At 36.3% G+C, this 72,089-nt stretch overlaps 3 protein-coding genes and 1 long non-coding RNA gene across 4 annotated transcripts; all 4 read left to right on the forward strand.

Annotated features, from left to right (window-relative positions):
* The first annotated feature begins 10,256 nt into the window (after nucleotides 1–10,256).
* LOC149672365 (uncharacterized) lies at nucleotides 10,257–12,030 on the forward strand. The gene is made up of 5 exons (XR_016367130.1): nucleotides 10,257–10,338; nucleotides 10,842–10,969; nucleotides 11,072–11,127; nucleotides 11,221–11,319; nucleotides 11,479–12,030. It is a non-coding gene; the product is annotated as an uncharacterized LOC149672365 (long non-coding RNA).
* A 5,606-nt stretch (nucleotides 12,031–17,636) lies between these two features.
* LOC149672366 (uncharacterized) lies at nucleotides 17,637–18,507 on the forward strand. The gene is made up of 3 exons (XM_089840275.1): nucleotides 17,637–17,829; nucleotides 17,945–17,961; nucleotides 18,033–18,507. The coding sequence occupies exons 1-3, from the start codon at nucleotides 17,817–17,819 to the stop codon at nucleotides 18,345–18,347; spliced, it is 345 nt and encodes a 114-aa protein (XP_089696401.1). The 5' UTR covers nucleotides 17,637–17,816; the 3' UTR covers nucleotides 18,348–18,507.
* Nucleotides 18,508–34,964: 16,457 nt separating this feature from the next.
* Nucleotides 34,965–36,456, forward strand: LOC149672367 (uncharacterized). Its single transcript, XM_089840165.1, has 5 exons — nucleotides 34,965–35,400; nucleotides 35,463–35,642; nucleotides 35,698–35,769; nucleotides 35,985–36,128; nucleotides 36,192–36,456. Exons 1-5 carry the CDS (start codon nucleotides 35,348–35,350, stop codon nucleotides 36,454–36,456), a joined length of 714 nt encoding a protein of 237 aa, XP_089696291.1. The 5' UTR covers nucleotides 34,965–35,347.
* Nucleotides 36,457–36,742: 286 nt separating this feature from the next.
* LOC149672368 (uncharacterized) lies at nucleotides 36,743–37,285 on the forward strand. Its single transcript, XM_089840276.1, has 3 exons — nucleotides 36,743–36,762; nucleotides 36,824–36,880; nucleotides 36,940–37,285. The coding sequence occupies exons 1-3, from the start codon at nucleotides 36,752–36,754 to the stop codon at nucleotides 37,184–37,186; spliced, it is 315 nt and encodes a 104-aa protein (XP_089696402.1). The 5' UTR covers nucleotides 36,743–36,751; the 3' UTR covers nucleotides 37,187–37,285.
* The last annotated feature ends 34,804 nt before the right edge of the window (nucleotides 37,286–72,089 follow it).

Below are 72,089 nucleotides of genomic sequence, written 5' to 3' on the forward strand. Positions count from 1 at the left end.
GTTGGGGAGTCTTGAAACCGTCTGTAGATTCTGACATTGACTTTTTTAAAGCAATTCAAACTAGATCCATGATTGGTTACCGAGAGACAGGATATGACGACGTACTTTGGGAATCGACCCAGAAAGTTCAGTAAAAATGCCTTCTGCTATAAATACACCCAAATTTCTATTATTAACTATTTCAAACTGTCTAGGTATATTTTTGAGTAATTGTAACTCAAACGATTCTTGAAAGTGTTAGATTTTAGGTTCTACTATCTCTTTTACACCACAAGTTTTAATCTTGAAATTTTAGGGAAATTTTAGTGACGGTTTACTGTAGAGACATTTTTGCGGATACGTGGACATAAATGTATGCGTAAAGAACAGGACAAATTATTGTGTTTAAAAAGGTCACCATGTATAATTATTGTCAAGCAAGGTTTTCCCCAAACGTTTATTAGATAGACAACCGAAGTCGGGCCTTAGAGCCATGTAGTTTCAAATATGATCGATTTCAAGTTTATGTAACCTAATTTTTGGCAACAGCCCCGAACCGTTTATGTTTCATATTCCAATTCAATCCAGAGTGAACTTAAATTACAATAGAAACAGCCACGTGGAAACATGGGTGGCATGAGAGGTACTTAATGTTAAACTAATTACCAATAATTAAGATTAATTTTGTCATTGAGAAGAGAGAAAGATACAAACTACTGCTAAAGGATCCAACCATCAGTTGTAATGATAAGTCAACGTCTGTCTTCAATTTTGGGTTCAGTGAGACTGACCATCCTAACGTGTCTATGGATCCTATGCGTGTAGCTCACTGCCCAAGGGCTCAAAGGGGTTCCATTGGGATGACCATAGTCCAAGGGTCAAGTGACGTTTTGACTTTAGATCATAAGCTTTATTAATAAAAACTGTCTTTGTAGACAAAGACGGAAAAAAGTAAGAGATAAGTGTAGAAAATTAAATGCCTGAAGTAACAGATATTAAATTTTCATTTTTGAACACATGATTATAAAACATCAATTATTTGAAAAAATTCTTATCTTAGTTTTTTTCACCAAAATTACTTTAGTAAAAATATTTTAATATGACACTTATATATCATACGCGTTTTCCATTTTTTCTTTCAAATATTCCAATCAGGTTGAGCCCTATAAGGAGAAAAAAATGGACAGAAAAACGTTAATAGCTGATAAAGTATAAACCGTATCAAAACAAGAAGTGTTTGTTAATTCGAAGTTTCAAAAATTGACCTTATGTATAGCCCTCTAAAGATCACGGTCAATCTATAAATCTTTTCGACACTAATGTATAGCTCTCAAAAGATCGCGATCAATCTACAGATCTTTTCGACACTAATATCAACATCAAAATCAAACTGCCTATGTTACTTTCCGCTTCACAATATTTCTCATTTAAAAATATAAAAATTAAACTCATAAATCTCAATTTTTTCAGATATGCAAGTATTTGAACCTTCTTAAAGACCATGTCAGTCGAAAGTAAAACCAGGGAGGTGAGACTTCAGTCTCAAGTCTCTCCTCCCTGGTAAAACGTAGTGTCAAGCTAGTATCCCTTAAAAAATTCTCGAAGAAGCCTTTTTCTAGAGCTAATATTGGGAGTAAAATACAAGGGGAATAATGTTGAAAAATATTTTTCGCATATGAAATTTTGGTGAAAAAAACTAAGATAAGATTTTTTTAAAATAATTGATGTTTTATAATCATGTGTTCAAAAGTGAAAATTCAATATCTGTCACTTCAGGCATTTAATTTTCTACACTAATCTCTTACTTTTTTCCGTCTTTGTCTACAAAGACAGTTTTTATTAATATCTGTTACTTCAGTCTTAAAATTAATTAAATTAGTTTAGAAACCTTAGGAGAGAAAATGTTTTAGGGCGTTGCACTTTTATTAGTTAAAGCTTTTGATCTGACCAAGCATCTATTACATAACTTCAATCCTCACTGCTTGACTTGAAAATCAAAATCCAGTCAAACTCAAATTGCTTTCCCGTCATTTTCACAAGCAAATTACAGAGCAAGCGGTTGTTATACCACAAAAAGATTAAGTAGACCTGAGCATAAAAAGATTCCATAGATCTGAGCACCAACAGATGTCATAGAATTGTGCACCAACACAAGGCATAGAAATGTGGACCAAGTCGTATGCTTATCGGCAATCTAGCTTAGTTACTTGCCATCGGTAATGTAGCTTAATTACCTGCCACCTGTAATCTAACTTAATTACCTGCCACCGGTAATCTAGTTTAAATACCTGCCACCGGTAATGTAGCTTAATTACCTGCCAGCGGTAATCTAACTTAATTACCTGCCACCGGTAATGTAGCTTAAATACCTGCCACCGGTAATGTAGCTTAAATACCTGCCACCGGTAATCTAGCTTAATTACCCGCCATCGGTAATCTAGCTTAATTACCCGCCATCGGTAATCTAGCTTAATTACCCGCCATCGGTAATCTAGCTTAATTACCCGCCATCGGTAATCTAGCTTAATTACCCGCCATCGGTAATCTAGCTTAATTACCCGCCATCGGTAATCTAGCTTAATTACCCGCCATCGGTAATATAGCTTCATTACCCGCCATCGGTAATCAAGCTTAATTACCCGCCATCGTAAATATAGCTTAATTACCCGCCATCGTAAATATAGCTTAATTACCCGCCATCGGTAATCAAGCTTAATTACCCGCCATCGTAAATATAGCTTAATTACCCGCCATCGTAAATATAGCTTAATTACCCGCCATCGTTAATATAGCTTAATTACCCGCCATCGTTAATATACCTTAATTACCCGCCATCGTTAATATAGGTTAATTACCCGCCATCGTTAATATAGCTAAATTACCCGCCATCGTAAATATAGCGTAATTAGCTGTAATCGTTAATATAGCTTAATTAGCTGTAATCACTAATCTAGCTTAATTAGCTGTAACCAATAATCTAGCTTAATTAGCTGTAATCGCTAATCTAGCTTAATTAGCGGTAATCGCTAATCTAGCTTAATTAGCTGTAATCGCTAATCTAGCTTATCTAGCTGTAATCGCTAATCTAGCTTATCTAGCTGTAATCGCTAATCTAGCTTAACTAGCTGTAATCGCTAATCTAGCTTAACTAGCTGTAATCGCTAATCTAGCTTAATTAGCTATAATCGCTAATCTAGCTTAATTAGCTATAATCGCTAATCTAGCTTAATAAGCTGTAATCGTTAATCTAGCTTAATAAGCTGTAATCGTTAATCTAGCTTAATTAGCTGTAATCGCTAATCTAGCTTAATTAGCTGTTATCGCTGATCTAGCTTAATTAGCTGTAATCGTTAATCTAGCTTAATTACCTGTAATCGTTAATCTGGCTAAATTACCTAAAATCGTTCAGTTTTTGCAACGAAAGAGAGTAAAATCAAATAAAAGTCCGCGGTAAAACAGCGTATGTGCAAGAGTGGCTTTCTCCTAGGCTCTATTCACGGTAAAACGCCGTAAGTCTACTGTATGACATACCTATGGTGCAACAACGTAAGTCAAAGGGTGATTAAAAAACATGAAATTTAGCACTTAAACTTAATTTTTCTCAAAAACCTTAAAAATAGTCCTAGATAAAGGTTTATATTTTGATATAAAACCGTTCCCAAACGTAACAAACGAATATTTCATTTCAAAAGGGTGGCCACAAAATGGCTAAATTTGAGAAAAACTCCATGTTATTTCTATGGGAAAATTTAACTTTTTCACCAAAAGGTGTGATTAATTTTATGGAAATGAAAAACACCCTTAGCAACTTTATTTTTTATAAAATTAACTAATGGTGGATCTTTTTGAAATTTTAACCACATATTGAGGGCCCGAATTGTAGTTCTGTGGAATATTTTCAAAACAGTTGGAACAATACAAAAAAAGTTACATCCAAACAAAAAACCCTCCTTATACATTAAGAGCAGTATGAAGCCTTATCTAAGAGAGCTATCGCTCTCCTAGAATGTAACGAATATTTAAGTTGACAATACTCGAAAACGAGTTTTACATCTCTAGTACATCTGTAACTTTTCCTTTTATATGACTATAGAGAAAATCACCTCAAATATATGATAAAATAAATTTGAAAATAACCTCTAATACACGAAAAAAAAACATTTAAAAATCACCTTTAATATATTATAAAATAAATTAAGTTTTAATCACCTCTATCACTGATATCTGTTTAATTGCAAAACCATGTTTTTCAAGAATAACACTGCGAATTTATGTATTTTGAGAAAAATGTTTTTAAAAGTGAAGATACGAGTCTTACAAATAGATTACATGATTGATAAAGAGGTGAAATGTTTTAATAACGCCTTCGATAGCGGAGAAGGTTACGCGTCAGTCTCATAATCTGAAGGTCGTGAGATCGATCCTCACTCGTGTTATGATTTTGGCGCTGATTTTTGTTAATAGAATACTTGATTGATGAAGACAGCCTCGATAGCGAACTGCACGACCACCCGGCGGCGGGTCATTTTGGTGTCCAACGGACACTCTGGCGTTTAAAATGTACGGCTTATTGGGATACGATGGGTACCGACTGTGCGCGTTATGTTAGTTCATGCGATGTCTGTCAGAAACTAAAAAGCGGCAATCAAAAACCAGCGGGCCTACTCAATACCATTGAGCCTACTTAACCATGGGAAGTAATCTCAGCCGACTTAATGAGACCCTTTCCCTTAAGCCCTCGAAAAAATACCTACTTCCTCCTTCTGGTAGATAACTTTTCAAAATATGTCGAACTCTTTCCCCTCGGAGCCGCAACTTCCGCCGCAATAGCCAAACGCCTCACGGAAGAAGTTTTCCCACAGTTACGGCGTGCCTCGCGCACTCTTTGTAGAAAATGGCTCTTATCTCAATTCGGGCTACTTTCTCGAAGTTTGTTACGATTGGGGGGTAAAAGTCCGAAAAACACCACCACCTACCACACTCAAGCAAACCCCACGGAACGAGAAAACCGATCAATTTAATTGTAAATGTTGGGAGGGTTACCGAAAAGTTATTATGCATATTGTAACTGCTTTTATAGACTTCTTATTTAAATTATAGTCCTTTAACTTTCAAGGTCCATAACGCATAAAAGGATTTGCACTTTGTTAAAAGCGGAGTGGAAATGGTCATATAAGCCATTGCCCTTAAGTGTCGCGTTTCCTAGTAATTGGCCCTCAAATGTTGTTCCCAAATGTAAAACAATTTAGGTTATTCTGTTGCTTCGGGGACTAAAGCTTCTGAGTCAATAACTAAGAATGTAGGCACTTTTGGGCAATGGATTATGGGACGATTTTTATTCAGTTTCTTAACTTGTTCCTTAATATGTGGTGAACTTTTCAGTCTCAATCTGCTTATAACGAGTTTTCTAAGTATAGCTTTACATTTCACCTTCGTTCATTAAAATTGAAACTACGGCAGCTTCAATGTCATTGGATGGATCCAACTGTGATACTGACGATGAGGAGATTTCTAATACAAAATTGTATTCCTAAGTGAGTTTTTCATAAATTTTGCATCTAAACTTTCTTTCTAGTAATCCAAAACTTCGATTGATTCGATCTACAAAGCGTCTGTCTTCGTGTTTATCTTTCGGATTTTAAGTTTCAGAGCTCGAGGAACCATCCTCTTCAAAATCCGATTTATCAGAGGAGCTTCCAGATTCAATGGAAACTTCTTAATCGTTGCATTCTTGGTAATTTTAATATATTTTGAATTATTAATATATCAAATATTTAAAATAAAATACCGGAACTTTCATTTCATAACATCAACACCAACCCCCTTATATTATATTAACTTACCAGGTTGAGCGGAGCGAAGAGAACTTGGCGGCGATATCCAGAATAGTCTGAATACGTTGTTCATTATAATCTCAGTAGTTACATGTATTTTCCCAGAAATTGAGGTTAATTTACAAAACGTAAGCCATATGATGTTACCCCCATTCTATGGAATTAGTCATCTTTACCTTGTGGGAGAATTTATTTTTCTTACGGACATGAAGGCTCGATATTCGAATTCGAGCACTGTTGGCACACCGGTATACTGTCCGGTTTTATCCACCTGGATTAAACCGGTTTAAACTACGTTAAAAAATCCGGTGGATTTTTCAGAAAATATAATTATAGAGCAAATCGCACAGCGAAGGCGCCAACAAGCGTGATGGAAGGCAAAGTTTTACCCACGTGTCTTTCCCTCTCAGTTGCATCGAAATGGTCTATTACCCTCCTGCTGACTCACTCGAAACTTGTGAGATTGAGTTGTATTTTTGGCAGCGCTAAATTGTGGGTTCGAACCGCGCGTAGGAAAAATTCTGACCCTAAACCTGCCTTATTGAAGATAATAAAAAACCGGCCCGGGCTGTCCTCGACCCGTTTTTTAAGTTTACTATATGAAAACCCTACCTGACCCAACCCAAAAAAGGTTTTAATTAATTTTTCCAACCAGACCCGACCTGGGATTTTTCGACGCTTTTCGGGTAGGGTTGTGTCGAAAAATCCCGATTAAATCGGGGGTCCTATATTCGTCTACAGGTGAAATGCCTTAAGAGTTTTATCAACTATCATGAACGTTCAAAGTTATTCTCAATCAGTCAGATGGCCTAGCACTAAATGTAAAAAATATGAGCCAAAATTAAGCGCTAGAGAGAAGTTTTGTTCCTTTTGAAAAAAAGCAGGATAAAACCAATAAAATCCGGTTTAAACCAGCAAAAAACCATACCAGACATGTAGACGAAGCTCAACTTCGGGGATATGTTTTGAAATTTCTTCCCTTGGGTATATTGCATGGTCTGATTTCCTTAAATTTTTGAACAGGTCCACGAAATAAAAGAGGCTTTATCCACTAAAAGATATAATTTAGTGGTTATCCCCTTGACTATGTATCCTATGTTCATTTATCATTCTAAATTTTTGGAAAAGTGTACTATCCCACTAACACTTTATCCTATTTAAAGATGATGGATACCACAGACTACGGTCAAGAGCTTTCGGACTCTGAGCCCGAAACTGGATCGCCTTCCAGTTCACGGTATCCAAGAGCAGAAGCGGCCTCCTTGTCCAGCTCTCCTAATACTCTTGACGATTCTGAGTATGACGTTAAGAAGTCCCGGAGGGAAGATTTTTCAGGAAGGAAAACAATGGAGGTTTACATCAGTCTTGGAGGCCGTGGACATATTGTATATACTTTTAGGCCGATGTACACTGCGCGACAAAATATATTATCTATTTGTTAAAGCAAGATGAATTAATGATTTTATCGCTTAGGGAGGTGATTATGGAGGCCACAAACGAAACAAATTGCCGGAGAGGATCTGGAAATTTTCACCGAATTTTTGGATCTCTACAAGCCTTTCAAAGATGCGCCACAGATTTTTGACTGTGAAGAACTTGTGCCTGCCAAGAGTGGTTACAATTCTGTCACCAATTCTTCTTCTAAGAAAGATGAACCTCAAACATTTGCAAGACTAAAAAAGGCTTGAATATGGATTTCGGGGACAAATTCAGTGGGGTACTAAAAGTCGAGTAATATGTCTTGCGTCCTTTTTAAACCTCAGGCAAAAAAAGATACATGCTCATGGGTAAAAATCCAACTCTTATTTTAAAACAATTTATTATATTGATGTACTTTCTAATATTACGTGTATTTATCATTTTAAAGCTAGTAGCCTGCATCGTCAATGGCACGATGGGTATCCAGAATTAGCCTCAACGACGTCGTAGAAATAATCGAAGACCAAGTCAAAGATCTGCCAGGACCGGAAGAAATGAATCCTGAGTATGATAAAGCCGGGGATTCCATATTCCCTTCTTTAGCTCTAGTTGGTGGAACTCCCTGTTCTAGTTCAACAAGCAGAAGGCCTTGCGAAGGAACTAAATTCTGCCCCCACAAGTGGATAAGAAAAGCAACATAACTCCGCTGGATGTTTGGAGGTCTAAAGAAATAGGAATGCCAAACCTAGCCAAAATCGCCAAGAGGTAATTGTTTCTTCCCATTTCATCGGGTCTGACAAGTCTGACGAACCGTGTTGTTAAAATGGCCAAAGTATAAATCGTTACGGGCGATCAGGCCATTCGGCAGATGGTATGGCAGCCTTGCTCATAATAAAAGCGCTAAATGGCGAAAGAAAATAGATGAGCCAGAGGTGAGTTTCCGCATCCCCATGGTACATGCAACGAATTTTTTACCTACCTATTTATTTTTGTACGCACGTTTACTAGGGTTGATTGCAAAACACACTTAAATGTATGTTCCTAAAAATAGATCTCGTTGTACCTCTCACCCGATTTGGTTTGTTTGCCCTCCATTGCTACCTTTTCTATTTCGAAAAGGGTGGTCAAGATGTTAACCCTCCCCTTCCTTTTAATTACATTCAAATATATAAACGGGTTTTCTCCATATCGAACCATTAGTTCGAAATTGAAACGAAAAAGACCACGTCGTAAATTTAAATCCCTAAATAGAAAGCCTAGCACCCCCGATTTCAATGAGCGAAGAAAGAAAAGACGGCGCTATCCCCGATTGGTAAGCGAAGATGTTTTTTTCTTTACCAATTTTTAATAAATAGTAAAAATTAAAAATTTAAATAATAATATTCCTGTTGACGAGATATATTGATTTTTCGGTTTATTGAGAATTTTTGCATTGCGATTGCGTTTGATGCCTACCCCCAAAAAATTTACATTTATTTAATAGACGCATTCTATATGCTATCTTCTAATCCGTTTTTATTTCGTCAACGGGATCTAGTCGTAGTTACGTGTGTAGGGTATTTTTATTTTCACTCTTGTAATTTGAAGCGGGGGATGGTGGGGGTTTGGTTTCTTTTTTTAGTCATTTGCAAGGTGTAGATACACCCTTTTCTCCTAAGATGGATTCACCACCAGCGCACCCGCCTTCTTCCGTGCCTTCGCCTCCTCCGTACATATTCAGACCCTGGCACGTATTTCCGTCCTCGGATTCATCGAATCCCCCTTCACCGCCAGCGCCATCGCCTCCTCCTTCGCCTTTGCCTCCTCGATTTATATTTAGACCCTGGCACGTATTTCCGGCACAAAATCTCGAAACTTTAAATTGTAACCCTGCCGTGTAGGTGTTATTTTCTTAGCACTTAACCTTATATAACTAACTTAACCTAAATATCCGACGTGTTTTTTAGGATTAAAGCGGGATACTACATATTACTTGGACAGGAGAGGGTTTATTTCAATGACGATTTCTACTTTAACGAACTACTGATTCAATTAAATATAATAGTTGATCAGCACTCAGTCATTGTTTTCGAGCCAAAGTGAGAAATTATTTTTTATCAGCTATTAAGAATAGAATATTTAGATTATTTATTGAACACAATTTTTTAATATTTACGTAGCCTCTTACCATTGAACTGTAAAGGATTTCTGTAGGTTTTTCCCTTTTTTAATTTAATAATAATAAGGGAAAAACATTAACTAGTTTCTAATGGCGGGTGGGTTTTAATAGAATCCTGATTGAACTAATGCAGCTTCGCCAATACCGCGCATGGTAGCAATTGAACACCATGCCGGACGACGAATGCGTCCGTGACGGGCGGAGGGACGAGCATTTATTGATAAAAAAGTTTTGGCCCTAATTGGGCGCTTAAAAATATTAAAAAATCCATTTTTTCTCTTTTTTCAAAAAAATGCAAAAATGAAAAATATTTTTAAATTCGTAATAAATTTTGATATTAAGAATATTTGATTTTATTTACACTTCCTTAACCAATTTTAAAAATTATTTTATTTGGTAGCCATACGGGACAGTTTGGAAACTATTAGGCAAAAGTCTTACTTTATCCATTATAATTCTATAACTTTTATATTCTCCGCGAGATACAACGATATGATTAGGCGTTCTTTTAATTCGTCTCGGGTCATAAATCTCCAAATCAGTAAGTTTTTCTTCATCTTTTTCTTCAATTTCGTTATCCGTATTTACGCCTGACAGAATTTTCAGATTTTTACTATTAATTATTTGTTCCTTACTAATATCTAGCCGAAATCCTTTTACTTTGGTAATACTAAATGTTTTTTCCGTTTCTGGGTCATAGATGACCAACTATAGATTTTAGGACCTCCACTAAGCCATAATTTACAAAAAGATTCTTTCCCATAGCCATCTAATTAGTTTTTAAGTTGTCCTAAGTAATCGCCCGTTTCTGAAAGATAATTACCGGTAGGTGATAAATAGAGCTAACTATCTGTATCGTGACAGTAGCAGTCTTGACCTACTTGTTCGAAGGCTTCTAACAAATGTAATCTCGCCATCACGGTGGTATAGGTGGCTACAACTACGTTGGTATGTTTATGTTCGATTTCGTGAACTTCTGAAGGGATAAATTTGACTAAAACCGTTCATTTATAATTAATATACTTCTTACTTCAATATCCGGATTTAACAGTAGCGCGAATAACTCTTGAGCAGTTTTTAACAACTCTGTTTTTGTTAAAATATTACGTTGGGCGAATTTACCCCATAAAGAATTCAACATAAGTTTAGATAAAGTCCTTAAGCCTTCATTTTTCTTAGTATCATCTAGACTCAAATCAATCCCTTCTACCGATTTAAAATTTATAGCATAATTTTGTTTCTCTTCTTCCGTCTTACAGTTAATTGGAAAACCACGAGCTTCTGTTTTGTATTTCAGAAACGTATCTATATATTCCTAAAAACAGTCCTCCCGTCCCCTTGGTTTTATCGTATACAGTCACGTCGTATACCCAAGCCACAATCTTTTCTAGAATTTCGTAACCTCTTTTAACAGCGTATCTAATCTTATCGACTACCCATGTGCCTTTCAGTTTTCTTTCGGACGGTTCGTGGGTACATTCTCCTTGGTTTTTAGTTTTACAACACGTATAACATAGCGTGAAAACTAATTTAGAATTGGCTTTTATGGGAAGAACGGCGAGAAAAAGGTCCCTAGGAGGTAATATTTCAGTAGTCCTTCAAACTCAAAACTATCCGGAATGTTATTTAATAATATTTTTTGGGTGTCCCGTAACGTTTTTTTTTTCATTTATTTACGTAGGGATATAAACTACAGAAACCTAAATAATGTATCCTTTCCGGTCCTTTCGTTTCGTGGTAAGTTTTCAGAGTATTGACCCTACCACCGTAAATACTATCTTTTGGATTTAACGGGTTTTTAATTTTGGTATACAGTTTTTCGTTGATCAGAAACTTTTCAATTTCTGGAATATTTTTTTTCCTCGTTCGCATTCCCAAATCATAGTTAATTTTATATTAAGGGTTTTTAATCACTTAATTAATTTCATGGTACGTAACCATCTATAACTTAAAGTCTGTCCGGGTCCCCGAATAAAGGCTTATCTCGATTTAAAGGGAATGTGACCTTTCACCCGTGGAAATAGCAGCCCCAAATTTGGAAAATTTCGTTCTCGTACATACCGTCTACTTTAATATTTTTAATTCTAGGTTCTTTCCCCGTATAAGCCGATTGAATAGTAATTTTGCGTTTGTGACTAAGGCACGCCAGCCATTCCAAAGCGACGGTTGATTGATTATCTATAAGGCGATATAAATTCGAGGGTATTATACCTATAGTATAGTAAACCGGCCATAGCACTGTCACCAATTGACACTGATACCTCGTCACCACCTGAAAAAATATCTCCTGGCTCCGACACTGAATCTCAATTGGTACATGTTCTATAAAATAATTATTTTAGAAGTGTAAATTGCATTTTTCAACCGGATTTTCTCTTTGAACTCCTCTCTCAATTTTTTCAAATGCCCATTTCCAATTGTGTTAATGAAATATTTTAAAGTGTGTTTAAACAGCAAGTTCTCTGTACCAACAGACATGCCTTCGCAAAATGTGTTCCAAATTTCTACGACTTCAAAATCTTGTTCTACACTTTCTATAAATTTTTCGACCCTTTTCTCAACATAATCATTTTTATAATATTCGGCAACATGCTTAAATAGTCCAAAAAAGATAAGGCCTCGTTAGTAGGGTAAAAAAGGCCACCTCTATCTTGGGAATCAATCCAAGATCGTACGTCATTTGCAACATTATATTTGGTAGTGGTTAATCTTGATGATAATGTCCTTCCTTCCTCAGATTTCCTACATAATGAGCGTAAATTTGCACCGATCACAACCATCAGCACAGCTGGAGAATCCTTAATTGGAGAGCTTATACCAATTTTCGTTATTGGTAACTTTCATGAACCAAGTTCAATTATCCTCCATACAAGAGAATTTATAGCTGAAAGTCTTTCTATAGACTTTTAATCAGCAAAACCCAATAAAATGACAATTTTTTTGTCATACTACTTATTTTATGCCATCAACATACCGAGGTATGTTTTTACGAATTAGTAATTGTAAGGGTTTTTCCCTTTGATGAATTAAGATGTTTGTCTCGTGTGAAACTTTGTCCTCCGATGTGCTGGTTAAAATTGGACGTATAGCACTTTTAACCTCATTTAAATCCCTACAATGTTGGCTTGCAACCCAAGATTACGCCTCATAAGCATCTTTTCTCATGCGTAGCTTCTCAAGGTTTTCTATTATCTCTATCTGAACATAAATAATATTTTTACTCCTGGCGATAGTTCGGGTTGACGTGACCATAGGTCTCAATTTTGACCCTACCGCCTTCACTCGAGACATTTCAACTTATTTTTAAATACGACGTTATTACGCTTAATTAATTTACTAATTAATGGGTTAGGAACTATCGACTAAAGTTGCTAAGGGAAGTAAAAGTAAATCTTAATTATATCACAACCTTTGCGAAGGTTAAGAATGTCGCGCATTTTTGGTTTCAACAAAATTAGAGGGTTAAATTTGGAAATGTCTTTGAAAGAAGTTAAATGCTTACGATATCTTTATCGGATTGGTAGCTGGGATTTGAAGTCGATAAAGCTTCCCAACGATTGTTATTGGTGTATTTTTTCTGAAAATTTCTTTTTGAAAAAATAGCTGGCAATGACTAATATGGCAAACGCCACGATGACACCAGTGACGGAAAACAACATGGTTGTTAATGACACTGTTAAAGGAAAAAACACAACACATGCGACGACAGCAACAAGGGGTGAAAGTGGGGTAAAGAGCTCGATAGGACAAGTTGATCGTCGAAACTTTTGAGCTCCAAAACGGGGAAATTGACTCAGATTTTTGAGCCTGGAGGACTAGTAACTAACCAATTGCAATGGACATTGTCCATGGTTATTGGAATAGAGTTTGAGAGATTATTTGGCGTTAAAAAGGTGAAGCTTCGCGACGGATAACTTTGGTTTAGATCAATTCTTCCGCTGCAAGCTACAATTAACTTCAATTAAATTATTGGCAATTAATAAATAATTACACGAACTTACAATCCGGTACAAGTTCGCAATAAATCTTAAAAAATTCAAATTTGGTACCGGCGTTTATTTGAATGTCAAATTCTACTTTTTCTTTCGAGTAAATCTTTGTTGGAAAATAATTGACAACTGCGAAATTTAAGTTTAATTACGGATTAGCACTACCCGAACTTATTAACTATCTATCTAACTAACCGTGACTAGTGTATATTTGGTCGTGTTGCGTCGAAGAAATAGTCAAGGCGCTATTGTTCAACGTCATGTTCGATAGAGTTATGACTAACGTAAACATTTTTGTCGTTCCAAAACCGTAGATCGAATATTGACAATTTAGAGGCGTGTTTCGGTTGTAATTGTAATCGGGCGATATCAAGGAACCCGATTGGGCGTCTCACTATAATCTTCAGCTAAATCCATGAATTACAAAACATAAATCTAGCTCTAAATTGACATAATAGACAACTGATAAATCTCGTGTAATAAGCAAGAACATTAATTATTACATTTCACATATTTCTCCCTGCAATCTAAAGGTTGTTCACACCAACTATTCGTGCGATGACGAGATTAATATTCACTAGAGATTGTTGACAATAACAACTAGTCAATTGTTTCGTAATTTCTTTCAATTTCTTTTTGACACGCTTTTTCGATTTTGACTTCACAACACAATAGAAAACATGTACCAAACTATCGTCTTCCATAATCGTTCACTCTGTTTACTTAGCAACCCCTTGAAGTGATTTAGGAATTCCATCATCAAACCCAATGTTCTTTAAATCCTTTAACGCTACTAATATTTATTCACCATCCAGGGTGTAATTTTCATCATTCTCAGTAGAATGAGCTCTTGATTTGGCGTTTGTAATAATTCTCTCAATCTTAATTTAAGAGGCTGTTTGTCCAAATTAAATACATTCTGGAAGCATCGCTATAAACGTTGTTCTCGTCATTGCTACTACTTTCGCCTGCATTATTTAAATACAAGTCATAATTTTATAAGAATCAGTCATAATGCAATATTATTCTATAAACAGTATTACTCAAAGATGCTAGAACTGGCGTGGAAACATTTAAACCCAGAGTTTTTAGAGTATGGATTCAAAACGAGCATCTAGGAGTATGAGGATTCATTGTATCCAAATACACCTAAATCACATTATATTTGTCTATCATTTCGTTAACTAACCAAAAACAGTAAAACATTTCAATTACCTAAGTGTGATTAACGCAACAAGGAACGCGAATGAAGGAACCAGGGTCGAATTTGTAGAATGTCGGAATTCTTCTTAAGATATAATTTAAAGACTCATTTATTGTTTATAGAGGATGTTCTTGCTCGTTGATATCATCGATTAATGAATGTGCCTTGCCTTTTCGTATATTTTATAAATCAGTGATAGCGTGCTGATTTATTTTTTCTTACGCGGCAACGGCTGTTGTCTATCGGACCTGTTGACATATAAAGCAAGCAATTAAAGCAACATTAACACCAGGTAATTGTAACATTTTTGTGAATTATTGAAGTTTATATTTCAAAAACGAAAACAAACTATACTTCTTTGACAATAGACGTTTAAAATAAATTTAGTCACGTGTTTCTGAGAAATTTGTTTCCAGGTCTATGAAGTCTTCATGCAAAGGTTTCGCCGGGGAGATTGAAGGATCTTTAAGTTCTTTATCTTCTTGTGGCATAATTTCTTCAACAAAACTATTGTCTCGTTCCTCTATACCAATAAAAATTATACTTAGAAATTATAATCATCCTCACATTCCATCTAGAAACACACTTACCTAAGGACCCAGTGGGTTCCTGATACACTTGGCCCAATGAACTGCCATTCATGGCAAGATTGTTCTTCTCAATTTCCAACAAATGGGATAGTTCTTTCAATGTAAGAACTCTATCTTTCAATTAAATATTGCGAAAAAACTTGGAAAAAATTACTTCCACTTATATTATTTATAATCAAATAGAAATATCTCTGCTGTGACAAGTTGTCATAGTGGCCAACAAAATTTAAGCTAACCAAAGATATGTTTGCATCGCTATAGCCATGGAGTATACCCTTAAAGCTTTACAGAAAATATCGTGTATTAAGTAAAAACCCCTACCGATATGCTGAAGAATAGGCCTGTGCGAGTAGTGGCAAGTTGAGTCCAAATACTCCGACTCGCAACCAGTTATCCTGGAAATCTGCAGGTACTCGTGAGTCCTTCGCAAAGCTAGTAACCAATACTAAAGACTTATTATTGACTGCTAAATAATGTAAGAAACTATAAATTACCGTCAGTTCGAGTCATGAATTGTCCTTCACTTACCGATAATATGGAAACGAGGCCAAGATTATCAAGATGAACTTTCAACATACGGGATATTGCTATTAAATTAAAAACTATAACTATTACGTTTATAAAACGAAAATATACGTTAACTTCAACTCAATTCATAAATTTTTCTTCACCTTCTGACAGTATATGAAGCATTGTTCCTACAACATGGAAGTCCTGTTTTTAAAAATGCTTTACGGTCAATTTGGAAATAGATTTCTCACCTTTATCGCAAAAGCAGTTGGTAAAGAATTTTTCATGTATATTCATGAGATGCTGAACAAAATAAAAGTTAATTTTGGGGATGGTGGAAATATTAATACTGTTTACAATAAGCTTTCTTGAAATATTTTCTATCCTGGTATTAGAATTGTAAACTGATACAGCCTGAAGAATAGTGCAATATTTAAGTGTACTTTAAAAACACGATCCGTTAGTAGGTCACATTACTGACTTAATGATCACAGAAAAAGGTAGTTTTCGAAAACAACGAATATAACTGTTTTGTTAAGAAATACTCGAAACTGAAGACAAACACTGCTATTTCCCAAAATAGCAGCCGCTATTTCTAAAACAGCAGTTTTGAACAACGCCGCTGTTTTCTTGGAATCGCGGCTGCTATTTCGAGAACTGCTCTACCGGGAACTGCTCATACGAGGTACACCCTATTATTTTGCGCAAATTTTTAAAATATTTTTGGGCAGGAATCAGTTGCTTTATTATTCTCAACTCCTCCTTGTTCAAAGGCCTAAAAGGGTTCCCTCTTATGCCAATATTTACCCTAAACCACTCTTCTAAACAATTTTAACAATCCTCCTCAGCCTCCAAAAGGTACACTTTAGATTTCTCACGTTTCAGAATTAAAATTTCAAAATTTGTCTCGTTTATGCAGACCAACATTTTGAAAATAACTCACAACGGAACAAAGTAGTTTTAATAATTCTTAGCATCGTTGCCGAAGTTGCAGTTAGATTCGGGGTGGAGTTATATCACCGCGTTACAAAACTAATAGGAGCGGAAATAAGGAAAAACTAGGAAATCGCCCAGAGAGAAATTTTAGGAAGATAGTCTATGAAGAGGGGGCCAGAAATTCGCGGGGGCACCGCCAACGGTACGAACAGCCCCTTTAAAATCCTTAGGTTATTTAGCGAGTATAAAAGAGGTTGGAGAAGAGTCATTTTTAGCAGAATACGGCCACAGAGGGCTTTGGTTTCAATTTGATTTTCATACTTGCTTCAGTTTTCAGAAAACCCTGCACTCGCTTTTATGACTCTTTGTGAATAATTCATCTTTCACGCTTTGGTCTAGTACCATTGCCCCATTGCCATCAACAACAGCTTGTTGTTCCTGCAATACGGTTCGTACCGAACCTGGATAAGTCAGGGATTTAAAGCTTTTTTCCTGAAAAGTCAGGAATTTCTTTCGGTATATCAAAACATGATTCGAGCAATGATAAAAATGGGCCGGGTGTGATGAAGTGGGCTCTGGTAAAAAGCTTAAACAGGTCAGGGAAATTGGGAAAATTTGGTCAGGGAAAAGCTGTAAAAGTCAGGTATTTTCAGTATAAAAATTTTGTCCGAGACCTGTTTAATCTGAAATTCTAGATTTTAAACTAAAAAAAAACATTTTAAATGTTTTGAAGCTCGCGTTGACTTTAAATTGTGAACTATGGCATTTTACAATACAACCAGGGAGGAGTAGAGACGGAGGGGCAGAGACGCGCTTTGTAGACTGCTAACCGATAAGGCTCGTGCCCACAACGGGGGTAAAGGGGAATGGGGGAAAGAACTGGTTAGAACTTATCACGTGTGGTGACGTAGCGATCGGCATCGTCATATCCTGTAAACGTGCACGACGAACTGCCCTCTCGTGAGCGTTGCCTGAATAGCTATATTCTGCTGGAATCGCGCCATAAGTACAAGGCTTAATAGCAAAGCAAGGGAAGGTTTGGAGATAGGTTTAGTTTGATTTAAATGAAATTAGTCCATTTAAAATGGTGAAATATTGTATATATAGATCGTGTAACAATCGTTCAAAATCTAAAGACTCGCGCGGACAGGATATTGTATTTTTCCCTGTTCCAAAACCAACAAGAAACTATGAAAAATGTCTTATATGGGTAAATGCAATTAACAGATATGATATCAGGACAATTAACATTAAAGCGCATCATTATGTATGTTCAAAACATTTCATAAATGAAAATGGTCCAACTGCTGAATATCCAAACCCAGTTATAGATATGAAACAGGTAATGTATTTCTAAAATAAAATTATACATATTCTATCAACGTTTTCTCATATTAAAACATTTTTAAATAGACTTCAATACGGCTTGACCACAACTATGCCTACTTTGACGATGATGTTGGTGAGGCAGGAACAGTCGAACTCTCTCTATTACAGGAACAGTTATTTGAAAGAGTGGAAACTGATTTGATTGAACAACCGGAGGTTCATTTGGCTACTGAAGTGCAAAATCAATTTGTCATAACATCGCAAGAAGAAATAGCCGTACTAGATAAAGAATTTATCGGTAGAACGGAGGTAGAATTAGTCGAAAGAACAGAGGAAACATTAAGGGAAAGAACGGAGGAAAAATTAATTGAAAGAACAGAGGAAGAATTAATTGCATGAACGGAGGGTCATCTTGTTATAGAATTGGAGAATCAATTAGTTCGAAGGTTGGACATGGAGTTTTGTGACCAAAGGGTGACCAATACTCTTTTGGAAAATGGAAATGGCGATACATTGCCTACACAAGTTGAAGTTCTAGAAAAAGGCGTGGACACTTTAAAAAAAGTAGCTCTTGATTTTTTGTCATATTTGGCGAATACTAGAGAGTAGTACGCCAGTATGAGCTACAAAGATGGCGGCCACTGTTAAGGCGGGGGAGCCTAGTTTCTACGTTTTCTCTCTTTTTTGGGGAGGAATACCTGTCAATCTTTGATTGATTTTGTATGCTTAAAGGATTTTTGGTAGGAGTAAATTTATAAAGACCATAATATAATGTAAAAAGTTATTTTCTTTAAAAGTTCTAATATTAAAGATAAGTTCTCAATTTGTAGGCTTATAAATGAAGACCATAATGTAAAGTGAAAAAAATGAAGACCATAATATAAAGTGAAAAGTTATTTATTTTCTTTAAAAGTATAGGTTTTAATATTAAAGATACATTTTCAATTTTCATATTAAAATGTATTTGATTAATTCTAAAATAATTTCGTCTATCTTCGTAAGGAAGAAGATCAATTTTAATATTATTTTTAAATCTTACGCAAGGCATCAAGTCGTTCTTTGATATACAAAGCGTTAAGTTGTTTTCTAGCGTAGAGTTCTAGGACTAGTCTTTCGAGATCTTTAGTTTTAACTTTAAAGGTATGATAAAGTTCTTCAGTGTTTTCCATGGGTTTTTCGGATGTTTTTTCCTCGGTCTTGATTTCGTTATTTATATTTTTGGTGTATGTTTCTGTTTCATCAAAACTGAAGGGTATATTTTTTGTTTGCCCACCTCTAATAAAGTTGCATTTGGGGAAATGTTTTAAATGTTCTTCGTAAGGATTATCATCGGGTTTCCATGCTAATAATATTCCATCGCATTCGAAGCACTGTACTAAATCGTCGGTATGTAATGAATAAAATCCCGCTCTGCTTAAAGTTTTTATATAGTTTCCGTCTTGAGGCCAGGAGTAAAAAGTACGATATCTCTGCAGCTCCGAGTTCATGATGAGGAATGAAAATGATTATGGGAATATCCAACTTATACATCTGCCAAACATTTCCACCCCCCCTTTCTTTACCTCCCCTCTCACATTCCAAGCATTACCCCCCCCACATTCCTTAATATATGAAATAAAAGAACACAGTATTAAAAAAAAGGTGACACATTTATTTTTTAAAGATACAAAAGAAATTACAAAGAGTATTTTTTAACAAAAGGATTAAGTTATTCTTTACGGGCGCGTTTCAACATGTTTGTAACAATGATGTCATTTTTCAAACCATCTCGTCCAAACTGCTTCATGAATGATTTGTGGCTCTTTCTTTTTGTTCTTTGTATTATATAAGCAATACAGTATAGTCCGCATGTCGAACTAGACAAGTTTTGTAGTCTTCTTTTGTTAAACGACCATTTTCTAGAATTTCTTTTAACAAATTCTTTAATCGAGGGGAGAAAGTTCCCTAAAGCCAATGAGTCAAAATAATAACCACGTCTCTTGCCATCAAAGTAGACGCTGACCCAGTGAGATCCGTCATTATAGTGATTGTCTAAATTTATTATAATGGACGAAGGAAACTTGTCAATTTCTTTGGGTAATAAATCACTTGGATAAACCCCCATGAAATGCGGCGTGAATCTTAGAAATCGTGTTATCTGTTCGGCATTCATTATATCTCTTAACAAACGATTGACACGTTTCTATTTTTATCTATTTGTAACAAAGCCTGGAATTCGGATAGTACCATGCAGCTTAGTGTAGTGGGCGTGGGTTTTTCAAAACCCAATTCTAATCTTAACTGTCCCTGCTTCGTAGGACTCCAATGATCGGAATGACTCGCGCTACCGTCAGGTGTCAGGTCTAAACAGTATATGGCGTAGCCCGAGGCAAAGTCATCCATAGAGATATTGTTCCCCTTGTCGTTGTAGTGACTGTTTGACCCCGAAAATAAAGTGTAGTAGCTTCGGACAAATTGCTTTTTACTGTAGTGGGGTTTTAAGGCTTTCGAGGGGTATTGTTCAGAATTGATGAATGCTGCTAGATGATTGACATTCCAATGTCCAAAGTCAAAGGGGTTACTATCCAACGTTCCATTGTAAGAGGTGTGTTTTACAATAGCGATTGTAACCCGTGAAGGCTGGGTACCTAGATAGATGTTTCCGATTGATGTGTTTAAGATATTTGGCGCAATTGTGAATATTTTAGTTTCCGTTCTAGTGTAACTATATTGGGCGGCTTTAATGCTTAAAGCTTGTTCGTGAGCAAATAGAATTTTAGGAGCTAATTGAAGCTTTAAGACGTATAATACGGCTTCAACGATTACGGGTTTATAGCCGTTGCCTGACGCGTTAAGTTTACCCATAAGACAAAAACTAGCTTTGCTTCTATGTAATTTTAATTTCATAGAAACGCCGTTTATCAGGTATCGGGGGATATTGAACATATCTACGTAAAGGCTGGAATACATTTCAATTTCCTCGGATAATGCTGCGAGTTTCTGGCGTTTAACAAAACCCATATTTTCTGTAAGCGAATCCATGCTTCCGCCTGTATCCTTGTAAAACAAGGAGGCACCCAAATGGGATTCTTTAGCTGCCGGACCGTATGACGTCAGGGCCGAGAGCAAAGCAGTGTACGCGTAGTTACTAGCAGCTGGTGTTGTTGCGCAATCGCCCAACTCCAAATCGACACGCTCAAATTGACTATGCTGAAAATTATTTACGGGTCCAACTGCGTCAGTAGCTGTTAAAGCAGTTCCATCTTCATTTACAATTTTAGTTCTGGTGTACAGCATTGTTAGGGCTGTATCCACGTATTCGCTACCGCTAGACGTTACTTCAAATTCGATAGGCTGGTCGCCTTTCAAAGATGTCAAAGGTTGATAAGGAACCCATTTGGAATTTTCGATGGCTGTTTGAAGGGGAGGGGGGAGCGAAAATATCGAAACCCGTGCTGCAAGCTTCAGTCATTTTTAGGGAGAGAAAATATCACGAACCGTTTTGAATGAAAGTTTACGTTTATCTGATTTAAATTTGTTTGTGTTGTTTTGTTTTATAGATTTCTTTCTCTTTGGTGTTTTTTTCTTTTTAGCTAGTCTTTTCTTTGCAACCCCTCTACCGTATTGTTGTTGCACATCATCCAAAGTTTCGGTGAACCTTCTTTTAGCCGAAGTTTTCAGATCCTTTCCAGAGGCGACGTCGCTTATGATATTTGAAGATGTGCCCAGAAACTGTTTACCAAGGAACTTTGCCCCTTTAATTAAGAAAGGTGATACGTATCTTCCGAAAGATTTCAAGAACGAGCCAATACCTTCCCCGTTTTGGCCATGCCCTTGTTGCCCTTGTTTCCCGACGTAAAAAGTCAGACCTGATCCTGACGGCGCTTGTTGGGTATAATAATCCGTGTAAACACATCTTTTGTTATCTAACGCGTTGGTCTTGCGCATCTTAAATGAACTTTACAGTGCAACAGTCCAAACTGAAATAAAGCCGGTTCACCCATGTGGTCCTTTATATGGATGCCAACCTCGCTAATATAATGTTTTGACAGAGGGACGTAATGGGGTGAGACAAACGTAAGACACACGGTATCCCCGTGTTTCTTGTCTTCGATGGGTATAATACGTAAGAGGGGGGCGTGGGTGTTACCGACAATTTGTCCTTCAACCAGATCGCAATAAATATATAATTGAGATGGTACGTGATAGTTTAACCTGGCTGGTCTATCGCTCAACCCTTGTATATTGAGAGGGTTTCTGTACCCCAAAATTGCAGCTAATGATTCGTGTGTTTTGAAGATAATTTTCGTATCTCCAGTGGCATCGGTTTTTAGTTTTACATGCCCCGTCGTCTCGTTAATATGAAATAAAGAAGAGGTTTTTTCGCATACTTTGGAAGTATTGATAGTTTCCACAATGTGGTTAAGTGATTTGTAATGGCCGGCCGGTATATTATGTAGATGGTAGCTTTCGTAGCTGGTCAGTTTCCCATCTTTTCGTTCAACAAGGTCGGTTACGTCACATTCCTTGGGGTTTTTAAATTTTTTAGAGCTACTTTCTTCAACTAAATCTTCAAGTGTTTTTCTCTTGCTCGCCTTCCTCTTACTCGTTTTGTATATAACATTGTAGAAACTGCTTGTATATATTACTTCTACTAAAGAAATTTCCCATTGTCCTTGTAAATTAATAGGATCGGGTAGTTTAGTGATGTAACTACCCATAGTGTTATTAGGGTAGACATCCATACTAGCGTCGCTGGGTAGAGTTAAATAGAATTCAGATTTTCTCGACATTGTCGGCTGTTACCCACGAGTTCTGCGATTTAGGTAGACCGATAAACGATACAAAATATTCTAATTTCCCTTTACGTTTACGTTTCTTGAGTATAGTGTCTATCTTAAACAGTTTGGGTTCCACTGTTCGAATGAGCTGATCAGAGTAAAACAACCCGGTTATATGCATGCTGTCCAAATCTTTCAAACGATATAATACGGGTTTTCTGAAGTTCAAAATAGAGGAAATGACAAATACTTCCGTTGAAAAATTTGGCTCATAACCTTTAGAAAATGCTGGTTTAAGTTTGCTTATTCTTACGTAATCTCCGACACGAAATTTGACGTCTTTTTTAGTAGGCTTAGTACTCATTTCCGGTTTGTAAATGTTTTTGTACACTTCCAGAACGTTAGAGGGCGAAACATTGTCGGGTGTCATTTTTATTACGGAATGATAAGAGGCATTGTAGCCTTTAACTATGTCTGTCAAATGATCTATATATCTATGAGAATTGAAATGAGTCAACATTTTGAATATTCGATGTTTCAAAGTTTTAATTAAACGTTCTACAAATGGACAGTGGAATTTTTCTGACGTAATAGAGCCATATTTGATTTCATTTTTCTTAAGAAGTTTTTGCGTCTGTGAATTAATAAATTCTTTACCTAAATCAGACCAGATGGCTTTAGGTTTGCTTTGTTCGATGATAACCTCGAGAGCTTTTGTAGCCTCGGTCGCGTGTTTTCTTTTCATGGGTACTACAAAAGCTTTTCGGGAGAAGCAGTCGACGCCCACCATCAGGTATCTGTAGTCGTCATTGTATTTAGCGATTGAACCCAGATCGGCCAGATCTACTTCGACTCTATCCGAGATGTTAAAGACGGGGATTTTACGCCTTTTGAATTTATGTATAGCTGTTTTATGCAGTATGTAAACGTCAGTGGTTTCTAGAAAGGCTTTGACTTCGTTTCTCGAAATACCTTGAGATTTGACAGCCTTGTACAATGGGTTTAAACCAGTGAACCCTGACCGGTGTTTGGTGTTGAGATAAGTATTCTTTAAAGTTTCTACTTTTTGGAGCTTCGATAAACCTCCCATAATGTATTCTTGGCTTTAAAAGGTTGTTTCTTCGAAATTAAAGGGCTCGTTTTATTGTCAAATGTTAATCTCTTCTTCGCTTTTATATACGTTCGGGGTCGAAGCCGATTCTTCAGCGGTACAGAACTGGGCGATGCCTTGGTTGAGGGGGGCGGTGCTAATGGAGACGTTGATTTGCTTTTTGGCGCTAGAAAGTTTAGCACAAAGGGTTGAAATTCTGTCCACCCCGTCGGTGGAGTACCTACGAGTGAAGGGGCTACTCCGTACTTATTGAAGAAGGTAGGTTGTATAGTAAAATAAACTAGCTGAACTATATCTGAATCTGGGATCTTAAGGCCGTTCACGAAGAGAACCCCCGAGTCATCCCAACGTATACTAGGAGCGTTACTTGCTAAGTGGTCGAATATTTTCTTCGCCGCTCCTCTATATTTCAGGGGAAACATATTAATCCAGCTGTCTTGTTTATTCGATGGGCGGGGCTTGGAGATGTTCAGGTAGCGCTTCATCGCCTCTTCATAAAAAACCCATTTGGTTCTTTCATCTAAAGATTGATTTGAGATAATCGTGCTCATCTCCTTATCCAACTCCGATAACACTGTATTGTTTTTTGAAATCTCATTATTTGATGTTATTAATTGATTTGATCGTGGCAGGTAAGCCACACCCTATCCAGGGTTCGTACAGGTCAGGGAATTTGAAAATAGGCCTAAACGTCCAGGGGTATTTGAAAATAGGCCTAAAATGGGCAGGGAAAACCTGCAAAAGTCAGGGAATTTCAATCCAAAAATTTTGTACGAACCGTACAATCCTCAAGACATAACAAAAATTAAGAGTTTGTGATTTCAACTTTCCATTATTTGTAGACATGGGACCTACTTCGGATAATGGTGTTTGGTTTAAGGGCCTTGTCACCTACTTCTTGAATGAATACCCGGACCACTATTTGATGCCTAAAAGATTAAATGGCAGTGCTGTTGAAAGCCTATTTTCTCAGTACAAATTCAACGCAAACGGGAAGATTACAAGTTTAAACTTTGCCTACTCTCGTAAAGCTCTTTTAACAAAAGAAGATGTACATGGACATCATCACTCGGGTTAAGGGTATCGGGATACACCTTTATATGTTAAGCATTGTTTTTCAAAAAATCTGTAGTGTTAAGGCTGAGGTAGATAAACAATTAATAAACATTGTGGCTCTGCCACAAGCGTAAAACATTTATATTGGCAAGAATTTATCACAATATTAAATTATTACTTGAAAAGTCAATTGTTCTTTACGTGTATACCAAGGACATATTACCAAGAGTAATAGGAACATTTTGAAACAAATAAAAACAGAGTTATTTTTTAACGCGAAAACTTCAGGAAGGTTTAACCGCACACGCTACTTTTCCACCAGCTACTGCGATTTTGAAATTAATATCTTTAAATGTTTTTACACCACTTGTGTGAAATGTCTCCAACTAACATTTTTAATTAATTATCATAGTCATTTAAGTATTTTGGTTTAGAGGTCATTCTCCGTGAAGAACGGTACCTATTCTGATTCCCTTCACTAGGATCAATTGTAAATTGACTAGTTGCGGACTTGGCTAGTTGACTAGTTGCGGACTTGGCTGGTTGACTAGTTGCGGACTTGGCTGGTTGACTAGTTGCGGACTTGGCTGGTTGACTAGTTGCGGACTTGGCTGGGTGACTAGTTGCTTAATCCCGTTCAGTGTTAAAACTCCCCTCAGTCTCAAATTCAATGCGTTTAAATAGGGTTGAAATTCTTTTGGTAAAAAAAATCCACCCCGATCTCTTTTTCGGAGACCTGAAAACTTTACAGCCTTTTTTTCCTCTTGACTCATACGATAGTTCATAGCACACCAATTCAAAATTTTCGATTTCTGCAGTTGCTTACGTGAAATTCTTTTCTGAATGCCATACTTCTTGTTTGGATACCTTCCAGATTTCTCCAAGGCATCCTCCACCTCCAATAGTTAGAAATGACCGTTGAAATTTCGTTAAGTCCACTGGAGGTTTCTCTTCTTTCTTCATGGGAATATTTGTTCGGTGAGGCAAGAAGTTTTTAATCACAGAATAGGTGACCTTTCCATAGGCGTGAATTACTTGTAACATTTCATTTTTGTTAGTAGAATTATCGCATAATCCACAAAAGTTAAAATAGCTTGACAAACAGGTAAATCTTCTCTGATACTGGTGAACCAGTCTAATAGAGTCTTAGTAATTTTTTCCGAAGGTTTTTGGGTCTTGCGTTGATTTTTTTTGGGACCATTGTTATTTGAAATTTTATCAAATATATTTAAAAAGATATGGCATAGCCTTTTAATACATCCTTTAAGGCCAAGATTTTCTCCTTGGAATTTTAATGAATTTTCCACAAATTCCACATGTAAATTTAATTGGGCGACACCACGTAAGTTTTCTTTAAAACTATCAGATCTAATTTTAGATTCTATATTTTCTATTACTTCGCTTAAATTCATAGTGAAAATCCGACACGATAAACCGCTCTGACAACTTGAAAAGCTACAGCCAAGCAAGCAGACGACGTAAAGCGCTGTAACTCTATGCTGATTCAACGGGAGATATAGGGCGAAACTCTGATAAACCGCGAATTTTGGCTGCTTTCATACTTTCCCCCCTCATCCACATTTGGTAGAATTAATTGGACGTTTTCCTGACACTTAAAAAGTTGACAAAATACTGGTTTCTGACTAATTAAGTCCAGCGTTTCTTCGGGGCTAGCGGTAATTTCTCCAGTTAACTGGGAATCGGCTTCAATTGGTTCCTAGTGAAGAAACGTACTTACAGTATTCTAAGAAGACATTTAATTAATTAACTATAACTTACAATTACCACTAAAGGTACTGCTTGACGTTCCTCCAATTAGGTTCATCGTCCCCTCAGTCATTAAGAACTTCTTTCGTTGATGGTTCATCAACGATTTGACTTGAATTAGGTTTCTCAACTGTTTCCAATGGTTTAGGTTCTTCATTGGTTTCTGGTAGTTTTGGTTCAGCAAAGGACTGCAGTAATTTAGATTCGTCAACACCCTCCAGTAGTTCAGAATCGTCATCGCCTTCCAAAAATTTAGATTGGTCAAATGTTTTGCCAAATAGTTTGATTACTGTGCACGTGTCAATGTCGTCGAGTAATGTAGACTTGTCAACACAGTCGAGTAAGTTCGTTTCATTAGCAGCTTGGACTAACGAAGATTTGTCAACGGCTTCCACTGATTGATGTTCAACTGCGGCCTCATCAGAAATATCCATTGACCTACGCCCATCAATGTCTTCTAATACTTTAGGTTCATCAATAATTTCAGCCACCGATTTTGATTCACGAACAGTTTCAACTACAGTCTCCATCGACTTAACAAAGTCACCTTTCTGCGCAACTTTACTTTCCTCGAGACCAGTAACATTAGACGACGACTCCGGGTGCGATGACATTTTGTCAGATTCAGATTCGTTAGACACCTTCTTGGGGGTTTTCTTCTTCTGTTTTTCCTTCGCAAGTTTGGTTTCGGAAACGGGGGTTACGACTCTGGTCCTTAAATTTAAGCCGCTTCGCATTTGAAGTTTGGTTCATGGTTGTGGGACTTCTGGAAGAGAAAAGAACCAATTTAATCAAGTAGGCCTAAAGTAATTAAAAAAAAAGGAATGTTCAAGTACCGATGAATTCATTTTTGTTTTGTCTTTCTTTGTGGAAGTTGATGGCAAAGTATCAATTTGAGGTAAGACAATCCGCGTTCTTTTGGCGCTGGCTAAGATATCGTCGCGATTGTCCTTTTGAGGTGTCCTTTGAGGTGTCAAGGAAGAAAGATTCGATTTAGGAACTTCGGTAAATTCAGCGCGACTTTCTAACGAAGGCGCTTATCTTTCAGTTCCGAACCCTTCTCAAGTGATTCCAGTTCAGCATTTTCACTTTCTTGACCGTTTTCCAAATCCTGATCGCTGGAGCCAAGTGATACGTTACAAGTTTCAGGAATAATCGGCGCGTCTTCATCAGCCGCTGCCGAGACCACTTTAATCATTTTCTTTTCGGGACATTCATCAGTGGAACTTAATGAGGAAAAATGCCTCTTTCTACTATTTTTATGGTTTAATATTTCTGGCTACTGCGAGGGGCAACGGTCACCTGATATGTCTACCGTATCATCTTCCATTCCTTTTTCTTAGGGAATTGTTGGACACGCGATGAGTCTTTGCACCGTTACCTTTAATTTCTAAAAAGCTTATACAACTCGGAACTACTAGTTGTAGTGGTTTGGCGCACCTTTTTTACACCCGAGGAAGTTTTTTCTAGCCAGTTTGCCCTCGTTTCCGTTTAGTCGGCTCTAAAGGAACAAATACCTTTCTAAAACCCCACCTTTGCAAGGAAATGAAACTTGGCTCGAACCTTTGGAGACAATTGACTTTGAGATGAACTTAACGGGGATTTCAGCGCTTTCGTCGGAGAATTTGCTGAATCCAAAAACCTCAAATTTATAAGCTTGGCCATCTTTGATGTCTAAAGATGGTAATGATCGGCAGATCTCATCAAACAATTTCTGAACAATATTAAAACTTAATTTCAACCCTTAATTTTATTAAAATAAATGATTAAAGTAAAGTTCAGTCAACATAAGATTATAGCTTAATATTCGATTTTTTTTATATGCAGAAAAAGGCCGTTCTTTTCAGCTATAATCAGTACGTCGGCCTGAAGAATTCCAACCGGAAGAGTGTCAAGAAAACGCTAGCAATCCAGAAATGACGAATCCTGTAAACGAGTCACGGGCTCCAGGACCTCAACTTCCAACTACGACAACTCAACTGATTACTCTTTCGAAACCCACGCCTGGAAGAGAGAAGAGAGATCACCCCACTACGACAACAACAGAGGGAATCCGACCGAGAAAAAATACCCTTCGAAAATTAAGCAGTTCGTCAACTGACGACAACGATAGAGAGTCCGAACAGGAATTGAAGAAACGAGGTCACGCGACTACTTCTTCCGATGCTCCCGGATCGAATAGAAGATCCGCGAGGAAATTATCAGATAGCAGTCTCTCGAGTGACGAGCCAGAGATCCCTGATCTCCACAAGAGGTGTCACCCTACCACCACAACTTCTACCATTTCAAGAAGGAAGAAACCGCTACGAAAATTATCTAGTAGTAGAAGTACGACGACCAGAGACCCTTCCATTCATAAGCCACGAACTGAGCTAAGAAGAGAAACTAGTCGAAATAATCAGCCCCGAGATACGCTAAGCTCCTCCTCCTAAGACGTAGATAGAGTTGAAGATAGACGACAACGCAGAAAGCGAGACAGAGCCCCATACACAGCATGCTCATCGGCCAGGCCAAAGAAAAAGACTCGAAAAGTACATTATCCATTTACAAGTCCTGAAGGTGAACCTCAACCGTCAATGAGCATACCAGGAGCGCGTTCTAAGTCTCCCAACGCTTTGAGTCATGAACCTTCTCAGCCGATAAAAGAATATTCTGAATCTTCGAGTAGCGGAGAAAACATTCATTCTCCCCTGGCTCCGTCCATTTAGGAAAATATACCGACTAACTATGAGAAGCCTTTCAAGAAGGGATGGGTCTGGGAATTGTGTTACCGACACACAGTACAACCCGGAAAAGTGGACATGGATGTGTATAACTATCCCCCTGGACCGAAGAGCCGCATGTTACGCTCTCCAAACGAAATATGTCAATATCTAAGAGACAGGAGAATTATAGACTTAGAGCCGAACGATTTTTGCTATAAACGAAAACCAATCGCGAAACCTCCATGGGAAAAAATCGGGATTGCTAACCCTAGGAGATCCACATTAACAGCAGGTTAAATATTGCGAACCGTCAAATTATCCCTTTGGGAGTTTTTTTTGGTTAATATAATTTAATACAGAACATTTTTCAGAGTGACGCCTAGCTGTCCCCTGTACTGGGAGATGGGCCCCAGATGCCCTAGGGGATGACAGACCACAATCGCGCCCGAGGATTTCCTATTAGATTTCCTGTTAGATCCCCTCTTGAGAGAATATGAGATAGTCTCATTACCATCCGCTACGATCTTTGATGCAGAAAGCGCCCATAACCTTCCTCCCCCGGACGATATCCTAATCTTACACCCGGACGAAAGAGACGTAACCAATCCATTTCCAGCGGAAGGAAAAGGAACCGCCAACACCGATCCTGGGCAGATGATGGACCTCCCTGCGATCAAGAACGTACATATAATTGAACCTTCGGCATCAATTGAACCTCGACCTACCCTGGAAGAAGTCATGCTACAAGTAGCCCTCACATGTCCGGTGGAATTACCGACGCCAGGGGCCAATGCGATTGCAAACGACCCCATTCCTCCCCAACCAGAAATTCTCCAAGCCGCAAGACCCCCTCCAAAGAACTGTCCCCCTCAACATCCTTCTCAAGCGGAGATCAACTTCGACGATTATGGGCCCATACCTATTCCGCAGGACAAAGTTTATGAACTTGCCCCCTATGATCAACTCTTCATCCCCGATCTTCCTTATTTAAAGGCTCCTCTCCCTGGCCCGAAATTACTCAAGCCGATTTTGTAAGGATTTACCCAGTAAATTGTCGCTTTTTTTCGATCATAACACGCCCTCCGGCAACGTACCAATGCGTCGCCTGCAAGGAATACGGTCTTCATCGTTCATCGCTATGTTTACGAAAATTTCTCCTGAAGGACCGACAGCGCGGCAATTTTCGCACCATAATGGAATAAATGAAAGAAGAGGAAGAAAAAAACTTTTTCTGAAATTTCGCTATCTTCTTCTTTTCCGTTTCCTTGTTCTTTTTTTCATTCCTTCTTCCTTTTTCGGGGGGAGGGGGGGTGAATGCATCGGTTTTCGTCCCGAAGCCGTTGCAGACGACGGAAGACTAAACACTCCTTTAGGAATATGTTAAGTCCGATGCCGTCCATGTCTCCTTCTCCCTTCTTCCCTTTCTTTTTTTTACTATATTTTTGCTCGAAGAACCGTAGCAATAAAATAACGCGGTTAGAAACAAACTTTTTTTGGTAAAAGAGAGACCAAGCTCGGGTCGTGATCTTTATATATAATACACGTATCAGCACTATTAATATGAGTCGAAGGTATGTCTCGTTTTTATTTTTACTTAGGTCTCCCGTTTGGGATTTGATTGACGGAAGTAGTAAGTTACCACACTTTTAGGCATGCAAATTAGCCGAAAATGATCCAAATTTGCATAATTCAGAAATCCCACTTTTGACTATGCAAATTAGGATCTAAATTTGTATAATTCAGAGATCCGACCTTAAACCATGCAAATGAAGCGAAAATGATTATAATTTGCATAATTCAGAATCCCACGCCTGTCAATCAAATGCGAGTCACGTGTGAGTCACGTGTGGTGTTGTGACGTAGGTAAAATTTGTAAGATATATCAGCAACAGGGTTTGAAATTATATTAGTTCGGGACAAAACGTAAAGCTATAATGAACTGGGAAAAACTACGGCTCGAAACTTTTAAAGATTACCCCGTTAGTAATATAAGACCGTCAGAGTTTGCGAAACATGGTTTTTATTATTTAAAGAAAGGCGACGCCGTTAAATGTTTTTATTGCGATATAACATTACATAGTTGGAAAGCTAATGATAAAGTAAATGAGGAGCATCGGAAATATTCCCCGGAATGCCCAATTGTGAAAGGGTTTTCGACATGCAACATACCTATACATTGTTCTTTCGATGAGATAGGTAGAGATGTACCACCAACGGAGAAATACGTTTCAACTACAAGCAAACCCAAGACTGAAGAATATTGTAATAATCGATGTTGTACGCAGCGTGTTTTACAGGTTGTAAAAGAAAATGTCTGTTTAGGTGGTTTATTACTTATCCTTCCCATAACTGTACCTGTAGGCTTTATTTGTGGAATGTTATCTATGAACCCAGGAGTAGCGCTTCTTGGTTTCTATCCTGTACTCTTACCTATTTTAGATCAGAATTTTTTTAAAACAGGATTGTGTCAATGGTGTAAAAAACAAATCAAAGGATGAAATAAATTTTTTAAAAAACAATGTTTATTTGTATTGATTACATCACGATTAAATTCTGCGATAAACATTCCAAAAATTTGGAAATAAATTTAAAAAGCGTGTTTCCATCTGTTCCAAGTCTTGACGATGATAATAATCAACAGCGTCTTTTGAAAACACATTAAAAGTGGGGTCATACGCTAATATTAGGTGTCCATCTCTATCTCTACCTTCCAAAATATCTGGAAGATATGGAGATCTTGTAATGAGAGTAAATTTATTTTTAAATTTTTCGAAAGTGAAAGTTAAAAACATTAAAGAATACCTATATCTATGCAATTCTTCAATAACTACGTTAATATATAATAACTTTAACAAATTAATAGTATAACTAATAGGTGTAATAATATATATATTCCAGGGGGTGTCATTGTGTTGTCTGTTCTTTATGATCAAACTAGTGTTGAATTCATACAAAAGTTTTATAATTGCAGTATTTAATACCGATTCAACACTAGCTTGATCGTGACAAACGTATCCCAGAACGTGCGCTGCTGCATTCGAATCTTGACATTGATCAAGTTCATTAGGGTCGTATTTATGTATACTTCCTAGTTTACATTCCGTACTAAAAACGTAGCGTCCACAATTTCTGGTGTCGATAGAGGCCAATTCCGCCCATTCACCACCATCATTTCGTGTGCGATAATATACACTTCGGTAGTAAGATACTTTAACGGTGTTGATAGTCCACAAGTTTTTAAACATTTCGCGACGTACAAGTTGATTAATAACATGCTTTGATATTTGATTGTTTCCTTCAAACTTTATACGATTGTTCTCAATTTCGATCAAACATAATGTACCTAATCGAGGTATCGCGTTTGCACCTTCTGATTTAATACTAATAGGTTTGTAACACACGTAACTCGAAAACCGATGATTTACATTTTTACGTGATTCAACAGCAAAAACGTTCGGTACGTCCATTTTGAATTTTTATTTCACCAAAAGGTTCACTATCTTGTAAAGTATAATTGACAGCGTTCTTTCTGGGGTTAAATTCTGTGAAAATAATTCCAAAAACTTGGAAATGAATATAACAGTTTTTGTTCTATTTTTTGCAACTCTAGGCGTGCATAATCAATAGCGTCTTTTGAAAATACTTTAAAAGTGGGGTCATATATTAAACCGATTTTATCTCTCAAAATTCTTGGAATATTTTTAGATTCTGTAAAGAGATTAAATTTTATTTTCATTTTTTCGAAAGTGAAAGTTAAATCCATTAACGAATGATTAAAGTTATGCAATTCTTCAATAACTACGTTAATATATAATAACTTTATCACATTAACAGTATAACTAATACGGGGATCACCATTAATATAATAGAAGTAATCATAATTGCCATTTTTATCCTTTATGATCAAACGAGTGTTAAATTCATACAAAAGTTTTATAATTGCTGTGTTTAATACCGATTCAACACTCGCTTGATCGTGACACACATACCCTAAAACGTACGCTGCTTGACTCGAATGTTGACATTGATCAAGTTCATGAGGGTAGTATTTATGTAAACGTCCTAGTTTACACTCCGTAGTCAAGATGTAACGTCCGCAATCCCTGGTATCGATCGAGACTACATCTCTCCAAAAATCATATCGGTTACGAGATACTTTAACAATGTTGTTGGTCCACAAGTTTTTTAACATTTCAGTGTGTACAAGTTGAGCAATAGCATACTTCGATATTAGATTGTTTCCTTCAAACTTTTTACGATTGTCCTCAATTTCGATCAGGCATAACGTACCTAACCGAGGTATCGCGTTCGCAGCTTGTGATTTAATACAAAAAGCTTCGCCACACGCGTAACTCGAAAATCGATAATTTATATTGTTACTTGAACCAAAAACCATGTGATGCATGCATTCTCCAACCCCGGAATCCATTTTTTGAATTTTTATTTCACTAAAAGGTAAATGATGGTTCACTATCTTGCAAATCCTTACCAATCCCAATCTTCACCTTCAAGTTCTAGGAAAGATGGATTGGCATTTTGAAAATCTTCGTAAGATTTGTTAGTGGCATTCTTTGAAAAAATCACTTCAGACACGTTATCAATGGATACATTGTCACGAAAGTGACCGGTTTTAGAAAAAGAGTATCGAACCTTAAAAAATGTATCCCTAAATCTAGACAGTGTATTTGATAAGGATGATTTAGAGGAATTGCCGAACCGTAAAGAATCGATTACAACACTAATATATAACAGCTTCAAGAAATTTGAGCTGAAGCTGTTAGATGTTGCGTAATTCTTGCGAAATGGGTTTTTATACGTCAGCGTAGAGTTGCATTCGTAAATGATTTTAACAATCGCCGTGTTAATTACTGCTTGAACAGCCTCACTGTCGTGACAAACGTATCCCAGAACGTAGGCCGCCTCTTTTCGATGTTGACAACGCCAGTTTTGTTTGTTATAGTACTTATGAATCCGACCTAGTTTACACTCCGTTGTAGGGATGTAAATACCACAATCAACCGTATCGATTTGACATAATGAGTCAACTGTACAGAAAGTGACCCAAGATAGTTCTACAACATAACTCTCCCGCTTGTTTTTCAAAATTTCTTCGCAAACGAGTTTTCTAATCACTGTGTGAGTTATTTTATACTTTCGCGCAAATTTCTGACGATTGTCTTCAATTTCGATTAGACATAACGTCCCTAACCGAGGTACGTTATTTTTACAATCATGTTCAATAATATTTTTTTCATTAAAATTGTACGAATAAATTTCTCTCATTTTTTGGGGAAGCTACACAAATAATAGTTTGATTCCTCTTCACTATCCCAGTATGAACATTCTTTTTCTTGACGTTGAGCTTTGTAACAAAACTGGTTACAATTGATACAAAAAAAACTATTGTCCAGAATCGCGTAAGCGTTTTCAATATTGGTGATTAAAACTTTACCGTATTGTTTATAAATGGCTTTTTTAAATTTTTCACAATTATTGTTAACGCAGTAATGAATTTCACCACCAATAGATGAGAAACTAGCAATATCGTCTTTTTCACAAAAAAGACAGTTTAGATCCTGACCACTCTGTAACTCAGTTTGGCCTGTGGTAGTTAATTCCGAAAATTGTTTTTCATTCAAGTCTGTGAAAAGTAATAATATCTTATAAGAAACACGCACGTTGTGAGGGCCTCTTTTAAAATTATACATTTATAATATGCACCCTTCTTAAAACGACTGATAAATATTTTTCGATAGGGACGCTCATTAATATGGACCCTTCTTTAAAGTCGTTAATACATAAAAAACCAACAGTTAAATATTTTTCTAAGAAAACCAGGGATGACCTCGACGCTCATTACAAATTCCTAACTAGACTTCTTAAGCTAACAACCTTGAAAATTTCATATATAAACTGAACGGATTTCAAAGTTTCACATCATAACGCAAAAAAACTTTAAGTTTGAAAATATCTTCAAAGTCTAGAGTACTACTAGAAAAAATGTGTCCAGCAAAATCTTTTGACTCAAACGCTGTTCAACCGGCTGAGGAATTGTAAGTTATTTTAGCTAGCAAGTTAAAATTATTTTTTAATACCGGATCTATTTTATATATAGCGCTCTACCCCAACTCTGGGATATCGATGATGAATTGGAAGTTGATCCAATCATCATCCTCGAGGAAGATGATATCCCAGATGGCATGGAGGAGGAAATAAACGAATTAATCGCGAATTTTGATATGTTCGCCGAAGCGGACGACCCGGATGTGGTCTCTACGGAATCATCTGAAGAAACGTAAGTTTTTTTGTCTTATATCTAGCAAGATATATACTAATACTGTTTTATATAGCGCATCCGAAAGTGATGACGAGAATGAAAATGCATTTTATTCAGATACCGAAGATGTAGAAATTAATTTAGAGTAAGCTAAAAAACTATTTTGTTAATTTTAATCGAAATTAATATAGATTTTTACAGCGCCATGTATTCTTATATTACTCCCTGTTCATCCTGTAACCACTTCCAATATAATTTTCGTACCTTTTCCGGAATAATAAATACTAATACTATATCCTTTAAATTATTTTACTGCATGAACCACAACTGTATTCTCTACCATACATTAATTTGTCTCAGCTGGATGGAAGGACAATTCCATCCAGTTAATATCTATCAAACATCCACTAACTCTTACTACATTAACAACGCCCATCTTCCTAAATCCTACAATTACTTTCTACAAGAAGACCTACACGCCACGGATGACGAAATTGATCTAAAGTAAGTTAAAAAACCTTTTTTTGTTTTAAAAAACCGATTTTACTTATATATTTTTTATTATAGCTACATGTACTCTCGAATTACCCCCTGTCCTCGCTGTAAAAACTACTCTCCAACGAACTATTCTCTGTCAATCCAATATCAACTTCAAACTACGCACTACAAGCTCTACTTCTGCAACCACGAAGACTGTCCTCTCTATCAATCAATTATCTGTCTCAACTACTATGAATATTACTTGCCTATTGACCTTCTTCTCAATTCTAGATTCGCTTCACCTCTCTATCTTAGAAATATTCCTAATTATGTCTATCAAATAAATGAATAAAATATATATATATAAGTTTTTAAGAAAAAATGTCTCGTCATTTATATGAAGCTTAAACATTCTATTAAAAATCCCCACTAAAATACGAACACTGTAACCAATGTTTTTCAAGAGCCTCTCGAATATCAAAAATTAAAGCTAGGAAAGTTGTTATCCTTGACAACGCCTTATAATAATTCTTTAAATAGTAGATATCTAGGGGAAAACTTTATCATTTTCTTTTAACGCTTCATCCGAGAAAGTCTTAAAAAACATGGGTCTCCCAGAAGATAATCCTCAGCCGCAGTTACAGGAGATGGACTCTCTGTAAGCTAAAAGTTTACTAGTTGTTTTTAAGCTTCTAGTTTCTTAAGAGTGTTTTTTATAGAACCCAAGTACCGTTAGAAATTACCGCAGCTTTAGCGGTAGAAAGGGCATCTGCAGGGTAAGTGATATTTGTACCATTAAAAACTATAGTTAAGTAAAAGTAGCTATGTATTTTAGAATCTTCGAAACTCATTCATACGCATTCGTACCGTGCTGCGTTTGTAAAGGAAGAGAGGTGTCTGAAATCGATAGAAATATTTCAAAGGCTTTCTATTGTAGAACTCTATCCTGTCCCCGCTATAATAAGATAGTGGGTATTTGCTTCCCCGTTTTTATGGTTAATATTCATTACCCCTGTCGCGGCCATCCCGATGATATTAATACGGCATTTATGGAAATTTTTGATTATCCTTTAAATGTTTAACTCTTTTTCTAAAAAAATATTAACTTTTTCCAAATATATACCATTTATTATTGTTGTATTTTAATTTTACATGTTATTAAAAGATTTTTTAAAATTCAATTAAACAGTACGAAATCATTTGTTGAATGCTTAAAACACATTGAATATTTTGAGGATTACGTAAATTATTTTCGAAAGATTTTAACAGATCGGTTAAATTTAACGTGCTGCAAAATGCGTGTAAGGTAGTTTTATACTCGCGTTTAACATCCAATAGTTTTTTTTCAAAATCACCCAAAAGAATTCGAAAGGTGAGTAGCATATTTTTTATGAAAATTCTTTGACTAATAATAAAGTTAATATGGGTTGAAATAAACCCGTTCATGGGGTCTTGCATAATAAGCGCAAATACTTCGGGTTTAATTGTTACTGGAACGCTTTCGTCATACGTAAAGACAAGACCCAAACTCGTAATAGATATATAGATGTTCTGACAACGATAAAATTTAATTGACGATTTCTGCATACAGGCCGCGAATTCAGATTTACGTTTGTTCAAGATGTACCATATTTTATACGGTATTAAAATAAAGTTTCCACTTTCAACAATAACTGTTGGTTCTACGTCTCGTCCCCGCGGACAAACAGTTACCGTTACACCGCTTTTTTGTTAAGTGTAAGTTCAAATCGCGAAACATAGCCATATTTTTATAAAAATAGTATTACTCACAACACATCACGGGTATTTTTATTCAGGAACGAGCAGTGCAGTTTCAAACATTTACTTTCGATTGACTTTCCTAACAAAAACTCGGGGTCTTTTTATAGTAAAATATCTCCACTTAAAAATTCCATAATATTACCCTTAAGCGATAGAAATTCTTATACCTGATAATTACGAGAAAATAAAAACCTTGGGAGAATTCACACGTGATTTTTGAAAGTATAATTTTGACCCTTCGACCTTTTTCCAAAAATATCATCCATTTTAAGATCGGAGCACCTTTCCCCCGAAAAATCCCTGTTTAAATTCCCACACTTTTTCGTTTTTTATAAAACCATTAAATACCAATTAAAGCTTTCCATCTGTGTAGGACGTGTATTGGAAAGCGTCTTTTAGCCTTCTACATAAACTCCACCCAAATCGAAGCAAAAAATACTTCTCGGTAATTACACCCAGGTGCATCGTATAAAAAAGCAATTATTTTTTTGATACAATGTAATTTAAAAAATATATTTTGTAACCTAGGGGAATTGAGGTGTTCCAATCGTATATCTAATATCATTAAAAAGTATACCCGCAGCCAGATAAAAAAAGCAATTATTTTTGATACACTGTAATACAAAAAATATATTTTACAACCTAAAAGTATCATTAAGTATAATTAACGACGAGAATTCTCGGTAAATTACTTTTAAAAAATATATTTGATAACCTAGCGGTATCCAGCTGTTTGAAATCGTATATCTACCCATCATTAAAAAGTATACCCGTAGCCAGCAATTATTTTTGTTACATTGTATATACCTAGGGTATCATTAAGTATCATTAACGACGAGAATTCAAAATATATTTTATAATCAAGAGGTATCATTAAGTATCATTAACGACGAGAATTCAAAATATATTTTTTATAACCAAGAGGTATCGTATAATTATCCATGAGAATTCTAACTTTTAAAAATTTTATAGAGGCTATAATTATCTACGAGAATTCCTATCGTAATTATTACTGGGAAAAAATATTTTTAACCGTATAATTAAGCGCGGGGACGCCGTGTGTCACCCCCCTCCCCCGGGGGCGGCAGGGGACGGTGTATATAAACTCTCGGGATTTTCGGATATTTCATTCGTTCTTCACTCGACGTTCGTTATGGCATCTTCATCTTCACTCGGTAAGCGAAAACTTAATATATCAGATGATGAGGAGGAAATAGATATTTTTGAGCAATTTAAAAACGTTAAAGAGGAAAATACTATCGAAAAAACCGGCATTGTCCCTCGATACGATATTAAACGAGGTTTAGCTAGTTACGTGACTTCATTACCAGCGTCGCGTGACGATTTTTATTTCGATATTCAAATATACAAGTACGAGGATATAAAAGATAGAGATAATAAAGATATTTGGCAATGCGATGGAAGAAGATTAAGATTTGTCGCGTCTAAAGATAGCGTCGAATGTAAACAAATTCGATCTATCGTGAACAAGATCGCCAAGCATATCATCGATAATCCCGACAAGATCACGAAAAATTATTCGTTTTTTAACAAAAACGAATAATTAATCAATATGGAATCCCAATATCTATTACTCGTATATCTATTAACGTATCTATATATACTATATACCCAATATATCAATTACTACTACTATTTAACATAAAAAAAGAAGACAATTATTACGTGGTGGATGGGATGGATATGAGACTCGAAGTTAATAGATTATCTACGTTCAAGATATGGTCTGTCGAAGGTATTAGCGTGGATGACATGGCAGCTAGCGGTTTTTATTGCATTAGTCCTAAAACCGTTCGTTGTTTTTCTTGCCTTACCGCCTTGACTGGATGGAGAGCCGACAATCATCCAATGGCTGTTCATGGCTACGAACAACCGTTATGCAGATTTGTTTTTCGGTCAGGAATGAGGTGTGGAAACGTTCCCATCGCTGGACGTAATTTTTTCGAGGAAATTGAAAGGGACTACTCGGGACCGGAAAATCATCCCACCAGAAAACAACTAGCACCTGGCCCACACATGTTACAAGCCAGATTCGAAATCGATTTAAAAGAAAAAGAAGAAAAACGAAAAAAAAATATATAAAACTCTAAACAATTTGATAAACTTACTCATTTAAAGATGAGTAGTTCGAGCGATTCCGAAAATGAAGAACCGCTAAATTTAAGTGTTAAAGCTAATCCTAAACAATTTTATACTTGCGAAAAAATATTAGATAAAAAATCAAGAAAATACAAATGTAATCAAGTAGAATGTAAAATTAAATTTAAAAATTTAGAACGTATTAAATTAACCGAAGTAAACGAAACGTTTGTTAGTATAATTAATTCCATACTCTTTGAATTATTACGCAACCAGCAAGGATATAATAGAGTTAGATTTTGTATTCGTTCGGATGAGTTGGATAGTCCGATAAATTTAAGGTTTATGAATATTAATGAATTAACGGCTGAAAGAGTAATAGGAGCTATAAGTCAAGTTGCCCAATCAAATCGAAATTTCCATTTACAAAGCTCTTTAGTTTTTGACGTTATTTTTTTACATTGCGACGTACCCGTTGGACGTCGATCAAAATCGTTAAAAAATAGAAATATAGTAATTTTGGATACGTTTATAAAAACGAGTCCAAATTATATTTACATTGACAATACCGATAACTTATGTTTTGGAAGAGCTTTGGTGATAGGAATTTATTTGGCTGATAAGAGATTCGAAAAGAATACGAATGAAAAGTATCAAACAACGAACGAGTCAATTAATTATTTTAGAAAGATAAAAAAATGTAATCACCCCCTCCAAAAAGAAAAAGCGGAGCAATTATATAAAAACGCTAATATTTCTCCGGATACCGTTAATTTATTAGATATTCAAAATTTTCAAACTTACTTAAACGAATATCAAATTATTATATTCAGAGCTGATAATTTAGAAAAATATTTTGTCGGACCTTTCAAGGAAAAACAAATTTTTCTATTGTTAGTTAATGATCACGTGCATGTAGTTAAGGAATTGCATACAATGTTTGGCGGTATATCTTATTGTTCTAAATGTTTAAAAGTATTTCACGGAACTAATCAAAAGAATAATCACTTTTGCGAAACTCGAGTTAAATGTAGTAGATGTAGAACTTTAAATGTATTCCACGAAGATAAACTAATTAAACCTGTTAAATGTCGAAAATGCCATCGTTATTTTAAAGGAGAAGAATGTTTGAATTTTCATATATCTAACGGAACGTGCGATAACTTTAAAAGGTGTTTAAAATGCGGACTAGAACTGAAAGAAAAACACTCTTGCTCGAAACCATGTAAAAACTGTTTACGCGTACACGAGAGGAACCGTTGTTACGTTATGCCTCTTTCGAGAACGTACGAAAAAACCAGATATTGTTATTTCGATACCGAATCAATCGTTAAAAATAACGAACACGTCCCTGTCTTACTCGTAAGCGCTATGCAAGAAAATGAAGGGAACAATTACGAGTACGAGATATTTCGAGGGTTCGACTGCGTCGATAAATTTCTAAATTATTTATTCCGGACGAAAGAAATGGTTTTCCAACACGCGACAAAACGGCTTAAAGCAACTAAACCGGTTTTTGAAAATATTACGTTGTTAGCCCATAACAGTAAAGGTTTCGATTCGTTCTTTATTCTTCGTGGGTTATTAAAATTGAACATCATACCGGATATTGTTTTTGACGGAAGCAAAATGTTGGCCATTTTTTTGAAAAATCAAAAAATGAAATTTATCGACTCTTTCAATTTCGTCTCGCAACCATTAAGATCGTTCCCCGCGACGTTTTCTTTGGGCGAAAATAGAAAAGAATTTTTCCCTTACATATTCCACACCGAAGAAACTTTGGATTATGTCGGTCCACTACCGCCGAAAGAGTATTTTCAACCTGAACATATGAAAGAAAAAGATTATAAAGATTTTCTCGAATGGTACGCGACGAAATCGAGACAATCGGTCTATAATTTACGCGAAGAACTGGAATATTATACTATCATGGATGTTAAGGTTTTACAACAGGGTATGGATAAATTTAGACAATTGTTCGAGAAGGAAACTGGTTTCGATGTTTTAAATATGAACGCTTTAACCATAGCGGGGGCCTGCACGAATATTTTCCTTCATAAATACTTGGAAGAATTTACACTCGGAGTAGTACCGTGTAACGGCTACAGGAATAACTACAATCAAAGCAAATCTGCTTTAAAATGGTTGGCGTGGGAAGAAAAAGAACGCGGAATAAAAATTCAATCGGTTCTCTCGTTGGAAGGGGAAAAGAAGATTGGACGATACCCGGTAGATGGTTATTCTTCTCAACCCGAAATAATATTTCAATTTGACGGAGATTTTATTCACGGATGTCCGAAACATACGAAAGGAGGCGAATGGAATCCGTTATTGCAAGATACGTTTAAAAATTTATACGAGAGAACTCTGGATCGAGATGATGATATCATGTGTAATGCACCGAACGCTGAATATGTTAGAATATGGAGTTGCGAGTTTGACGAAATGTTGAAAAACAGAATCGAGGTAAGAAAGTTTTGCGATTCGTTACACTTTCGAGATCCGATAGGACCAAGATCGGCATTATACGGTGGTCGTACTGAATGCTTCATGCTGTATCATAAAACCAAACCAAACGAAAAAATTCTATATTACGATGTTTGTAGTTTGTACCCCTTTGTATGTAAAAACAGAGACTATCCTAAAAATCACCCGGAGATTATTACGAGAGATTTTTCATTCGATTTGAATCATTACTTTGGGGTAATGTCTTGTAAAATATTAGCTCCGAAAGACGCTTACATACCGGCATTACCAATTCGAACCAGAAAAAAACTATTTTTCGCTTTGTGTCGTACTTGCGTGGAAAACGATATACAAACAGCCTGCGCGCATAACGACTCCGAGCGAGCTTTCGAAGGGATTTGGCCCACCCCAGAAATATACATGGCGGTCGAAACCGGTTACGTTATATTGGAAATCTTCGAGGTTCACCATTACCCCGAAAGGTACACCTATATCAAGGATAAAGATCCTGGTTTTTTCGGCAGTTACATTAATACATTTTTGAAACTAAAAATCCAAAACTCTGGCTGGCCTCGCAACGTTACCACCGACGAGGAAAAAACGGAATATTTAAGACTGATTAAAGAACGAGAAGATATCGAGATTAGACCCGAAGATGTAACAAACAATTCAGCTCTACGCGCGTTGGCGAAATTAGCTTTAAACTCGTTATGGGGTCGACATTGTTTAAACAACGATAAACCAAAATCGGTTTTCGTCAAGGATTATCAAGATTTCATTAAAATTATAATGGATCCGACATTGGAATTAACGGATATGCGGCCAATTAACGACGATGACGTTTGTTTAATGACCTACAAATTCAAAAAAGATTTTTGCCCGACATATTACAAAGGATCGGCAGTGTTGGGGAGTTTCGTTAGTTCGTACGGTCGGATCGAATTATTTCGAACTCTGAATAAATTAAAAGAAAGGGTTTTGTACTGCGATACGGATAGTATTATATTTATTCACAAAGAAAGTGACGAATTTCTTCCACCCGTCGGACAATTTATGGGTGATTGGACCGACGAAGTTCCGAATGGGTATATATCGGAATTCGTTACTTCGGGTCCGAAATCGTACAGTTACAAAACAAATACCGGGCATTGCGTTACGAAAATGAAAGGAATTTCGTTAAACAGGAAAAACGAACAGATAATTAACTTTGATTCGATCAAATCGGCTTTAGACACTCCGGGAACTAGTTACACTTTGGAAATCCCCTTTAACGTTGTGCGTGACAAAGCTCGCGCGAAACTACTTTTAGGAAATCTGAAAAAAAGTTTCGGCGTGACTTTTAATAAGAGAATAATCGCGGACAATTTTTTAACATATCCGTTTGGATACTCGTTAAAGCAAGATGCATCGTGAAAGTCTACGTTTAAAATCATTCAATGGTCATTGGACTTCCAATTCGTCGGAGTTGGAAGTTATCCCCGCGGAACTAGCAGCGTCGGGTCTCTTTTACTTGAACGACGGTTTAAAAACCATGTGTTTCAGCTGTCATAACTTATTCGATTGGGGAGGATCGAATGAGACTAATCCTCACGAAGTGCATCAAAAACAAGCTCCATTTTGTAATTATATTCTCGGACTCGATATTACTAACGTGAGTCTGGCTGATGAAGAAGGGGAAAAGAGAAGATTAAAGGAAGAAATCGTGGAATATTTTGACGAATCCATTAAAACGTTTACGTCGAGTTTCGTCGATTTAATTCTCGAATCGTCGATAGATGCTTTCAACACGGAATTTCAACTCTAAAAGAAAAAAAGTGACTTTCGACGATATCCCCGTGGTTTTTATTATTCCGTACGAAGATCGCGTTAATTGGAGAGAAATAAACAAACTCCATTTTCAAAAACGAATTGACGATTTTAATAAACTTTTTGAGAAATGTTTGATGCTTGTAGAATAAAATTCCAAGCCCCCATGCAAATTTTACTGGCCGGTAGTACTATGGCCGGTAAAACGACGTGGATATTTAACCTTTTGAAACACGCCCATTGTTTGATCGAACCCCCTCCGGACAGGATAGTGTACTGTTATAAAGAATATCAACCGAAATTTGACATTGCGAAAAAAGAAATTAAAAACATTGAATTTATGGAAGGACTCCCCCCGGATGATTCTTCATTTTGGGACGAAAGTATTAATAATTTTCTAATAATAGATGATCTGGCATTCTCTTGTTATAATAGTTCCCATATCGCTAATATATTTTGCGTCGGCTCTCATCATAAAAATTTATCCGTCGCTCTTTTAACTCAAAATCTTTTTGGTCAAGGTAAAGAGAGTCGAACCATTAGTCTTAACTCTTCATACATAATTGTTTTTAAAAATCCGCGAGACGGGTCTCAAATAACTTACTTGAGCAGACAAATATTTCCGAATAATAAAAACCTCGTAACTAGAGCGTATGATTTTGTTACCAAGGGTACTCCCTATTCTTACTTGTGTATCGATTTAAAACAAAACATTCACGATGATTTGCGTTTAAGAACAAATATTTTTCCGCATGAAGGAAATATGATTATTGTATGCGATGACAAATAAAATTTTGTATATAAAACTATTTATCGTTTCCGTATGTCTTTTATTTCGCGTTGGAACGTTCGAGGAGTTGGAATGGTTAAGAGAAAGCGTAAATCGAGTTTGTTAAAAAAAGTATTAAAAAGAAATTTTAAACGAAAAATTCGTAAGAGAGGACGTCATCCGCTACATAGACATTTACCATTTTTTCGTGGATTGGTACGTGCCAGTCAAAGTGGCGGAGGAAAATTAACCAAGGTACTGAAAAAAGCCAAGCAAAGTCAAATCAAAGCCGTTCACAACACGTTTTATAATTTGTTAAAGGGAAATATTCCTTTACCCGAAAAGGATAGAATTTATATTAAAAAACATCGAGTATATATAAGAAAAATCGCTAATAAAAGAGGTCTGGCTAAAAACAAACGGAAACTTCTTATAAAACAGGCGGGAGGATTTTTACCCGGGTTAATAGCTGCTTTGGTACCGACCTTGATATCTACCATCACTTCATTAGCGAGATGAAACGAATGGTTTTACTACCCGAATCCGCTGTTTTATCGGGAGCTGAAAAAGAAGCGACAGAGTTGGATCGTGAAATGAGTCGGATTTTAAAACAAAACACCTCTTCGGAGGATAAACTTCGACATTATTTATTAACTTTACAAAAGTATTTGACTATGAAGAGCCTGATAGAACCTCCTAACGTCAACGTTGCAAATATTCCACCAGTTTTCCAAGTTCAACAACAACAACAACCCGTTCAACCACCGCAATTTCTAACACCTAATCCGTTTTCAGTATTGCAACAGCCGCCTTCGCAACAACAATCACCTCAAGGGACCCCCCTGGCTCTCTCAAGGTCAACGCCGAGGTCACCCTCGAGGGTGCCCTCGACGATTAAGAAGTCATTCCCACGGCCTAAACTCACGTCGACTCCGAAATCGAAAAGACATCGACGATATACCAGAGGTATACCGGAGGAGGAGGGTGATGATGGTGATGATGGTGACGGTCATCCTTATCGCCCGAGACGTCTCCTTACGGGTATGAAATTGCGAAAAGTCAAAACACCGATAAAATGGTCTAAATGAAAATGTACCAATTTTTTAAAATAAAAAAATATTTTATTTCATTTTTTCTCTTGATTCAATAAATGTATACACATATTTAACATAATAATCACGTCGTTGTAAGGTTTATCTTTCACGTCGTACAATTCTCGTATTATTTCATTAAAAGAAAATCCGTGACACAAACTTGTTAAAACAAAAATAACGTGTCCCCCGCATGTAAATGAACTATTCGGTTGTATTTGACAATTATTGTAATACCAATTGGAAGCGTAGCTTGATAGATTAAAACCGTAATAACTAGGGTCTTTACCGTACGAGCAAAAGAAATAACCGTTATCGTTAGTATCGATATAGACTCCTAACCAATGCAATCCTTCGTTTGAGGATGGTTCCGAATTGACCACGAAACAATAGGGTTTCCGTTCTGGTGGGTCGGGTAAAATATCTTTCGGGAACACTCCTATGAAGTAGGGTCTCGTTCGAGGATCTGTGCTTAAAAAAAGGTTTAATTCTTCCGTATTCATTTAGCAACTTTTTGTAATTCCGGCTCGTAGAATGATCCTTTTATTATTTCGTCGTTTTCGTCTTTTATTATGTAAGCAGTTGGAGTACGTAGTAGTACTTTATGCACGACAAAAATTTCATTCGTCCAATATCCAGTGTATCCTTTACCAAAGGCGCCTTTGTCGGACGTAATTCTCACCAAATCACCCTTGCGTAATTTTGGCTTGTTGCTTGTACGTTTCTTCTTGTAGTATAATCGTTTCCATATTAAATGTTCGTTATTTATATTTACGTTTTTCGGAGCTATACCGATTGTTGAATGAACAGTGGCGTTATATCCATTTACAATTTTTTGTAAATGTTTCGTGTAATTATAATTGTTATTTCTCGTCATTAATCGAAACATTCGCGTTTTCAATGTTCTGTTCCATCTTTCTATCATGGCGCATTTTAAATTACCGTAACTAGCGTACCAATGGATATCCTTACTTTTAAGATAGGCTTGCACTTTTTTGTTTTTAAACTCGCTTCCTTCGTCGGAATTTAACCTCGAAGGTGTACGTTGCTTAAAGATTGTACCGAGAGCTTTTATAATTTCTTTCGCCCCCTTTGTTTTTAACGGTAAAGCCCACGCGTATCTCGACAAGACGTCAATAACGGTTAGAATATAACGATATTTGCTATTGTATTTGGATAATTGGGGTAAATCGATTAAATCGCATTGGAAAACCTCGTTCATACTAGTGACGTACGTTTGATTTCTAGGATATATTTTTCTTCTGGGTTTATGTTTCGTATACGCGGGCTGGGAAATCAACCATTGTTCGATATCTTCCTTTGATACATTTGGTAGAGCTTTTTGTAATTTTCGCACCGATCCTAAACTCGCGGGATGTTGCGGATCGTAATATATATTTTCGATTTTACGCGCTATTCGTTTACTAACCATCTTAGAAGGTATTTGGGTAATAAAGAAAAAAACCATCTGTGAATAAGCTTTTTATTTATCAAACGTAATTGTAAAAAACATCTCTTTTCAATTCCGATACATTGTCGGTAATAATAAGAAATAATTGATCCAAATTTTCGTTCTTCTCTCCAAATCGTTTTTCAAACTCATTCTTCAGGTTCGTCTTATTTAACATCGATATCGCTTGTAGGATATTCAAGTCCGTATTCGAATTTGAGGTGCAGGATACGTGGTGCTCGATTTCGCCTTGGCAATTAAGATTACCGCAGCAGTTGGTCTTTTCCAGTAAATTTTCGGTAATGTCTCGCAAAATCATTGTTCTGAATAATTCCTTGGTATTGGCTTTTATTTCCAATTGCCGGTCCAATTCCGGTTTTATTTGTTTCAATCGACTCCACGTGGTTTTATTTAAACAAAATCCTTTACACGTAGCCATCCACAGTAAATCGTAACGATGAATATTCGAATTTTCGCATACGTATTGTCGAATGTCGATATACTTTGTTCCGGTTCCAGATACGTAACCTTCAACTTGAAAATTTTCCGGTAGGGTACTGTGGAAGCGGGGTAAGACGTCTTGGAAAAACAAGTTTATATAATCCACCAGCAACCATAAGTTTTGATATACTTTGTTACTAATAGTAACCATATACTCCGTTCTCGCATTATCGGAAATGGAAATAATTAGATCATCGCCAGCTTCGGCTATCTCGATAGTTTGTTTATCGGAGAGATTGTACTGTTGTTGTTTCATGATTTTCACGCGATCATTTGACGCTAATTCGTTGGAGACGTTTAATTTTATATTTCTTTCAACACCTTTTTAATTTCCTTAAAATCCCAACAATTACCGACGATTGTTACGTGTCTTTTGTTATTTCTAACTGTTACGAGAAGATTATTATCTTTTCGAGTTGGTAAATAAACGTACTCGTCCATACTCTCACTCTAGTTTGTACAAAACGTTACGATCCCTCGTTATTAATAACTCGTTTTCAAACTCGGCGTATACTATGGCTGTTACCGCGAAAGTGAGTGGTTTGTTAAAACGTATAGTCAACCTTAAACTACCGTGTTTTTCTAAAGAACAGTGCTCGGCACTAGCCTGCTCTTCCGGAGTAAAGTCAACAGCGTATAGAGTGTTACCTCTAGGATAATCAAAAAGACTAATGTAGTTTCCTTTATTTTTCCCATACATATCTAGAGCCGTAAATAAGGAAGCGTATTCCCTACAGTATTGATCGTGAGTAAAATCCGGTGCGAAAGGTTGATCTGGATAATTTTTATTCCCTACTGTAACTGATAAAAAGTTTAAATCTAAGTGTTCGAAATAAAATGGATTTTGAGATATACGCCCATTGAAGGCTGATGTTTTAACGAATCCGATAATCATTCGATTAGGAATTCTACCTAAAAATAGGTTTTCTTTAATCGTGTCACTGTTCCCGGTTTCGATACTAAAATACTTTGCTACAGTTTGATTAATGGGATACACGCACGGTGTTTTTTCCAAAACCATAGCATGCGCTAGCATAATTTCAGAGTTTGGTTTTATTTTCCGTACAAATAAAGAAGCTGATTTAATAACGATTTTATAATTAGTAATTGGATCAGCAGCAGCAGCGCCAGGTTGATAAATTATTGGAAAAGTATCCGCTGATCTAATAAATTTAAACTTTATATCAACGTTGTTCAATAAGAACTTGTTCATCTTACATACATCAACGTGTAATCTCCCTATCATTTCAAATATTTTAGATGCTCCGGTTCTGGTTCTTCTTGATTTCATTCCGTTATTCTCGGCATGGTGTGAATCGGCATTTGTTAGTTTTGTATCTTTGTAAAACATTTCTAACGCCAATTGCGTGTCTTTAGCTTCTTTCCCATAATTTAACATTGTTTCGAAATAAGCGATATATGGGGCTAAATTATTCACGACTTGAACCTGAGTATCGTTAAACATAACTTCTATTTGATCAAATAAACTCCATAAGGTTAAATTAACCGGTCCGAGTTTATCGTTGCCCGCGATTTCTACCCATTTATTATCAGTTGTGTTAAATCCTAATATTTGAGCCTTAACGTACAGTTTAATTTTTGAAGTGTCTATATAACTATCGGGAGTTCCGGGAATAAAAAATTCCAATGGACCACCGTCCGTTATAGCGTTAACAGTTTGTAGTTGTATGTCGTTACTGGCCACAATATTCAAATTAGTGACGGGTTTAGCGAAAAAATCTAATTCTGACATCATTCCTTCCATTTTTTTAATACCTTTATTTGTCACTGCTTAAGCGTAAACTAATTATTACTCGTGTAAATTCTCTACTTTTATACCCCCCTTAGATATTTAGGGTTCTTCTTTAAGCTAAAAAATCAGTCTTCTTCCTTATTCTTTTCACTTTTCTCTTTCCTAATTTACTGGCTCTTTTTCTTCTTTTACGTCTTCCACTCCCAAATTGCGCTTCCCCTATTTTATCACCCGCTTTATGTAATAAATTAGACCCCGCAATTTTAATATTCTTTTTGAAAGAGCTTTTAGGATCTGCTCCCGTTGATATGTCGCCGAACCATCTACTTCCGACACCTATCGCTTCTCGTCCAACAGCTTTTGCTGCTGGTTTGAGTATGGGGGTTATGAAGCGAACTAAACTCTTAAATATAGATCCTAACCCGTTTCCTCTTTGAAATACTGGCCCAAAAAACGCCGCGCCCGATTGTTGTAAATAATAATTATAATATCTATTCCGTACAGACATTATTAGTGATTACGGATCCTTCTAAAATGTAAGGTCGTAACGGTTTTTCCGAGTTTGAATGGAATTTTCGTTCCCGAATCTGTCGTTATATCTATCTCAACTAAATTAAAATTGGGTGTACGTACTGGATAATAATTAATTGGATTGAATGTTAACACGTGAGGTTTATTATCTCGACTGTTTTCAGGTCTTGGAATTGTACGTAAAAGCCCACCCCAAGAGTCACCTATTACCTGGGGGTATATGAGACTCGTATAAATGAATAAAGTTTGTACACCTCTATTTATATCTCCGAGATGTTTACTTTCCGTATTGTTCCTCAACGGAGTGTCTACTTGACTCTTATCAAATCCCAACATGTAACCTAATCCGGGATTATCTTTTGGAAATGTAATTGAAAAATAATACATATATTTTGCCTCATTTACGGTAATTTTATGCCATGGGGTATTCTCTTTAACAATTCCAACCCCGCATTTGATTGTTACTGTTCCTGTTTTATTATACACAAAATCGAAATATTTTCGTTTCGATTCGGGTAAAACCATTTTCATTGCTTCGAGTACGGTATCTATACTTTCATACGTACCGTGAGGTATCGTATAAGCTTTCGTTTCGATTGATGCTTTATTAACATCTTTATTTACGTCAACGGGTCTATTTCGGTCCCTTGGAACAAATTGTTTGACTTGGAATTTACCCAAATTTCTGGTATCTAATTGATCTCGTGCAGTGTCTAAAGGATTACTAGCTATATATGTTTCCCGAACAATCCATCGATCCCAATCTAATTCCGCTATTCCAAGTACTTTTCCATATTCTTTAGGAAACTTAATAGCCGTTTGTTTGTCTCCGTTAATTTTAATTTGCATAAATGTCATTCCCTCTTTCGTCATTAGTTCAAAATTTATATCATCCCTAGCTTTTGTTGTTATTGACTGTTTAAACGTTTCGAATAATTTTTGGTATATACTAGTAGGTTCGTCGTTCGGTCCCCTAACTATATTACCCAATTTACCACAACCCCCTTCCCCAATTTCGTACTCATAATCAAGATCCACCGATCTAACGACAAATTCATCAAAACAATCAGTTATGTTATCCCACTTTGAAGGCATATTTATTTCCGACAATCCAACCTCCCAATTTCCCTCCGATAAATTATACGTTGTAGGTAGTTCCGTCCTATAACTTGTTTTAGTATTTTCAGGATATAATTGCATCGAGGCATTACTAGGTAAAGTAATGTAAAAGGAATCGTAAGCGGGTGCTAACATTGCCATGTTTACTTGTCAAGTTATTTATTGCTAATGACTTATTCATCAATGTACTAATTGCTTTTATTAACTATTTTGATTGACAGGTGTGATACGGTTCCTTTGCATGGTTTAAGGTATGGATTTCTGAATTATGCAAATTTTGATAATTTCTGACAAATTTTGCATAGTTAAAAGTGGGATTTCTGAATTATGCAAATTTGGATCATTGTTGGCTAATTTGCATGCCTAAAAGTGTGGTAACTTACTACTGACGGATAGGCCTATCGGATCTAGGAACCCCAGTATCTTAGTCTTGTACCAGTATTTCCCCATGAGACGACATTGAAGTGTCAGCCAAAAATACCGGCCCACAAAAATGAGGTGACGGAATTCCTACACCTGTTCTGAAAAATTTCAGAAATACGATACTGATTTTAAAGCCTCAAATCAGAATGAGGGACCTCATTTTAGTAAAGCGGCATTTTAATCGAAATAAGTGTTCTTCTCATCTGTTCCACCCTGAATAATTAAAATGTTAAAAGCTCATTTTGTACTTTATAAGATTTTACAAGTATAGATTCTATACGCTTTCATATGTGAATATCTGAGCTCCTTTTATCTCGAAATGCCGCATTTATACCCGTTTTTGTTGTAAAATTTCGAATCATATCAAATGTTTGAACTACGCAATTAAAACCAAATTTTTCATATCGATTAAACTTAAATTCAAATTGCAATACATATAATAATTTCTATTTTCTGGCCCTTTGTGGGTTTGAAAAAGTGTCGCCAAGGATTTTGTATAAATGTAGTTTTTTAAGGACTGCGAAGCAAATTTAGTTTTTTATAATATCTGTACCTTTTTGGGGAGAAACGTTTTTTAGGAAATAAATTAGTTCTGGAATTGTCAAACTCAATCGTCCAACTTTTTAAGAATAATGATATGATATTTGACTAAATCATAACATACATTTGGAATAGTCAGAAAATACAATACCTGTTTAAAGAAATTTTATGTTAAATATTCGTTGAAATCGCGTGAAAGTATCTGATTATTACAAGATAATTATAAAGATTCTCCAGCTATTGCATTGTGATAATTTAATCTTAGGCTTAGGAATACAAAAAGTAGGTCCCAAAGGTTTTAAAAAATCACGTGATCTCAATTTGATTGAAATGGTGAAATTGAGCGCGAGATTTGAATTGAAACTTTTAAGGGGCGTTTTCCTAGCGACGGTTTTTTTCCGCCGCGTGCGACGGAACACGCCGACGGGACTACGCTCCCCACCGAACCAACGGGAAAATATGAAAGTGTTTTCCTAGAAAGAGTAAGACGTAACACGTCCGCTTCCTCCGCCGGCGCATTAAGCCGACGTCGTTCAAAAGGAGTCAAGCACGTTGCGCGCTGAGCGTTTTTTCAAGTTCTTAGGCCTTGGTTGTAATATTAATTGCTTAATTAATGCCATCTGACCGCTTCTCAGCCTCAGAGGACGAACAACTCATAGAGTTTGTGTCCGGGCATCCATGTTTATGGAATATGGCTGACAACGAGTGGAAAAACATCATAAAAAAAGACTTGATTTGGAATGAAATCGGAAGGAAATTAAATAAGACTAGTAAGTAATCTTTTATTAAAAACTAATTGATATTACGCATATATAGGTAATGTATAATGAGTTTAAATTCATTTCCATTGTTAAATATATCGAATTTTATAAATAAATAGATTATATTAAATTAATTATATGGTTAAATATATTAATATGATTAAATAGAATATATTAATATGGTTAAATAGAATATGTTAATATAGTTAAATAGAGTATATGAATATAATTAAATTATGTTAACGGTTAAAAATAGGCGCGTTGAAGTAATCAGTGAATCGTTTTCTCACTGTGAAACCCTCAGCTTTGTCATAGCCACCCACTCCAACTAAGGGTATCATGTTGTCCCGAGGCAATTCGTAATTTTTGCATTGGTCCCCATTACGTTGATGTTGTAATTGGTATTCATCTCTGAGAAAGTTGTGCAAGCAGCAGCACACTACAATTACCAAATCCACAGTCGCAGGTTTCACATTTATATGTGAGAAAAAAATTCTGAACGTCGAACTCATGATACCAAAAGCATTCTCAGAAACTCTTCGTGCTTTGCACAGTTGGTAATTAAACTTCCTTTTTTGAGCGTCTTCCAAAGCTTGCAGTATGGTTTCATAATATGTTCGTCTAATCTGAAGGGCTCGTCACATAGTATGACATATGGCAACAATATATCTGATTGTGGCAATATTTGGGGTGGTGGGAAAATAGATTAATTTTTAACCAATCGACCACTTGCTGATTTATTGAAGATTCCGGCATCCCCCTCTTTGCCATAAGAACCAATGTCAACGATGACAAACTTGAAGTTGGCAACCACCATTGCAAGAAGAACTATTGAGAAGTACCTTTGTAGTTATAATAAAGAGATCCGGTTTGGTCTGGTGCCACAATTCGAACATGTTTTCCATCCATTGCGGCAACAGCTTTAGGAAAACTCCATCGCGTCCAGAATTCCTCTGCTTTTTTTTCCCAGTCAATCTGTTAGGTAAATCAGTCAGGTAAAAATCTAGGAAGTAAAGCTTCTTTGAGTGCATTGAGAACTTGGGGAACAATCACACTTATTGCCGGCACAGATATGCGATGTGAAAATTGTAATGAATGATAAGATTCCCCAGATTCCCCAGTAGCAAGATACCTGTAAAAATAAATCATTAAGAGCAAATTAAAATTTTACAAAAGATAATACTATATACTAAACAAATGTGTTCACCAATTGTACAAAAGTATATTTATGGTTTCAGGTGCACAGTGCAAAGGGCGATGAATAAGCATCCGTGATCATTTCAAGAAACAAGGAAGCAGGAAAAAATGCTACAACTGGATCTGCAGCTACCAAGAAAAGGGCTGTGTACTTGGGATAGACTTCGATTTTTGGATACTGTGGAGGATGAAAGAAACACGTTTTCCAATGGAAACACGCAAAATAATGTAGAGCCGCAATTGGATGGTGGATTAACGCTGATGAGAACGTCAACGCCGATGAGATCGTCGACACTGAAGATGATTCAATTTCTGCTTCTTCGAGAAATACCCCACATGTAGAACCACAGTTTTTCAAGACCCCATCCAAGTTTCAAGAAGCCCGCTTCTAAAAGGACAAAATACCAAGGAGACCACGTTTTGCAGAATCTAATAAAATCAAGAACTCAGTGGCGCCGCCCGGGGGTAGGCTGGGTAGGCTACAGCCTACCCGTAAATTGTTGATGGGCCCCGAAATGAGGTTCCCATAATATTTTGATCTAATCCTACAAGGAACTTTATTTTAGACAAAGTTTCACAAGGATGATGAACCTTTTGGCATCCAATTTTTACAATATTCTACAATTCTACAGGGCCGGTAGGCCCTTGTAGATATGACTTGACACCCTTTTGTAACGTTAAAGCAAATTTCACATGCGTTTACTAAATTTCCTATGGAGATTAACATGGGGATTTTCGTGATTTACCCCCACCGCGAACTGAAAAACTACAGCGAAGTTACTTTTCGGAATAATCTTGAATTAACAATTAAGTATTCAAGGTGTACTATCGGCTAGTTTAAGTATGTTAATATTAGTTAATTCTGAAAGTACGTCAAAAAATTACTTTTGGGTCAGAAGTCAGCCTAACCTTATAGCGCGCTTAAACCTATCATTTCGTTCTCGTTGACAACCAGAAGGGCCCAGGTTTGTGAGTGCTAACATGTTACATTGACAAGTTGCAAATGTTGGCTTTCTTGCTGATTTTCTTAATTTCTTAGCAGTAGACGCTAACAAATTAACTGTAACACCCTTAATAAGAAATACGTCGTTATGACGTCGAATTTTCCTCTAGAAAAGTAATTAAGGCAAATAATTACAGCTGATAGAGGTTTTTATATCATTTAAAGTAAGTACTGTTAATCGATCCATTCCCTCTAAATAAATTGAAAAAATTACATATCTACGCTTTTTCAATATTAAATTCAATCAACTGATTTTACTGTTAATTGATCTATTCCCTCTAAATTAATTGAAAAAATTACATATCTACACTTTTTCAAATACAATTACTTTTTCCGAAAACATTTGATCATGAAATTAATTATTTTGAAGGGAGTACGTGTTGAGGGATCAATATTGAATATTTGAAATACTCTGTCTAAAAAGACCAAGCGAACTTACCGTGAAAATCGTAAATTTTGGGCGGAGTTTGGCTATAGCCGTCGACTAAATAGCGACCCACGCGATATTCACCGCCATAGTTTAAAGCCGTTCGCAATTTTATATCTTCCGTTTTCTCCACCCAAGCGAGATATTTTAAGCTAATCTGACTGTGATTAAATTTTGCGTTATAGCCGTTAGAAGGAACAATACCCATGCTGTAAGGTTTATAGTAATTGTTAAGATAAATAGTGGTCAAAGCACCCGCCAAAGTGATATTTTTTAAGCAAAAAGGGTCTAATTTTGTTAGATCTACGTAAATTTTTTCTGAAAGCTTCGACGCCTTGTCTTAGGACTCCGACATCTTGAATGCAATATTTAATAAGCTCCTCTTTGATGTTGTAAATAGATCCTTCCATTGACGCGTACCAAGTTTGAAAATCCCGATAATCATTGGCTTTCATTTGAGCTACGTTAAAGTACGAAGCTTCAGGGATGACGCCAATGTAATTAAGATTTTCTTCGGTATGAAAATCAAATGGAAAGAATCCTTTCGCTAGATCGCCGAGGCTAAACATGCTGGTGAAATTACGCAGAGGTTGACTAATGTAATTAAAGCTATCGAGGAATCTAATTTGAGGTCCCTCAAGATGAATCATTAGAATTTTACTGCCGTCAAAAATAACGGCACGGGTGACGTGTCTATGAACTAGAGCGTTAAGAATTAAGAAGTTATCAAAAGCTTTCGCGTAATGACCTACGACTTGCGTGTTAGTAAAGCGCGGTTGGTACGTTTTACGTTTTTGTCCAGTCAAAAGTACCTGCTCTACGCTAAATAAATAATTTAAAAATTGCTCGACGCAATTGGCGCCGTAAAAAATTTTGGTTTCAAAGCCAGCTTCAGTTTCTACGTCGCAAACTAGTAAAATGGGGACGTGATATTATTTCTAAGAATAGTCTCAATGTCGTAACAAATAAACCGCGAGGCTTTCATTTTGGTTTCTAAAGGCATAACAAATTGTTCACCTGGCGGATGAACTATTTTACACTGAGAGCATTCGGGATTACAGTCGTGATCGTCACCCATAAGCCGCCCGCATTCTAAACATCGTTTTTGACTCGCGCAGGTGCCATTAAGTAAATGAGTTTCAAAGCAAGAGTTAGGGAAAAAGTATCGGTGGCATTTGTCGCAACGTTTTAAAACATCCTCGTTGGTTACATGAAAAGCTTCTCCTTGGCATCGAAAACATATATAGGGTTTTGTACCCTCGGGGTATTTATGCTCTTTTAACAAATTATATTTGTAAAAAGATTTCAGGCATAAATCGCAAGAGATACAACCGCCCATCATGCCGTGCCAAGTTTTCACGGGGTGGATACGATCGCCAATTTTTAAGAGATAGATAAATTGAGGAGCTTCGGGTCCTTTGAATAATATGGTAAAATTATTCGCAGCATCAACTATCACAATCCGATAATGAGGAGCTAAATAATTTTGAAATTTTTGAATATCCTCTAGAGTAACGAAACCTTCGGGGACGCCAGCTTTTTGGTGCAAGATTTTCGCAATATTACCCACAAGAGTGCTATTGCGTTTCAGTTTGTCAAAATTGTTCTGGTTAAAGGGCGGACCTTGTTTTTTTTGTTGATAAAAATTGCGATCGGCCATCTCTTTACCCAAAACTAAACTCCGAGCAAAACAGAGGTTATCATTGTTCTCCATAAAAATAAATTGGTTATTTTGTTTAACGAAATAATCCAAATTAACCAAAGTTCTATTTTTAATGGATTTGTACAATGTCCCTATATTTGCATCGAGGTTTAAAAAATTATGTCAAACTGAAAATCTTCCCCATTAAAGACAAAGTCCCGACTAGATTGCGTCACTCTATAGATGGTGCGCATAATTCGCTTACTAGTGAATTAGTCAATTTTTATAAATTACAGTGCCACCTGCGACTCGTTTTGTCTATTTGCCGCTCAATTGTGTAGTACCGGTTTACCTGCGCGTGTTCCTCCTCTCTTTCGCTACCCTCCGAGTCACTGCCACTGCTGCTGCTGCTGCTGTTCATTTTTTAAATCTCTATCAGAAATAAAAAGAAATTAGAAAAAAGTTTTGGTTTACAGATTCATTGTTAAATAGATACGTACTTTACTGGGGGGCTGCTGTTTACCCTCCTCGTCCTGTTTGACGGCCTCCACCAGCATGTGAAAGGCGTCAAGAAATTTAACGCCTTCTTTGCTGTTTTTTTTGAGAACTGTTTTCAGTCTCTTGCGGTCGCACTCCCAGACCTTGTCGGGCTGGGAGTTCTTGATATCAGGGAATTTGTAAACGCTCACGTCCACGTAAAAATCCCCCTGACGTGGGGGGACTTTAGTTTCAAAATACTTGCCCTCTTTCCGAATGCGAAAAGAGCCTTCGATACCGCTGGCCCCGACTATATTTTTCTGCAGGACTTCCTGCACAAATGTCTCGTCGTCTGACTCGATCAGTATCTCCGAGGCAGCCGGTCTTAGAAAATGGTCTAAGGAATGACGACCGCTACTCGGTCCTGGTCGAGCACCGGGAGACGTTGGCGGTGAATCGATGAGTGACTGGGAGAGGGACTGTGATTCTTGGTACTTGTTCATTGCTGATAGTTTGATTGTGAAAATCCAATGCCGATGCTCGAGCTTTTATACCAAAATATCAGGGCCATTTTTTTTAGAATACAGGCCCAGACATGGTTTTTTATCGTAGGAAAAAAAAATATAATTATGTCTGATACGCTATTTTTTAATTTAACCTAAAATACATTTTTTTATTGTGAAGTTGATACTAAAAATTATAGAGGACATTAGTATACCTATCTGTATAAAAAATAACCTCTATAGTTTAATATTAATATACATTTATTTAGATTTAGCTCATGTTAAAAAACAATTTCCGTCCCTCCCAAAGTAATTACTTTTAACCTTCACTAATAAATTGTTTTTTTCTTATATAAAACGATTTCATGCGAATTATTCAAATTTAATTATTCGAAACACACCCAAACAAGCTTTTGCATACGAATAATATTTGTCCCCTCGGGCTTCTATCAAAGTAACTCCTTTTTAACCTTCGCTAAAGGGTTTTTTATATAACACGATCTCTTAGAATTATTTAAAACATGCCTAGACAACTTTTTTGCATACGAAAAAAAACTTAGACCTTGGAGAGATTTCTAATTTTATGACTAATTAACATTTTGCTATTTATTGAATTTTAGAATCTTGAAAGTATTGGCTAGACACTATTAGATTTGACCTCGATAATTTAGTATATAAACTCAGTATTTCAAAATGAAAGTTATCAGTTGTTTAACTTCTGTTTCTGAAACACCAGTCCCACCCACTTTAAGATGTCTTTTCCCAACGCCTCTCGTTTGCCCTGCCTGCCTGTCATCAAAATTCATCCGGCAGCGCTTATTCCCCGTCGTGCCACTTCCCAGTCGGCTGGATTGGACTTATATTGTCCAGTCGATACCGTGATTGAACCTCACGGTATCAAAATTGTATCGACTGGGTTAGGCGTTATGCTGCCGGCGGACAGCTACGGCCGCATTGTTGGCCGTAGCAGCTTAACGGCCCAAGGGCTGTTTGTTGTCGAGGGGAAGATAGGTATGTTTATTAGTTATTTTATGATACCAAAAGTATAATATTTCTTAATAATAATAGACGCCGACTATCGGGGACCCCTAAAAGTCGTCATAGCCAATGTCGGGGGGACTCCCTACTCTGTTCGGAGGGGGGATAGAGTCGCCCAATTGATTGTTACGCCGGTGCTATTGTTAAGACCAGTTGAAACGGCGGTAAATATTTTTTAAGTCTTTAAATTTAGGTTTCAACAAGTAACACATTTTTTATGTTGTTTCTAGACTCTGACCCCGACGTCACGTGGCAGTGGGGGGTTCGGTTCGACCGGTGTTTAGTCTTTTTTTAATGGTGGTGGTTTTTTTATATAAATATTTGTTATTTTATATTTTATTGTATATATCATATGTTATTAAAAAACTTTATTCGTATATTTGTTATTCTTTTCAGACTTATAATTATAGGCTTATTTTCTAACTCCGCCCTAATTAGCCTATCCAATGAAATTATCTCTTTACTTACTCGCTGCCTAATAAGACAAGTAGGAACCAATTAGAACTGCCGCTTAACTCGCTAGTACGTTACATATAGCACGTACTAGCTATTTAAATATCATTTACTATCGCAACCGGCCCAATATGCTGTGCCTCATTTTCTTTTTTTTTACGGGTTAATAGTCAACGTTTTGTTAACTCTTTACGAAATTGAGCGGCGAAGCAGAAAACAATTGGAAAATAAACCCCGACGTCCCTCTACTGATCGCACTTCCGAGTCAAATAACGATACGGGGTCAACGTGAAAAAAATGAACTCTTTAAAACATGTTTGCTTATCCTTGCTGGTTGTTGATTATTTTGTAATATATATTTTGTATTTATTTATTACGCATATCTGTACATCTTATAAAAAGTAAATATCTGATGGCTTAAAATCTGTGTTTTGTTAACTTTAGTCCTACAGAGAGCTGGTTCGACCTGGTTAAAAGGTGACGTCAAGGTTGAATATAGCTTTTAGTTTTGGTTTAAGTTAAGAAGATGATGTCATGGGGGGTTGAAACTAACAGGCAGGAGCTCAGGCTAGTCCAGACTTGTCTGAAAAGTTTGGTTTGAGTTTGCTGGATGAGGGGATGGCAGCCATCATGGGGTGGCGGCCATCTTGGATCTCTGCGAATCTGAGTGGTTTCTACTACTTGCGTGGTACTGGGGAAGTAAAACTACGGTATCGCTAACGATCCCCTCGGGGCACCAGGCGACACCCCGTTGTATCTAGCCTTCCAACCGGGTGGGGGACTACCGGGTGGTGACCTCCTACTTACTCGTGGGATTCTTAACACTTACCTAAAACTAAATCAAACAAACCTACGGTGCAGGGGTCTGCTCAGGGCAGAACCCTCACTGATACCACTTTACAAGGGCTTGTATCCAGCGATACTCGTGCCGATTCATCGGTGCGTGTGGTCTGGCAAGCCCTCGAAACGTACCGTGCGTCGTCGTCTCAAACGACAGATTGCTCGGCAAAAGGTCAAATCGGGGTCTGAAACGGTCTCCACCCCCGCTGGGGGTGCGGCGGCTCGTGACAACCCAATGAAGAGGCCCAGAGCGGAGGATTCGACTCCCTCACACAGTTTCTCGCAGGCGGCGTCGAAAAAGGCTAAGTCCTATAGTGACGCCGCCAGCTCAGAAAAGATGGCCATTGTCAAAAATGGCTATCCGACGGCGGTCATCACGGAGGAAGACGTGGGCCCATTTCAGAAGGCGATTCTAAGGGCGCAAGATGGGATACCTTCGGGGAGCCCTCTACCGCACCTTGCGAACTTTAGCCTGACGACCGGGGCTCTAGTATACTCCTGTGAGGATTCGTTCACTGGGCAATGGTTGAAGGACAACTTAGCCTACTCGGTAGTGGGGGATGCGGTGCTCTCAATTCTTTCTTCCCAATCCATCATTATACAATCATGTTGCATCTGAGATGGATGACCTATTTCACATCCGTTACATTTGTTTTTAATAAAACTATAAAGTTGATCTTTCACCTCCTCTTTAATAAGCTGTGTTGTAGTCGCTTGAACAAACATAGGCCAATTCGTTTAGTTTTTTATGTCTATTTTCATTTGTATATAAACACGTTCATTATTGTTAAATAAACAGTTATCGTTTGGCCGTTTATCCGACTGCTTAGTTCTTCTTTTACCCGAGCAACACATGGTGTCAGAAGTGATTTCGGGAATGTATCAGTAGCGATTTAGTTTTTCATAGTTATCCGCTGTAGTCTCCAGAATTGCGATCCTTCACGGCTTCGGGCGAGAACGTTGCTATGCCCATGGACAAATTAACGGGGGTTTAGACGTAAACAGTGTCCGCCATCGCCGCACCAGTCAGGGCGGGCCCATGATTTCACCACCGGACGCCTTTACGTTTGTTTCCGAAGAGTGGCCACGTTGGCGAGTACGCTTCGAGAGGTACCTGAGCGTTAAGCCGCGTTTTCAAAGCAGCGGGTAGCGGGTTAAATACCAGCGATAGCGCAAAAAAGTTCAAAAATCGCGCTCTCGCTTTTGCCACTACTGTTTTCATGGAAGCGATTTTACGCAGCGATAGCTCAAAATCAGTAAAGATCAAGCGCAAAATCAAATATCGTGCCCGTCTGTCTCAGTTTGATTTTATCGCTCTGTTTTAAAAAATCGCTTGACGTCATTAATTTTTCGACGAATGAGAAGGAGCCACCGATCGATGTTTATTTTTCGCTTCTGCTCTCTGTGAAAGTCGACTCGGAGACATCTCACATACACACTGATAATATCTTGGAATCGTTTGCCCTAACCAAGACCGCGTTAGCTGACTTCGATACCGTAATCCAAGCCTTTGAAGATCATTTTATACTCAAACGGATGGTGGTTTACGAGAGATCGAAGTTCAATGCTCGGATTCAGAGGGAAGGAGAGCCTGTCGAGGAATTTATTACGTCACTCCATGCATTAGCCAAACATTGTCAGTATGGTCAATTGCACGACGAGTTAATCAGAGATCGCATCATTGTGGGAATACGGGATCGAAGCTTGTCGGAGCGTATGCAGTTCGACGAAACATTAACTCTGGAGAAAGTGACACAATTGGCTCGTACGAGCGAGGAGGTGAAAAAGAAGCAGCCGGAACTGCGTAATGAGAAGTCTGAGGTTAACGTATGTCGAGTTACCAAGAAGTCCCAGCGTTTCCCTCGGAAGAAAGGGCTAGATTCAGAGCAGAACACAGGCCAGCCATCGCAGGACGGTCCGCCGTGCGGTAATTGTGGACGTAAGCATCACAGGATGGCTAGCTGCCCAGCGAAGTCAGCCAGATGTAATCAATGTTGAAAGATTGGACACTACGCAAGGGTCTGTCGCTCTGGGAAGAAGGTTCAGGCGGCAACCAGCCATATTCAGGAGGTTTGCTTTATGGGTGGAGTGTCGGGCATCGGGTCTGCTGACAAACACAAGCGATGGTCCCAGTCCATACTCAAACGACCTGCCAATCACGTTTCTAGTTGACACCGTGGCCGACGAAACTGTTATACCGGAAGATGTTTACAATAAAAATTTCTCTGCCCTGTTCAAGCCGCCAGAAGAACCCTTGCTTGGACCGGATAAAAGGACGTTACGGTGTACGGGATTCTTCCATGCGAACGCTGAGTACAACGGTCGTCAAGCGCCTATCAAAATATTCGTCGTGGAAGCATTAGACCATCTATTATTGTCCAGCGAAGCCAGCGAGGAACTAGGATTCGTGAAACGACTCTTCAATATCGAAAGCTTGGGAGCGACCACGGTCAAGCCAAGAGATGAATTCCCCGAGTTATTCAAAGGACTTGGCCATGCCAAGTCTGCCTACAGAATCAAACTTAAACCGGATGCTAAGCTATTTGCACCCTTACGAAAATTTTCTTTATAATTTTTAAGAAAAGTTCAAGGTATTTTTTGGGGAATTTCTTAATAGGTTCTTTTAAATGTTCTTAAGAAATTTGGCACTTTTGCCTTTAGGATTTCTTAAGAATCCACTTAGAAAATTATATTATCATTCGCTAAAACTTCTTAAGATATTCTCAATAATTTCTCAATATGTTCTTTAGGGTTTCCCTCCGTTTTCATTTCGGTTTCTCTCAATATTCTGTAGGCTTTTCTCTAAATATTCTGTAGGCTTTTCTCTAAATATTCTGTAGGCTTTTCTCTAAATATTCTGTAGGCTTTTCTCTAAATATTCTGTAGGCTTTTCTCTAAATATTCTGTAGGTTTTTCTCTAAATATTCTCTAAGTTCTCTCTCAATATTCTGTAGGCTTTTCTCACAATATTCTGTAGGTTTATCTCTAAATATTCTGTAGGTTTTCTCTAATTATTCTGTAGGTTTTCTCTAAATATTCTGTAGGCTTTTCTCTAAATATTCTGTAGGCTTTTCTCTAAATATTCTGTAGGTTTTTTCTGAATATTCTGTAGGCTTTTCTCTAAATAATCTGTAGGCTTTTCTCTAAATATTCTGTAGGCTTTTCTCTAAATATTCTGTAGGTTTTTCTCTAAATATTCTGTAGGTTTTTCTCTAAATATTCTGTAGGTTTTTCTCTAAATATTCTGTAGGTTTTTCTCTAAATATTCTGTAGGTTTTTCTCACAATATTCTGTAGGTTTATCTCTAAATATTCTGTAGGTTTTTCTCTAAATATTCTGTAGGTTTTTCTCTAAATATTCTGTAGGCTTTTCTCTAAATATTCTGTAGGCTTTTCTCTAAATATTCTGTAGGCTTTTCTCTAAATATTCTGTAGGCTTTTCTCTAAATATTCTGTAGGCTTTTCTCTAAATATTCTGTAGGCTTTTCTCTAAATATTCTGTAGGCTTTTCTCTAAATATTCTGTAGGCTTTTCTCTAAATATTCTGTAGGTTTTTCTCTAAATATTCTGTAGGCTTTTCTCTAAATATTCTCTAAGTTCTCTTACAATATTCTGTAGGTTTATCTCTAAATATTCTGTAGGTTTTCTCTAATTATTCTGTAGGTTTTCTCTAATTATTCTGTAGGTTTTCTCTAAATATTCTGTAGGCTTTTCTCTAAATATTCTGTAGGCTTTTCTCTAAATATTCTGTAGGTTTTTTCTGAATATTCTGTAGGCTTTTCTCTAAATAATCTGTAGGCTTTTCTCTAAATATTCTGTAGGCTTTTCTCTATATATTCTGTAGGTTTTTCTCTAAATATTCTGTAGGTTTTTCTCTAAATATTCTGTACGTTTTTCTCTAAATATTCTGTACGTTTTTCTCTAAATATTCTGTAGGTTTTTCTCTAAATATTCTGTAGGTTTTTCTCTAAATATTCTGTAGGTTTTTCTCTAAATATTCTGTATGTTTTTCTTTAAATATTCTGTAGGTTTTTCTCTAAATATTCTGTAGGTTTTTCTCTAAATATTCTGTAGGTTTTTCTCTAAATATTCTGTAGGTTTTTCTCTAAATATTCTGTAGGTTTTTCTCTAAATATTCTGTAGGTTTTAAATACAAATCCAGAATAACTCACCTTAAAATCAACTGTTTATTGAAAATAACTTAATATAGGTATAATCTAATTAATTTCATTTCCATCATCCGTAGCTGGAACTTCTTTATTTTTTGCACTTCTCCTCGCTGTTTTCCTTTCCGCCAAGCCGCCAAGTTGCCAAGTCATTAATTTCTTTTATTTTGTCACTAATTGTCTGCCAAGTTACATGAAAGATAACTAGTGGGTAACATCTTGAAAGCAAGTTTTAAACAAATGTTACCTAATAGGCAACGTGTAGGTAACTCTCATTTAAAAAGTTCGGTAACTTTCAGTCAACATGGCGAAAAAATGTTAGCTTACGGTTCCGTACGTGTTACGAAGCAGTTTAGCGAACATGATCTTCGAAAAAGTATAGCATAAAATGGGCAACAATTAGTTAACGTTTGAGGAACTATTTGTAACCTAAATTTTCGTAAGGGACAACTAGTCTTTTACAACTTATTCGTTGGCATTTACCAGTGAATTGTACAACAAGCTTTCCTGTGACTAAATACTTGTTTCTTAAACATTTTGGAGGGTCAGAATCCTTAAGGCCACACTTTTACTGTGCAAAATGTAACTACAATTATTAAGGGGAAAGAAGAGGAGTGAATGAGAATTTAGAATGTAGTATTTGTCATACAGACTTTCAAATCGACGCACTTCTTAAAGAAGGCAGTTAATTTTTAGAGTTTAACATCGAAAGTCAAATTAGAAATGTGTTAAAACTTGTGAATCCAGACATCACAAAAACAATTAACCATTTTAATGTGTCAGATATAAGTCAATCACTAAGCTATAAAAAGAAAGGCATAGGGAAATATTACTTAACCATAACGTGGAATACTGATGGTGTCCCGGTATTTGAATCTTCTAAATATAATATATGGCCAGTTTATTTTGTTATAAATTAATTACCTCTTCAAAATATAACAAACCCAACATGAATTGTTTTTTAAAACCTTTTGTTGAAACCATGAACAAGCTTTCTTAAACCGGGTTAAATTGGCACTTAAAAGGTAAAGCAATTAAGTCGCTTATTTTTCCCGGACCCTGTTCAGTTGAAACAATAGCTCGTTGTTCTATGCTTAACATGCCCCAGTTCAATGGAGAATATGGATGTCCATGGTGCTTACACCCTGGTTTAGTTGTTCCAACTGGTAATAAGGGTGGTACTACCAGATCTTATCCTTATAAAACATTTGAAAAACTAGAGAATCGTACACACCAGAGTGTTCTAAATGATTCTAAAAAAGCAGTTTTGCAAAACCAATTCATAAATGGTATAAAAGGACCATGTGTGCTATTAGATATGAACTATTTTGACGTAGTGCAAGACATTATGGTTAATTACATGCATTGTTTATGTTTGGGGGTATTTCGAAATACGAGAAGCTTGTGGCTCGAATGAAAACATCACCAAAAGGACTATTACATCGGAACTAAAGTCAGACAGTTAGATGAGAGACTTCTAAGTATCAAAGTTCCAAAAGAGTTTTCTCGAAATCCAAGATCATTAGAAACACGGGCTTATTGGAAAGCGTCTGAGTGGAGATCATGAGCCTTATTTTACTCTCCTATTGTTCTAAAAGGAATATTACCAAGAGCATATTATGATAACTGGATTATATTAATTGAAATCTCTCTAATTTTATTATCAGAATCAGTTTCATCTGATTTCTTATTTGAAGTTAGGAAAATTACAGGAGAATTTTTGAGTGCTTACGAAGACAATTATGGGTTGGAAAATATGTCTAATAATGTCCACTAAATAGTTCATTTATGGGAATGTGCCTCAAATTGGGGACCTCTATGGTTATATTCGGCTTTCCCCTTTGAAAGCAACAATGGACGTCTTCTAAAACTATTTAACGGAACTCAGTTTATTCACTTGCAAATTACTCAGAAATTTCATTTCTTACAATTCTTACCAACGCTTATAAGAGAAAATAATGTGTTTTCAAATAAACCCCAATTAGGAGCATATTTTGCAACTTTAACCAAGTATTATAGCCTTTTCCCATCAACCAAACTTCCTAACGCTTCGAAAACCTTCATTTTAGGCAAGTCTAATCCCATTTACAAGCACATCCTTAACGATGAGCATCTATTACATTAACTCCAAATTAATCCTTCAAGGCTACTTTTACATAAAAATATGACCATTAAGAGTACTTTTCTTGGCCCGAAATGTAGAAGTAGGAAAACTGAAAATAGTTACATTTATCTGGAAGGGGAGAAAAGATTTTGCGGCAAAATATATAACATTTATTCTACAGTGGAGGGAAATGTTTTAATTTCTGGAACTATATTGAAAACCAAAAAAGTAAAAGAATTAAAAAAAGCGAGTTTCTAGTCAGTTGTTTTTACAGATTTGAGGAATCTAATGAACTCTTCCTTATTTCACTAAATGACTATGAAATTAAAAAATGCATCAGAATTGATGTCGGTGAAGAACATTTTTTAATCTTGATTAACATTATTTTGAAGGAAATTAAAATTGTTTTAATTTTAATAAGTTTCAAATTAATTTAAACTCTTCTTCATTTAAATTCCAAAAAAATGTCACTTTTAATTGAAAACTTGGTCTAAAAATATTTTTTTTTAAACATAAGGAACAAAACATGTTTTTAGGTGTAAAATTATTTTTTAAATGTAAAAAGATGCTTAAATGTAAATTATATATTCTTTTAATGACAAATTAAAAAATAGTTAAGTTGGAAGCACTTATTTCCCTTGAAATCGTATGGTTTTATGTCAATTAACTTAAACTTAGTTTTGTCATATTGTCAAATTCTTATAGTTATGCTTTCTCCCCCTTGCGCCTTAAATATTATCCTGTAACGCCATCTGTGATGGGCTAAAGAGAAAATTTATAGAGGTGCGGAGTCTGGAGCGCATGGCCGTACCAACCACGTCCGAAATAAAAAAGAGAGAACATAGTTATGAAAATTAATCGACCATCATCAATTAAACAACATTATAATTTTAATGTCAATTAATTTAATTTTAGTTTATTAGCAATTTAACCTTAGTTAATTATCAACTAACTTAATCTTAGTTAATTATCAACTAATTTAATCTTAGTTAATTATCAACTAATTTAATCTTAGTTTATTAGCAAATTTATTGGAAATTAACTCTTAGTATAATGTCCATTAATTTCATCGTTTAATATCATTTAATTTCATCTTCGTTTAATATCAATTAATTTCATCTTCGTTTAATGTCAATTAATTTCATTTTAGCTTAATGTTTCTTAAAATATTCCACACACAAATCCATTCCACTACAGGAAGTAACTTTATTATTCTTGAGAATATCATAAAGAAATTAAGGAGACTAAATTACTTAAAACATTTACTAAATCTTTGGTTTTTTTCTTTAAAACCACTTAAAAATTATTCTAAAGAATTCTTAAGAATATTTTTCTTAAAGAGCTGTTCCTTAAAGCCTCATTGGATTCTATAGGAATTTCCTAAGAAGTCTTAAGAAAGTTTTTGTAAGGGCGTAGAGGGTGTAGAACCTGATATCACAAGAATAGAGAAAAATGAAGGCCTGAGATGCCTTAGCAAACTTATGCTCAACTCTTTTTGGGGTAAAATTTGGCCAAAGAACAAGACACACCTCTACCGAATTAATCAAAGATGTTTGCCGAATACATGCACTAATATTAAATCCAGACTTGGAGGTTAAAGATTTATTAACAATTAACGAAAACACAGTACTAGTAAAGTACGAACACATTCTGGAAAACGAGATTGTGCACAAACACACAAACGTAGTTATCGCTTGTTACACAACAGCTATGGCCCGTCTACATTTACTAAAACATCTTGATAAGGTCGGAGAGCTTTGTTTTTATTATGACACGGAGAGTTTAGTGTACCTCTCGCTAGATGGCGCTCATATGCTACCCACAGGTGATTATTTAGGGGAGCTCAAAAATGAATTAGAATCTTATGGACAATATGCGTATATTCGCCAATGGAGGAGTGCTGGACCCAAGAACTATTCCAAGGATATTCTAGACCTTAAAAGCGGCACTAAAACTAATATCATAAAAGTTAAAGGATTTTATTTAAACGCCTCTACTGAAAAATATAGAAATTTCGAAACAATGAAGAATCTACTGGGTGTAAACAATGAAGGTGAACCTCAAATGAACTCGGTTCAAGTCCCTATTGGCCCACAAATCAGCCGTCTACAAGATCACACTCTGATCACGATCAACCAGACCAAAACATATCAGGTCGTAGCATGAATTCATTTACTAACATGAATGTCTTTCCGGCTTACCATACATCGCCTCTTACTCGGCAGTAGGAGGAGCCTATTTAAAAAAAAAGATGTGGCGAACAGGAAGTAGCGATCAGCTGTTATATTTAAAGAGACGACGCTTTTTAACAGTAGGCATAAGCTTAGCAACGAAACTCTCGTGTTATAGGTTTATCGTGGTTTTAGGTGTTATATTTTGATATTTTGTTTATTAATTTTGATGTTATCAAAGATTTGTTGTTGTCAAGGGTTGCTCCAAAGTTTGGCCAAGGCTTACGTGTTCGGTTACAGTTCTTACATTCAAGTCGTCAAATACGGTACAAGCACTCGATATAATGCTTTTTACGAGTTCAAGTTCAGGATTACATTTTGTGCCATTTTAAAATACTACATGTTATAAGTTAAATGTTAACAACTAAATTACGCGAGTAAAACGACAACCCGATACAGGTAGATTAACCAGTATCCCAAAGAACTGCCTGCTTAATAATAAACGGTAAGACAAGCCCGAAAGAAGAAGAATTTCCAGTGTGGTTCCTATTGGATATAAAATTTACGTCACACGAGTGGCGCGAAAATTTTGCTCCTCCTATCGCTGTTTGAGAGTGGACTACAGGGGAATGCTTAACATGGACATTCATGTTAGTAAATGAATTCATGGTCGTAGTGGATAAAGATAGAATAATATCTGATTATAATACTACCCCCTACGGTTATATTAAATAGAATCATTGACTTTTTCCACATAAGGTACTTGTATATATTTCGATAGCTGAATCAGTCTTTTAATGAGTATCTCAAGTATTATTTATAGTAATATTAACGTATTTTAACTATTAACATGTAACAATATTTTAACGAATACGCAGCGTTTTTGGTAATATTTTTGCATTTAGTAAGCTTTTTTTAATTAGTATATATTAGCAATTTAGTATAAAAATTAGTACTGAATTGATACTGTTTTGTATAAGTGTAATCTCTATTTTTTGATGATAATTATAGTAATGTTTCTAGTAATAATTCAATATTTTTATCCGTAATCGTATATCAGTATTTCAGCGTGTATAGCGTGTCAGAAAAAATATATTTTCTCGTCAATCCTGTGAACATTTTAGTTTAATAACTAGCCTAATATTTGTACTAAATTCGTACAATAACCATTGTAGACTTAAAATCATATTAAAAGTAGTATTGCTATATTACATGCGCTCAATAAGCTCGCATGTAGTACTATTGCTCTATTTTCAATGATGATAAATGTTTATGTGCTTAATCATCTTGTACTAAGCTTTATTTGAAGTAGTATTAATTTTGCATTTTAGTGAATTAGTATGTCATCAAAACCATTGTAATTCGTATTTTATAATGATCTTTTTCAGTAATGATTGCGCATTTTAACTGTAATCGTATTTTAGCATGTAGGAAAAAAGTATCATTTTTAGTCATTCTTAAGCAAGATTTATTTTAATAACTACCTCAATAATTGTGTTTATTTGCCATGCCTATGTAACTCGTATTTTCTGATGTTCTGTAAGTAATATTTCGCATTTTAACTACTTATGAACTACCAATTTGTATTAAAACTAATGTAATACTTATGTTCTGAGTTTTATAGTACTATTTGTTCATTTTAATTAATTATAGTTAACTATTCTAGAGGGCCGGTAGGCCCTTCTAGATAAGATCCCACACCCTCCCGTAATGTTAAATGAAATTTCACAGATTTTCGCCGATTTTCCCATAGGAATAACATGGGGTTTTTGGTGCTCCTGCACATCGAATCATTTAAAAACTAAAGCGAAGTTACGTTTCGGAATACTTTCAAATTAACAAGTAACTATTCAAGGTGTGCCTTTTTCAAGTTTCATTAAAATTAATTAAGTCTACGTATGTTAATATAATTAAAAATGTAAGTACCTCAAAAGATTATGCTACAGCAGACGACGCTAATTGTTCATTACTCTACAGTAGACCACGCTAATTTGCCATTTCAACGCCTTGAAACTTTAACTTGATATTTTTCAATAAATATAACACTATATTTATTAAAAATTTCTCTGGTGGGTCTAATTTTCGAATAATTATTTGTCTCGGTTGAAATTCTATACTTAAGATACCTTTTTAATTTATAATTTAGATGTTAGTTTCGATCAAGGCTTAAGTTGCCTTACTTAGGCCATGGATTTATAATAGAAGCTTACGCTTCATGGATATTTCACCGTAGCCTTCAGTAAGGCACTTTGATTTTAAACACATTTATGTCATAAAAATTCGCGCGGGTGGGGACTGGGGGGACTGATGACGTAGAAATTGAGGGAAACTTTTTTCTTTCGGCGCGCGAGCGCGCGCGCTTTTCTAAAAATAATTTCGCGCACGCTATTAAAAATTAGAACTCGATCACGTGAAAAACTTCAACCCCCCTCTGAATTTGTCTTAATTTCTACGTCACAAACGCGCGTGCCAGGCTGGTACTATTTCAGACGAGGAATAAATGTTGTGCGCGTTTTAAGGTGAGTGAAATATCAAAGAAGCGTAAGCTTTTATTATAAATCCATGCTTAGGCAGACTATTGAAAGAGTCTATGTAATGGGTGATTGTAAAACCTTGAAGGATAGATGGATCAGTGTTGGAAATAAGGATTTTTTAAAACTGGACCTGTGGCCTAGGTATTTTAATTAAAATAACTGGCCACGGTGCCACTCACTGTAAACGTACAAGGGCAGTGAACGCAATGTCATGGATAATTGCAATCGTAATGTGGACTGTAAAAGATACGGCTTTGGTAGTTTAAAAATCGTGGCAGGATGTTGGTTTTGAAGTTGACTATAAAGCTCGGGTTCTAAAACGAATTGTGAGCCGTATCT

The sequence above is a fragment of the Phalangium opilio genome, unplaced genomic scaffold (genome assembly GCF_054372755.1).
Source record: "Phalangium opilio isolate 3A_F unplaced genomic scaffold, DU_Popi_V2 ptg000053l_1, whole genome shotgun sequence".
NCBI lineage: Eukaryota > Metazoa > Arthropoda > Arachnida > Opiliones > Phalangiidae > Phalangium > Phalangium opilio.

What these genes read in the sequence shown, in the direction of transcription:
- LOC149672367 (XM_089840165.1), top strand. Translation starts at nt 35,348, where the DNA reads ATGTGTCCAGCAAAATCTTTTGACTCAAACGCTGTTCAACCGGCTGAG. An exon ending in ACGGAATCATCTGAAGAAAC is followed by an intron (nt 35,643 to 35,697) that starts GTAAGTTTTTTT and finishes TGTTTTATATAG; the next exon opens with CGCATCCGAAAGTGATGACG. An exon ending in GATGACGAAATTGATCTAAA is followed by an intron (nt 36,129 to 36,191) that starts GTAAGTTAAAAA and finishes TTTTTATTATAG; the next exon opens with CTACATGTACTCTCGAATTA.
- LOC149672368 (XM_089840276.1), top strand. An exon ending in GTAGAAAGGGCATCTGCAGG is followed by an intron (nt 36,881 to 36,939) that starts GTAAGTGATATT and finishes TATGTATTTTAG; the next exon opens with AATCTTCGAAACTCATTCAT.